The following is a 71,767-nucleotide window of genomic DNA, read 5'->3' on the forward strand; positions in this document are numbered from 1 at the left end:
TCCTCCCCTCCCTCTCTCCCCCCTCCCTCCTCCCCCCCTCCCTCCTCTCTCCCTCCCTCTCCCTCCCCCCCCTCTCTCTCCCCCCTCCCCTCTCTCTCCCTCCCCCCCTCCTCCCCTCTCTCCCTCCCCCTCCTCCTCCCCTCTCTCCCTCCCCCTCCTCCTCCCCTCTCTCCCTCCCCCTCCTCCTCCTCCCCTCTCTCCCTCCCCCTCCCCTCTCTCCCTCCCCTCTCTCCCTCCCCCTCCCCTCTCTCCCTCCCCCTCCCTCCCTCCTCTCTTCCCCCCTCCCTCCCTCCCTCCTCTCTTCCCCCCTCCCTCCCTCCCTCCCTCCCTCCTCTCCCTGGGGAGGACACTCCGTTTCCGGCCAGTGACCTTGAGCCGAAGTTCGGGGCTCTATCCCCGCTTCATCTTTACTCACCGCCAGACGCTAGCGCCCTGCAGGGGACACGGCCTATCGTGGAAAGCGAGCCAAGAACTCCAGTAACCGCCCGGCCCCAGCACTGGTGCAAAGCGCGGATCCCAAACACCATTCCGAGTCTGGCCGCCATCTTGAACAGTCCAACCAAGCCCCGCTCTGTGCGTGGCACCACGTGATCCCCGCGGAGAGCGCCGATTGGTCCTCGGCAGCATCCTCAGTGATGGCGGTTCCCGGCTCGGGCAGTTGGGGAAATGTCGGCCTCGGGCCTGGGGACAGATTCCCGGCTTCGAGCGGGGATTTGTGTCACTTGTTGATGAAGTTCGAGTCGTGCAGGTTAGTGCAGAGTTTTTTAATTCCTTAAGGAATGAGTGCTTCTGTTTTAATGTCACGAAACTTTCTCTCATTGATTTCTCAAACTTTTGATTGTCATCGACAGTTTTCTGATAAAGATTAGATTTGATTAGAGATACAGCACTGAAACAGGCCCTTCGGCCCACCGAGTCTGTGCCGACCATCAACCACCCATTTATACTAATCCTACAGAGAGAGAGAGATGTCGAGAGTTAATTATTAGGGAATCAGACAGGATATAAAAAGACTCTGCTACTCCTGACATTGAGTAGGTTTTTGCTTATTTAGCTGCTCCTGGCTTCCTCTCCTCTCTCTACACAGCCCAGTGACATGACATGACATGACACTCTCCCTCCACACACACATCCACCCCTCCATGTGCCATCCACTCCCTGTCCCACTCCTGAGTGCTACTTTGTCAGTGCTACAGCGCCTTTGAGAGTCACAAGCCGCAGTCTCAGAGATGCTCTTGGAAACACGACATCTAAATAGCTGATCAGTGGTGATCACGCAGGATGTTGATGGGGGATTTGCAATGGGAATGCTATTCAATGTCGAGCGAGTTGGTTAAACTTGTTGGAATTGGTCATTGCTTGGCATAAATGTTAGTCTCACTTTGCAAGAGTGACTTAATTCGTATTCCTCCCACTCCCTTTTCCCATAGCCCTGCAAAATATTTTCCCCCTGACGTTTCATTTTTGAAAGGCACAATTGAATCTGTCTCCCCTGTACTCTCAGGCAGTGCGTTCCAGATCCTAACCATTCGCTGCTTGAAATAGGTTTTTCACATGTCACCTTTGGTTCTTTTGCCAGTCACTTGAAATCTGTGTCCTCTGGTTCTCAACCCTTGCACCAACGTGAACACTTGGTCTCTGTGTACACTGTCTGGAATAATGTTCCTTGAAAGCTGCGTAGATGCACAACCGCACAGCAAACTGGACCTTAGTGCGCAGGCAGCTGGACCTTTACGATGTGTACAGTCACGTGACAATGTTAAAGCATCCACGAATAGCAAAGGGAAATTGAAGGTAACGATGGTGTAGATGCTTAATCCTTTCGATCACCTCTGTCACATCTCTTGACTCCAGCTTCTCCGATCTATCCGTGTAACTGAAGTCCCTCATCCCTGGAACAACGCTCTCAAATCTTTCTTGCACCCCCTCTAAGCCTTCATATACTTTGTATCGTGCAGTGTCTGGAATTGGACACGCTACTCCAGTTGAGGACAAACCTGAGCTTTATAAAGGTTCATGATATCAGGTATCCCTTTAGACCTCTATCTCGACATGCCCTACCACCTTCATAGTGCCCCCTATCTCTCCCTGTTCTTGCACCCCCTTTAGATTTCTATCTTTTATATTGTTTGTCATTGTTTTTCTCAACTGACAGTTGACTGCACTTGCAACTTTTGTGTTATGGTTACATTTTGAAATTGTGCCCTGCACACCTAGGTTTAAGTCAATATATGTCAAGAAATGCAGTGGTTCTGGGACTGCCCCCTGGAAAATGCCGCTATATGCCATCCTCCAGTTCGAAAAACAGCTTTTAACGACGACTGTCTTTTTTCTGTCGCTGAGCCAATTTTGTATCCATGCTGCATGGTCCTTTTTAATCCATGGGCTTCTACTTTGCTGGAAAGCCTATTGTGTGGCACTTCATCAAATGCCTTTTGGAAGTCCGTAAACACCACGTCAACCACGTTCGCCTCATCCAAACCTCGATGATACTGTGATCACTGTTGATAGATTTGGTCACCCTGTGCGGAGAGGTGGGAGACTGCTGAGTATGATGATGGGTGATAAGTAGTAATTACATTGCTTGGTGTAGTCTATGGCCAGTAACTAGTGGGAAAGATGTTGAAGGACAAATTTGCAAGGAAATTACAGAGAGGTGCAGGAATTATAAGAGTGGTTATAATGGGGGACTTGAATTATCCAAAACTAGACTGGGATGATAGGCAGAGAGAGGCAAGAGTTCCTAGTGCGTGTTGAAGAGAATTTTCTGCAGCAGCCTGTTTCCAGACAAATGAGAAAGGAGAAGGGTCACTGACCCGAAACGTTAACTCTGCTTCTCTTTCCACAGATGCTGCCAGACCTGCTGAGTGATTCCAGCATTTCTTGTTTTTGTTTCAGATTTCCAGCATCCGCAGTATTTTGCTTTTATTTTAATGAGAAAGGAGGCCCTGCTCGATCCAGACTTTGAGAATGCAATGGGACAAGTGGATCAAGTGTCAGTAGGGGAACAATTCGGGGACAGCCGTCATTTTATCATAAGGTTTGGGTTGGCCATGGAAAAGGAGAAGTAACAGTCCAGAGTAAGAATAATTAACCGGGGGAAAGCCAGCTTCAATGGGGTAAGAATGGATCTGGCCCAGTTCATTTGGAATCGAAGGTTGGCAGGCAAAACGGTAACGGGACAGTGGGCTGCCTTCAAAGAAGAGATAACAACACAAGAAATAGGAGCAAGAGTAGGCCATTCAGCCCTTCGAGTCTGCTCCGCCGTTCAATGAGATCCTGGCTGATCTTCAAAACCATTTTCCTGCACTATCCCTGTCTCCCTTGATGTTTTTAATATCTACAAATTTATCGATCCCTGTCTTGAAGATACTCAACGACTGAGCTTCCGCAACCTTCTGGGCCAGAGAATTCCAAAGATTGACCGCCCTCTGAGTGAAGAAATTCCTCCTCATCTGAGTGCTACATGGCTTGTCCTTTATTCTGAATCTGTGTGCCATGGTTCTGGACTCCCCAGCCAGAGGAAACATCCTTCCTGCATCAATGTTGTTGAGGTCTGTAAGAATTTTGTTTGTTTGCGTGAGATCACTCTTGTTCTTCTAAACTCCAGAGAATAAAGGACCGGTCTATTTAATCTTTCCTCACAGGACAATCCCTCCATCCCAGGAATTACTTTGGTGAACCTTCATTGCAGTCCCTCTATGGCAAGTCCATCTTTCCTTGGTTAAGGAGACCAAAACTGCACACAATACTCCAGGTTCGGTCTCACCGAGGCTCTGTGTAATTGCGATAAGACATCTTTACTCCTAGACTCTAATGCTCTTGTAATGAAGGCCAACGTACCATTTGCCGCCTTAATTACTTGCTGTACCAGCATGTTAGCTTTCAGTAACTCGTGAACAAGGACACCCGAGTCCCTTTCAAATTCTGTACTTCCCAGCCTCTCGCCATTTAACAAAAACTCTGTATTTCTATTTTGCCTACCTGACATTTCTCCACATTGTATTCCATCTGCCAAATTTGTGCCCACTCGTTTAACCTGTCCGTATCCACTTGAAGTGTCTTTGCATCCTCCTCACAACTCACACTTCCACCTAGTTTTGTGTCATCTGCAAACTTGGAAATGTTTCATTTAATCCCCATGTCCAAGTCATGGATATAGATTATGAATAACTGGAGCCCAAGCACTGATCCTCGCGGTGCCACCTAATCACAGACTGCCAATCTGAAAGTGACCCATTTACTCCCACTCTCTGTTTTCTGTCCGTTAGCCAGCTCTCAGTCCATGCCAGTGTATTCCCCCCAATCTCATGTGCTCTAATTATGTTCACTAGCCTCTTGTGTTGAACCTTAACAAAAGCTCTCTGAAAAATCTAAATATAACACATCCACCGGTTCCCCCTTATCTTTTCTGCTGGGTACATCGTCAAAAAACTGCTACAGGTTTGTTAAACATGATTTCCATTTCATAAATCCATGTTGACTTTGCCCATTCCTATCGTTATTTTCCAACTTCCTGGTATCACATCCTTCGTTATAGATTCGAGCATTTTCCCTACGACTGATGGTCGGTTAACAGGTGTGTAGTTCCCTGTTTTCTCACTTTCCCTCCTTCCTTAAATAGTGGGGTTACAATTGTCACCTTCCAATCTGCAGGAACCATTTCACAGTCTACAGAATTTTGAGAGATGACCACCAATGCATCTACCACCTCCACAGTCACCTCTTTGAGCACTCTGGGATGTAGATCACTAGGTCCAGGAGATTTAGCTACTTTGAGTCCCATTAATTTCTGTCATACTATTTTTTTTAACTTGTATTAATATCTTTCATTTCCTCATTTACACTAGTTCCTTAATACTCCATTATTTCTGGGAGGTTTTTAGTGTTTTCCTCCGTGAAGACAGACAAAGTATTTCTTTAGTTTCTCTGCCATTTCCTTATTCCACACTGTAAATTCCCCTGACTCTGCTTGTGATGGACCCACATTTGTTTTTGCTGTTCTTTTCATTTTTACTTACCTATAGGAGCTTTTACAGTCCTTTGTTTCTCGCTAGTTTACTCTCATATTCTACTTTCCCTTAATCTTTTTCTTGGACCTCCTTTGCAGAATTCTAAAATGCTACCAATCCTCAGGCTTACATTTTGTTGGTAACCTAATATGCCTCTTCCTTTGCTCTAATATAATGCTTGATTTCTTTCGTTAGCCACGTTTGGAACACTTTCCTTGGTGGGTTTTTGTGCATTTTAGGAATGTATTTTTGTTGTAAACTATGTATTAGTTCTTTAAATATTAGCCATTGCCTGTCTACCATCATAAATTGTCTCAGTTTCCCAATCCACCATCGCACATTTACCCCTCATCCCTTCATAGTTGCCTTTGGTTATATTTAAGACCCTAGTTTCTGATTGAACTACATCACTTTCAAACTGAATGGAAATTTCTATCATATTATGGTCAGGCACAGTCAAGGTATATTCCCACAAAGGAGAAAGGTAGGGTAAACAAATCCAGTGTTCCCTGGATGACGAAAGAGATGGAGGTTAAGATGAAGAAGAAAAAGTTCTTGTGGCTGATCTCAGGTGGATAATAGAAGCGAAAACCCGGCTGACTATAAAAGGTTCAGAGGGGAAGTGGAAAAAGCAAATAAGAGAAGCAAAAAGAAAGTATGATAAGAGACTGACAGATAATATAAAAGGGAATCACAAAGTCTTCTATCGACATATTAATAGTAAAAGGGGGAGTGGGGCCCCTTAGGGATCATAAAGGGGATTTACGCACGAAGGCAGAGGGCAAGGTTGAGCTATTAAATGAACATTTTGCATGTCTTTACCAAGGAAGAAGATGCTGCGTGGGTCTGGATGAAAAAAGACGTAATTGGGAGACTTGACGGGTTTAAACTTGATGATGAGGCCTTGGATAGGCCAGCTGTACTTCAAGTAGATAAGGCACCAGGACCAGATGAGCTGCATCCAAGGATACTGAGGAAGTGAGAGTGGATATTGCGGAGGCACTGGCTATAATTTTGCAGCCTTCCTTCGATTCAGGGGTGGTGCCAGAGGACTAGAGTATTGCAAATGGTACATTCTTGTTCAAAAAAGGGCGTAAAGATAAGCCCAGCAACTGCAGGCCAGTTCAGTTTAATCTCAGTGTTGGGAAGCTTCTAGAAACAACAAATTGGGACAAAATCACTTGGACAAATGGAGGTTAATTAGGGAAAGCCAGCATGGACTTGTGAAGGGCAAATTGTGTTGAAATAACTTGCTGGAGCTTTTTGATGAGGTAACAGAGAAGGTTGATCAGGGTAATGCTGTTGATGTGTACGTGGACTTTGGAGAAGCATTCGATGAAGTGCCGTGCAACTGATTTGTGTGCAAAGTTGTAACTCATGGAATAAAGGGCAATAGCAACATGGATAAGAAATTGGCTGAGTGACAGGAAACAGTGCAGTCATTAATGGATGTTCTTCGGACTGGAGGAACGTTTGTAATGGAGTTCCGCACGGGTTGGTGTTGGGACCCTTGCTGCACCTGATCCATATGAACGGTCTGGACCTTGGTGACCAGGGCATGATTTCTAAATTTGCGAATGATACGAAACTTGGAAACCTTGTGATCTGTGAGGAGGATAGTGTAGAATTTCAAAAGGACACAGACAGGTTGGTGGAATGGGCTGACAAGGGGCAGGTGAAATTTAATGTCGAGAAGTGTGAAGTGACCCATTTTGGTCAGAAGGACGCAGAGAGATAACATAAAATAAAGGGTACAATTATCAAGTGGGTGCAGGAGCAGAAGGACCTGAGTGTATGTGCACAGAAATCATTTCAGATGGAAGGACAGGTTTCGAGTGCAGCTAAAAGACCAGACAGCATCCTAGGCTTCACTAATAACGGCATAGAGTACAGAAGTAAGGAAGTTATGTTAAACTTGTATAGAACACTGACTCGGCCTGAACTCGGGTATTTTGTCCAGTTCTGGGTGCCACACTTTAGGAAAGATGTAAAGGCATTTGAGACAGTGCAGAAAAGATTTACAAGAATGGTTCCAGGGATGAGGAACTTAACTTATGTGGATAGATTGGAGACGTTGGAACTGTTTTCCTTGGAGAAGAGAAGGTCGGGAGGAGATATGATAGAGGTGATCAAATTATGAGGGGTCTGGACCGAGTAGATGAGGAAAAACTGTTCCCATTGGTGGAACGATTGCTGAAAAGAGAGCATAGCTTTAAAGTAATTGGCAAAAGAAGTAATGGTGACCTGAGGAAAAACTTTTTCACACAGTGTTACGACCAGGTGAGAAAGAGGTCTAGGGTTCCCTTTCAGCCTTCACCTAGTCTTAATGTAACGGGGTTTAACTTTAAATACACCATGTTTTTAGCTCCTCCTTGGTGAATCCTTGTTCACCACTATCCATTTATAAGACAAATAATCCAGCACAAACAGGCTGTCTTAGATTTGAAGAAGAAAAGTTGAAATTTATTAAACTTGAACTGAAACTCGAATTCGGTTGACGCCTACAGATACACGATACGCCCACGCTCGCATGCATACGCGATACACACATGCATATCGAGACAGAAAAGAGCAAAAGAAAAATAAAGTGGAAAAGTTTGAGGCAGTATCTTAAGAGTTTTTGTTACACTTCTTCAAGCTCACCATAGTGTCCTAGATCTTGCTTTTTGTTGGGGCCCAGTATTCTTCTAAAATCTTGTTCACTGTTGGAGACTTTACATTCTTCGGGTTCATGTGTATTCAGTGGACTCTGAGGTTTGTGAGAAAGATATGGGAGCAGACAGGAGAGATCTTCTCAGTCCAGGAGCACACAGACACACTCAGTTCAAACTGTTTATACAATTCATAAAAACCCAGGTTGCCAATGTAACGAACTGGTCTGACCACGTCCTGGATTGCATCGCCTGAGCAGTCTCTGGAATGCTGCTCTTAAACACAATACCTGGTGATCAAGGTCCATTGTGGGTTGAATGTGTCAGCAATGGTCCTTTGTCCTTCAAAGAACAGCACAGGAACAGGCCATTCGGCCCTCCAATCCTGCGCCGATCTTGATGCCTGCCTAAAGTAAAACCTTCTGCACTTCCGGGGATCGTATCCCTCTATTCCCTTCCTATTCATATATTTGTCAAGATGTCTCTTAAACGTCGCTATCGTATCTGCTTCCACCACCTCCCCCGGCAGCAAGTTCCAGGCACTCGCCACCCTCTGTGTAAAAAAACTTGCCTCGCACATCCCCTCTAAACTTTGCCCCTCGCACCTTAAACCTATGTCCCCTAGTAACTGACTCTTCCACCCCGGGAAAAAGCTTCTGACTATCCACTCTGTCCATGCCGCTCATAACTTTGTAAACCTCTATCATGTCGCCCCTCCACCTCCGTCGTTCCAGTGAAAAACAATCCGAGTTTTTCCAACCTCTCCTCATAGCTAATGCCCTCCAGACCAGGCAACATTCCTGGTAAACCTCCTCTGTACCCTCTCCAAAGCCTCCACGTCCTTCTGGCAGTGTGGCGACCAGAATTGCACGCAATATTCTAAGTGTGGCCTAACTAAGGTTCTGTACAGCTGCAACATGACTTGCAAATTTTTATACTCTCTGCCCCGACCGATGAAGGCAAGCATGCCGTATGCCTTCTTGACTACCTTATCCACCTGCGTTGCCACTTTCAGTGACCTGTGGACCTGTACGCCCAGATCTCGCTGCCTTTCAATACTCCGAAGGGTTCTGCCATTTACTGTATACCTCCCACCTGCATTAGACCTTCCAAAATGCATTACCTCACATTTGTCCGGATTAAACTCCATCTGCCATTTCTCCGCCCAAGTCTCCAACCGATCTATATCCTGCTGTATCCTCTGACAATCCTCATCATTATCCGCAACTCCACCAACCTTTGTGTCGTCCGCAAACTTACTGATCAGACCAGCTACATTTTCCCCCAAATCATTTATATATACTACAAACAGCAAAGGTCCCAGCACTGATCCCTGCGGAACACCACTAGTCACATCCCTCCATTCAGAAAAACACCCATCCACTGTTACCCTCTGTCTTCTGTGACCGAGCCAGTTCTGTATCCATCTTGCCAGCTCACGTCTGATCCCGTGTGACTTCACCTTTTGCACCAGTCTGCCATGCGGGACCTTGTCAAAGGCTTTACTGAAGTCCATATAGACAACATCCACCGCCCTTCCCTCATCAATCATCTTCGTCACTTCCTCAAAAAACTCAATCAAATTAGTAAGACACGACCTCACCTTCACAAAACCATGCTGCCTCTCGCTAATAAGTTTGTTTGTTTCCAAATGGGAGTAAATCCTGTCCCGAAGAATCCTCTCTAATAATTTCCCTCCCACTGACGTAAGGCTCACCAGCCTATCATTTCCTGGATTATCCTTGCCACCCTTCTTAAACAAAGGAACCACATTGGCTATTCTCCAGTCCTCTGGGACCTCACCTGTAGCCAATGAGGATGCAAAGATTTCTGTCAAGGCCCCAGCAATTTCTTCCCTTGCCTCCCTCAGTATTCTCGGGTAGATCCCATCAGGCCCTGGGGACTTATCTACCTTAATGCTTTGCAAGCCACCCAACACCACCTCCTTTTTGATAATGAGATGACTGAGACTATCTGCACTCACTTCCCTAGGCTCATGGTCCACCAAGTCCTTCTCCTTGGTGAATACTGATGCAAAGTACTCATTTAGCACCTCGCCCATTTCCTCTGGCACCACGCATAGATTCCCATCTCTGTCCTCGAGTGGGCCAACCCTTTCCCTGGTTACCCTCTTGCTCTTTATATATGTATAAAAAGCCTTGGGATTTTCCTTAATCCTGTTTGCCAATGAATTTTCATGACCCCTTTTAGCCCTCCTAACTCTTTGCTTACGTTCCTTCCTACTGTCTTTACATTCCTCAAGTGTTTCATCTGTTCCTAGCCTTCCGGCCCTGACAAATGCTTCCTTTTTCTTTTTGACAAGGCTCACAATATCCCGCGTTATCCAAGCTTCCTGAAACTTGCCAAACTTTGTCTTTCTTCCTCACAGGAACATGCTGGTCCTGGATTCTAATCAGCTGACGTTTGAAAGACTCCCACATGTCAGATGTTGATTTACCCTCAAACAGCCGCCCCCAATCTAAATTCTTCAGTTCCTGCCTAATATTGTTATAATTAGCCTTCCCCCAATTTAGCACCTTCACCCGAGGACTACTCTTATCCTTATCCACAAGTACCTTAAAACCTATGGAATTATGGTCACTGCTTCCGAAATGCTCCCCCACTGAAACTTCGACCACCTGGCCGGGCTCATTCCCAATATCAGGTCCAGAATGGCCCCATCCCTAGTTGGACTATCGACATACTGTTTCAAGAAGCCCTCCTGGATGCTCCTCACAAATTCTGCCCCATCCAAGCATCTAGCACTAAGTGAGTCCCAGTCAATATTGGGGAAGTTAAAATCACCCACCACTACAACCCTGTTACCTTTACATCTTTCCAAAATCTGTCTACATATCTGCTCCTCTACCTGCCGCTGGCTGTTGGGAGGCCTGTAGTAAACCCCCAACATCGTGACTGCACCCTTCCTATTCCTGAGCTCCACCCATATTGCCTCGCTGCATGACCCCTCTGAGGTGTCCTCCCGCAGTACAGCTGTGATATTCTCCTTAACCAGTAATGCAACTCCCCCACCCCTTTTACATCCATCTCTATCCCGCCTGAAGCTTCTAAAGCCTAGAACATTTAGCTGCCAATCCTGCCCTTCCCTCAACCAAGTCTCTGTAATAGCAACAACATCATATTTCCAAGTACTAATCCAAGCTCTAAGTTCATCTGCTGCCTTAGGGCGGCACAGTGGCGCAGTGGTTAGCACCGCAGCCTCACAGCTCCAGGGACCCGGGTTCGATTCCGGGTACTGCCTGTGTGGAGTTTGCAAGTTCTCCCTGTGTCTGCGTGGGTTTTCTCCGGGTGCTCCGGTTTCCTCCCACAAGCCAAAAGACTTGCAGGTTGATAGGTAAATTGGCCATTATAAATTGTCACTAGTATAGGTAGGTGGGGATGTTTGGTAGGAATATGGGATTAGTGTAGGATTAGTATAAATGGGTGGTTGATGGTCGGCACAGACTCGGTGGGCCGAAGGGCCTGTTTCAGTGCTGTATCTCTAATCTAATCTAATCTACCTGTTATACTTCTCGCATTGAAACAAATGCACTTCAGACCACCAGTCCCGCTGTGCTCCGCAACATCTCCCTGCCTGCTCTTCCTCTTAGTCTTAGTGGCCTTATTTACTATGTCCTCCTCATTTACTTCACTAGCTGTCCTACTGCTCTGGTTCCCACCCCCCTACTACACTAGTGTAAACCCTCCCGAGTGACACGAGCAAACCTTGCAGCCAGGATATTAGTGCCCTTCCAGTTTAGATGGAACCCGTCCTTCTTGTACAGGTCCCATCTGTCCCTGAAGAGAGCCCAATGGTCCAGATATCTGAAACCCTCCCTTCTACACCAGCTGCTCAGCCACGTGTTTAGCTTCAAATCACAGTTTGTTAATATGCAAAGGTATTTTCCAACCACGGCTGATCTGTCTAACAAGTGCTTTCTTCAGTCCAGTAAGAGTTTAAAATCAATGTTCATGACAAAATTAATGTGTTTCATTCTTGGCAGGCGGGGTCCTAGCATGACACGCAGTGAGTGGTCAGAATCTGGAATGCACTGCCTGAGAGTGTGGTGGAGGCAGGTTCACTCGAAGCATTCAAGAGGTAATTGGATTATGTGAAAAGGAATAATGTGCAGTGCTACGGGGAGAAGGTGGGGAGTAGCACTCTGTAATTTGCTATTTTGGAGAGCCAGCGCAGACACGACAGGCTGAATAGCCTCATTTTGTGCTGTCACAATTCTGTGATTCTGTTCCCTAAACGTTCTGCTGATTCTTGATTCATTTCACCCACCAAATGCATGGGAACACCATCACCTGCAAGTTCCCCTCCAAGTCACACACCATCCTGATTTGGAACGATATCGCCGTTCCTTCACTGTCGCTGGGTCAAATTCCTGAAACTCCTTTCCTAACAGCACTGTGGGTATACCTACCCGACATGGACTGCAGCGGTTCAAGAAGGCAGCTCACCACCACCTTCTCGAGGGCAATTCGGGATGGGCAATAAATGCTGGCCTGGCCAGCGATGTCCACATCCCAGGAATGAATAAAAAAATAACCTCATTCTTCAGAACCAGATGCAGCAATGCCTTGTTCCTCATAGAGTTGGAAAAGTATTGATCAAGAAAATTCTGCTGAACACATTTCAGAAACTCGTCCCCCTCTCTGCTCTTTACACTATTGCTATCTGTTGTGATCCCCACTGAGACCACCATCAAACAAAAACATTGAATCCACCGATTGGCCCCAGTTTCGGACACCAAATCAAACGGCAAGATTTCACTTTTATAAATTATAATTTCATACTCAAACCAAAAGGAATATAAATGAAATGTGAAGCAACAGACAGATCACAGTCAATATTTATATTCCAAATTACACAAAAACTATCAGCGAGAACAGAGATGGGTCTGAGGGTTTCACTGAGCAGTCCACTCAGCATATATGGTAACCCTTACAGTAACACAGTTCTTCGTAATTCTGAAATTTCTCAGATAGATTTTCAGTTTTTTGGAAGAATTTAGCCGCTGTTTTTGTTCCGACAGCAGTTCACTCTCAGTGTGAACCCCACGGGTGCGGTCTTCACCACGAGGCACGCTTCTCCAGAACCTCCAAAGCTCAGCTCAGGACAGTGTTGATGGTGTGGATTTACCAGTCTGCCTCAGTGACAATCTGTGCTTTGTATGGCCGGGTCTGGTTAATCGGATACTTTAAGGAACAGAAACAGCTCCTGGATTCAGTCTTCACTTTCTTCTGCTTGCTGGCCCTCCACTCATTCCTGATCTGTCTTGTCTGCCTGATTTGGGCACAACTCTGTCTCCTTTTATCTGGTTCTAACCAGAGTTCTTTCCCCGGAAACGTGAAGGTTTTCCAATTTGTGTTGCAGTTTTGGTTTCTGTTCCTGTTCCTGTGTTGGTTCTCGCTCCTGTGTCAGTTAGGGTTAAAAAAAACAAGTTTTGCCAGCACTGATTGCATCACGTATCCCAGTTGTTCCCCTTGCTCTCCTGACTCTCAAAAAATGAATAAACAAATTGAAACTATAGGAAGCACAATTGGTCATTGGACTAGACAGTTGTCTGGGAAAGACAAGAGGAGGTTTAACATGGAACGTGAATAAAGGGGTTCTGTTCCACTCCAGATGTTTGCTTCTGAAGTGAAATGCAAGGAAAGGCTGGCAAGAAGGAGCATTGACCATGAGTGATTAATCTAGAATCTTGTAGAAGTATTGTGCACAGTTCAGATGCTTTGAAAAAAGCTACTAGTGTATAATCTTAAGCCAGTTGATATCTCAAAAGAGAGTTCTGGTCTGATAAACAAACAGCGTATAAAGAGGGTGAGGTTGCAAAAGCGTAAGGAATTTCAAAGCATAGTCTCTGTTAGAATGTAGGCGCTTATAGTGAATTATATATTCGAACCCCTTGGTCTCTCGTGCCATCCGTATCCTTCACTCCCATTTGTTGTTTTCTGGTTCCTCACCAAGTGCTCGACTGTTAACTGCATCAGGGTGACTGGAGATGCACAATAAACGTGGCCTTGCCAGGGTTGGCCACATCTCTGAACAACAAAGCAAAGTGTGAGTGCACATTTCTTAGACTTGAAATATGTGGTGAATGGTGCCCTTTTTTAATTGATCACCGAAATGTGGCCATTTCTGGAAAGGCCATCATTAATTGCCCTCAAGAGGTTGGTGGTAAGCTACTTTCTCGAACTGCTGCAGTCCACACCCATTGTGCTGTTAGGGTGGAAATTCCAGGATTTTGACCCATTGACATTGAAGGAATAGCAAATATATTTCCATGTCAGGATGATGTGTGATTTGGAGGGGGGCTTGCAGGTGGTGATGTTGTCATGCATCTGCTGCCCTTGTTCTTCTAGTTGGCAGTGGTTGTAGGTTGACTGCAGACATAAATTAGAAATTGAGGATTGAAAACTATGCAAAATTGTGTTGAAGGAGGATTTTCACTTTGACAGCACTTCTTATGAGGTGTGGAGGTTACCAAGTATTGCACAATTTTTGAAGTGCAGTCACTGTTGTAAATGTAGGAAAGGTGGCAGCCAAGTTGTGCGCAGCAAAATCCCAGTATTAACAATGAAATAATGACCAGATCATTTGTGTTTAGTGATGATAATTGAGGGATAAACATTGGCCACGAGACTGGGGAGAACTCCCATGCTCTTTGACGAATAAAATCAGTTGTTCTGACACAGGAGGAGGCCAAATGGCCCATTGAGTCTGTGCTGGCTCTCTGTGGAGCAATCCAGTCAGTGACAGGGCCTTGCTCTATCCCCATAGCCCTTTTGACATCATTGGTCTCCAATTCCACCACCCTCATGGGCAGCGAGTTGCAGGTCATTAACACTCAGTGTAAAAAAAAAACTTCTTTCTCACAACACCTCCTCTGCATCTCTTGCCCCAAACTTTACATCTGTCCTTTTATGATCAGCTCATGGGAACAGTTTTTCTTTGTCCACCTTAGCTAAACCTGTCATATTCTTATAGACATTGATCAGATCTCTCTTCAACCTCCTTTATTCCAAGTCGAACCACCCAGCTTCTCCAACCTAACATTGCAGTTAAAATCACTCATTCCTGGAACCATTTGGGTCCATGTCCTTTGCAACCTCTCAGGGACCCTCACATGTTTTCGGAGATGTGGTGACCAGAATTGGACCTAATCTCAATACTTCAATTTATGAAATCCAAGATCTCACTGCTCCGTCAATATCCTGCAATTTTCAAAAATCAATCCCCTAGGTCCCAGCACAACTTCATTCAGTCCATTTTGCCTATTTTGTCTGCCAAGATGCGTCACTTCACACATCTCACCTCAAATTCCATCTGCCAGTTATCTGCCCATTCAGCGAGCCTATTTATACCCTGTTGCAGTCGATTGGTATCATCCTCACTGTTTGCGACACTTGGGGAGCAGCACAATGTCCTAGTCTCCAGTGTGAAAAACAACCATTTCACATGACTCGCTGTTTTCTGTCCTGAAGACACATTTTTATTCAAGTTGATATTGACCCTCCTATTCTATGAGCCTCAATTTTGTTTTCATAAAATCAATACAGACAATGTGCACGATATTCTCTTCAACCTTCTCTTTAACTTCATCAAACAAGTCAATTAGATTCGTCAAACGCAATCTGCGTCTTGCAAATACAAGCTGCTCTGTTTAATTAACTTAAACCTTTCCAAGTGTCTGTTATCTTTTTCCTTGATTATTGTTTCTGAAAGTTATGAGCGGCATGGACAGAGTGGATAGTCAGAAGCTTTTTCCCAAGGTGGAAGAATCAGTTACTAGGGGACATAGGTTTAAGGTGCGAGGGGAAAAGTTGAGAGGGAATGTGCGAGGCAAGTTCTTTACACAGAGGGTGGTGAGTGCCTGGAACTTGCTGCCGGGGGAGGTGGTGGAAGCAGGTACGATAGCGACGTTTAAGAGGCATCTTGACAAATACATGAATAGGATGGGAATAGAGGGATACGGTCCCCGGAAGTGCAGAAGGTTTTAGTTTAGACAGGCATCAAGATCGGCGCAGGCTTGGAGGGCCGAATGGCCTGTTCCTGTGCTGTACTGTTCTTTGTTCTTGTTTTTCCACATGTCTCCATTGTTTCTTTGGACAATCACCTTAAATTGGTGCCAAACATTCAGTTTTTTGAATTCATGACGTTGACTCTGGTGAGTGTTACAAACTGAGACATTGGCTGAATGGAGATATTGATGGCCCCCCCACCCCGCCATTTTTCAAATGGGAAGAAGGGTAAGACGCGTTCCAAATCTTCCAGAACCTGGATCTGCGACCTAACGTACATTCTTTGTAACACGACAAGCTGTAGGTCCCTTAGCGCGCCCTTCTCTTTGCACGCCTGCCACAGGGCCGGGTCCACGATGACCTGACCGAGACACAACTCCAGCTCGAGCACTTTCCTTTCCAGGCGCCTGACCTCGGCTTCCCGCCTCTTGGTCGACCCCTTCGCATACACCTGCCAGAAGACACGGATGTGAGTATTGCCCACATCCCACCATAGCTTCAGGGAGGGGAAGCCCCTCTGCTTCTTTCTCCAGTCGGCTCAGAATTGACAGAATGAATCCTGGAATCGTCCGTCCTCCAGCAGCCAGTTGTCAAAGTGCCTGGATGCGAACCCTGCCCGTGTGCGGAGCGGAGTGAGCTCTACCCACACTGGCTGCATGGAGGCTGCCGAGACTTGGGAGACGTAAGCCTGCGAAACGTAGAGGTGGTCAATACAGGACCACCATCCTCCAGACCTCCAGATGAAGGCGCTACGGTCGGTATGGAGCTTCCGACAGACGTCCACCAAGCCGAAGGAGCTGATCCGTTCCCTCAACTTTTCCACCAATGCTTGGCCACGCTGGGGATCGGAACAATCCCTCACCCAGTTGAAATCCACCTCCCCCCTCCCCACCCCCCGCACTCTGAGGATGATACAGTCGCCACTATTGATGGAGCTCGAGAGCGGACACTTATTCAAAGAAGTGCTCTTGCAACATGCTGGACCTGGGAGCGTACACGTTCACAAAGTGGAGCAGAGAGGTGGAGCAAGCGGCCCGGCACAAGCTCCTTTACCACCCAAGAGCCATGACTTGCTTCACCGAGAAAGTATGTAGAGAAGGGTTCAAACAGTCCTTTGTCAGCACTCATACCCTTGCATCCTTCTGGTTGGGGGAGATGGCTTCACCTGGGTCAGCTGAAGCTGTCCAGCCACTAACTGTCTCTTTCTGTCTTCTTAGCCAGGCAGCTCCAGCTGATAGAGGCTGGGCAATTGGGGTGGGGAGGGAGTTTCCAAGTGTGCTTCAAGAAAATGCACAGCTCCCTGCGGAATTGGCAGCTCCACCCTTTGTTGTTCTGGCTTCCTCTTACTGCCCCAACAGTCCAAAACAAAATTCTGATCTTCTCACATTCACCTCCAAACAAAGGCCTTGTTTCCAAAAGTCTCTTCTCTGTAAATGTTTTAATAGAAGCTCAGCTGTAGTTCCTTTCCCCAGCTGTCCAACCTCCAACTGTCACCAGCACCGTCAGCTGAGGCTTGTTGTTGGATTCAGCAGTCCTCAATCAGGCAGCAGTAAACCCTGTGCTGTTCTTGCTCTGGGAGTGTTTTGGATAGTGTTGAATGAACATTGCCTTGAATCTCGCCTTTTGTTCAGCAGAGTCTCAAACAGCGTCACCCATACTTCAAAGAGGATGTTTGTCAAGATATTTGTCTCTGGAGACTATTCATGCAACAAGAAACTTGTCAACAGTAAGATACTGAGCTCACACAAATTAGAACATCCCACGCAGTCTACAATCAGCCTTTGTAAATAAAATTATGAGAGGAGATAACTGCAAGCAATGAAAATAAATGTGTCTGTGTGAACAGTTCATGGCAAGGGAAGGGGACGGAACTGTAGGAAAGGATCAGTGCTTAAGATCAAGATCCTGACAGCTGCCATCAAATCATTAGGATAATCTAAAGATAATAAGATGTTCATCTGCTGAAGGATTGAACGGAGACAGATCTCTCTCAGCTCAGCACCAGAACCCATAGAGCAGCTTGTCAGTCCTAATAGCTGGCAAGTGATGAGTTTTTTTCCCTCGAATTACCTGGTACCCCACAGCATTGTCAGAACCATTGCCATTCCTGTCCCCACAGGCTGTTCTTGTTGCATGTCACAGTGATGCCCCAGAAGCTGTGTTTCAGCTTGGCTCAGCAGATTGTTAGTCTGAGTCAGAAGTTTGAGAGTTAAAATCCTACTCCAGAGATTTGAGTGCATAATCCAGAGTGACACTCTAGTGTCGTACTGAGGGAGTGCTGTACTGTCAGAAATGCCATGTTTTAGAAGGTTATCCAAAAGAGACTGTCCAGGTACGTAGATTATTAAAATATCATGAACTGGCCCAGAATATAATCCAAAAGGCTAATGGAATACTGGTCTTTACATCAAGAGCATGAGAATACAGAGGAGTAGAAGTCATGCTTCCGCTATACAAAGCACTGGTTCGACCACACGTGGAGTACTGTGAACACATCAGAAAGGATATATTGGCCTTGGATGGAGTGCAGCATCGATTTAACAGAATGGTACCTGAAGTCGAAAGGTTAGATCACAAGCAAAGACTCCAAAACTGAGGGTTGTCTTTCCTGGAATTTAGAAGGTTAATGGGTGATTTTGTGAAAAGTTTCCAAGGTAGAGTAGATAGAGGGGGACTTTCTGTTAGTTGGGCAGTCTAGGTGAAAGGAGCATAGTTGAAAGATTAGAGCCAACCATTTAAGGAGTGAAATGAGGAAACACCTCCTATTTTCCTGAAGGATGGCGGCAGTTTGTAACTCTCCACTGCCTGAGGCAGTTGATGCTTTAGAAGTTATGTTTAAATCTGAGATTAGTAGAGTTTTGTTAACCCAAGGTATTCGGGGACATGGGGCAATGGTGGGTCACAGATCAGCCATGATGTATTGAATGTTGGAACAAACTGGAGGGGCTGAATGGCCTCCTCCTGTTCCTACGTTCTGAATTGAGATGTTAAATCGAGGCTCCGTCCGCCCTCTTGGCTGGTTGTGAAAACTCCAATGGTGCTGGGGCCCGACCTGACCCATGTCGTCGGGTTCAGGTCGGGTAGCAAGCCCTTAGTCCCCAGTACCCTCGATCAGTATTCATCTGAGTGCCATCATCATGAAAACAGATTGTAATATAAGCAAAATAGTGCAGACGCTGAAAATCTGAAATAAAAAGAGAAAATGCTGGAAATACTAAGCAGTTCTGGAGATACAGAGTCAACGTTTCCAGTCTGTGACCTTTCATCAGAACTCAGATCCTCAAGATCAGAAAACAGATTATTTGGTCATTGCATTTCTGTTTGTGAGATCTTGCTGTGTGCAATTTGTCTGCCTTGTTTCCTTCATCACGACAGTGACTACTTGAAAAGAGTGTAATTGGCTGGGAAGCTCTTTGGGACGTCCTTATGTGATGAAAGGCGCTATATAAATACAAGTTCTTTCTTTACCTCTCCCTCACAGAGAGCAGAGCATTGGAAAGTTGCTGCTCCCCAGGAGAGGAGAGGAGGGGAGGGGAGGGGATGGGTGCTCAGCCCCAGTGCAGTTATTAAACCCACGATCCAGCGGTCCCCACCATCTGCATATTTAACAAAAATTGTTGCCACACATTGATTTTCCTTTAATTGTCAGCGAACGGAATCCCTGTCGAGCCGAGAGTCTAGGCGGTTTTTCTAACCTATCACAGCACATTGCGGAGTTGCACTCAGTCAGACGGAGGCAAGGGACTGCAGCATATTCCATGAGTAACAATTGCTGTCTCCGAAATACATGCAGGAGAGAAATGTCATCGTCAGCTGAGGGAATCTTGCACTGGCTGCAATGAGTAAGAATTGGAGTAGAGGGAATCAAACCCTTCTGGGTAGAAATAAGCTCGGCTGCTGCATTCCGCTCACACTTGCTGTCGATTCATTTTTTTGGTGTATTATGCTGTAGATTGCTTCGTGAAGATGGGCCTTTCGGACCATTCGTTTCGTCGCTGCATCCAAACAAACGTCAGCCCTTAACCGTTCAAAAGCTGGAGAGCAACAGAAAGAAGCAAGAATAACATTTTCCCTCCCGCTGTCGGCGTGTGTCACAGACTGAGACAGCAGGCGACAGAAATCAACTGCTGTGCCTGAAGCAGACGGCGAGACTGGCAGCTGTTGCTGTGTGTGTTTCAATTCAGGTAAGGTTTGCCATTCAGTACATGGGGTAAGTGCTTTCGGCAGCTTCTGAACAGAGCGCTCATCGGGCAGTGAACTGTTTCTCTTCCTATTCCTTCTCTCTGGCCAGTGACTGCGTGTGGATCTTGTTGAGCACTTTGTATGTTCCACATTTTCTCAGCTCCCAGCAGAGGGAAGAAGTGTGTGTCTGTTAACTGCAGTAGAAATTAAACAGCGGACACTCATTTTTCAACAATTTAAATAGCGTCGGACTTTCCTGGATTTGGGTTTGTGATTCTTTTTTGAATAGCCGTCACATTGTTTTTGCATCTCGTTATGGCTTATGATATCTATCCACAGAAAGAACATATTGTCAAATTCATGTGTAACGGGGGTGGGGGGGGGGGGACCTTAGATCTGTACATCGTATAGTTGGGATCTGAAAGCGTTTCGGGGTACAGGTGTTGGTTTGAGTGGAGCACAAAGATTTCACAGAATCATGGACTCAGCACAGATCGAGGCCATTGGGCCCATCGCTCCTATGCTGGCTCTTTGAAACAGCTGTCCAATTAGTCCCACTTGCCCTGCTCTTTTCCGATAAGCCTTTCAAATTTTGAATTGCTCTCTGAACACCTGCAGGATTGCTTTCATGAGGATTGAAGCTTGAGTCTTGATGCTGCAGAAACGTTGCTGTTCCACTGCGGAAGGCTTTGATAAAGGGATTTCATAAGGGGAAAAACCATTGAGGAGGTGAGATTTTTTTTCACGCACCAAGTTGTTATGCTCTGGAATGCACTGTCTCAAAGAGTGATGTTACTAGATTGGATCGTAACTTTCAAAAGGGAATTGGATAAATACTTGAAGAGAAGAAAAAATTGTATCTACATAGCACTATTGGACCACAGCACGCTGCAAAGCACTGCACACTCAATAAATTGAAGTGCAGTCACTTTTGGAATGTAGGAAATGCAGCAGCCAGTTTGTGCACAGCAAGCTCCCACTAACAGCAATGTGATAATGACCAGATAATCTGTTTTTGCGATGTTAATTGAGGGATAAACATTGGTCAGGTCACTGGGTATAGCTTCCCTCCATTTTCCCTGAAGGGGTAAACATTGCAGGGCTGTGGGGAAAGAGGAGAAGAGTAGGATTAATTGGATAGCTTAACCACAGAGCTGGTACAGGCTCATTGGGCCGAATCGCCTTTTTTTCTGTTGTGTTCAATTCTCTTATTTTAGAAACTCTCTCGTTGGTGAGGAGACCCAGAACAAGAAGGCATCATAAAAATCACACGAGGTCAGTCAGGAATGAAATGGAAAGGAACAATTTCACACAAAGGAAATCTCGAACCCTTGCCCCGAACAACTGTGGATGCTGGAGATTAACTGAAGTTTTCAAGACAGATTGGCAGATTTTTGAAGGCCAACAGTATTGACAGGTATGGAGAAAAGATGGGTTCTTTAAGTTGAACTACAAAACAGCTGTAATCTGAAAGGTGGTCAGATTGAAAGGATTCAACGTACTTTTCTATTTGTATGTAACAGGCGTGAGGGGCTGAATGGCCCGCTCCTGTTCCAATCTAATTGGCTCGAGGGGTTGAATGACCTCCTCCTGTTAGTATGTAACTGTATTAAGGATCCTGCCTCTCTCTCTGCGATGTCCTTTAGTACTACCAGCCTCTTGGGATTTTTGCATTGGTCCAACTCCGTCCCCTTGTTAATCCCCCTTTGCCTTACAATTGGCGACCGAGTCTTCAGCCTGCCTGCACTTAAGTTTGGAATTTCGTCACTCAACCACTCTGCCTCTCCTGTTCTCCTTGAAGATCCACCTTAAAACCTTCCTATTCAATCAAAGTTTGGATCATCTGCTCTAATAATTCTGGCCAAAGATCATAAACTCGAAATGTTAACTGTTTTTCTCTGTCGACAGATGCTGCACGTAGGTGAACCTGCATCTCACTTCTTATACTCTTCACTTCGACTTGAACCCGTCCGAGTGGTGAAAATATTCAAGGATTACAACTGAGTGCATTCGGTATTTTTTTTCACACTTTTTATTGTACCATCAATAACTTAACATCAGTGGCCTGCTCCCTTGAAGATAAATCAATATTCAAAAATGTTCTCCCTTAATTTCTTAACTGTGCTCACTCTGTCAGTCGCTCAGAGGAGTATGTTCCCATCTGTGCAGATGATCAAGTCTGCTCGTGGTTATTCTTGCAAGTCACTGCTCTTGTCCCTAAACAAACGTTGCTTAAAGGACAAAAATCACACCCGTGACGATGATTGATACAAAGCCCTCACACTTTTCATTGTGACCTCTTAAATCTTGTAACAGTTCAAGATCTTGGGCTCGTGAAGAGTTCATTAACATATGAGGGTGTTGCAATGGGGAAGATTCTGGATTTTTTCATCATCAGATTGGTGAGTGAGTTTTGCCCGATTCAAACAGTTTTCGGGATTAGCACTTCCAAGGGATGCGGGTGTGCGCCCAGACATATGGGAACACAGAGCTCGTTAGCCTGTAAGTGCTATTTACAATTTGACAACAGGAATTCAATGGCTGAGGTCAGTTAAATCTTGGGTAGACATATATCGTTGTGTGGTCTGATAGCATCGTCTGTCTCTTGACTTGTATATTCATGAAGTCATTGTTTTATTTCAATTCTCAGCTTTTTTTTCAGCAGTTAATTTAGAAAGTCTCGTGGGATCCTGGGATTGGAAAGTTGACCATTTCCTGATTAGTGTGCATTACAAATGGTCTTTTTGCAATCCCATGGCTTGAACTTTAAATGTTGGTTCCCTTTAAGGTGAATGTGTGCTTGCTAAAGGACCGCCTCCAGTGCTCCCTGATCGTCTGAGTATTTCCAGCACTGGAGTTTTTATTTCCAATCTCCAGCATCTGCAGTATTTTGATTTTGCCCTAATCGCTCCTTGGCTTATGTGAGAGTTTTCCTTACATCTCTGTAAAACGCTTTGGGACATTTTCTAAGTTGAAATGCAAATGCAAGTGTTTCTTTTTGGGGTTAAAATAGTAATTTTGGCAAGATGCAGAGGGATCATTAATCCTACATCACTTGGGGATTGGTTGCTTTGTGCTGAGGGAGAGAGTGTGAATTCAAATGTGAGTCATTTCTCCTCTTGCTTTATTTCAGTGTGGTAGGGAGAAATATGCAAATGGCCGTTACATAGGATATAATTGCACAGAAGTTGGCCATTCACCCCAACTAGTTCATGTAGCCGTTTGTGCTCCACTCAAGCCTTCTGCCATCTTTCCTCATCAAAATCACTGTAACCCTCCATTCCCTTATCCATCGTATGCTCATCTAGCTTCCACTTAAATGTATTTTGTCCAATTTATTTCAAATACTCCCTGTGTTTTTTTCCTGTTTGCCCTGTAGGATTTCTTTGTGACTATCTTATAATTGATGGCCTCCAGTTATGCTCTTTGCCACAAGTGTCCACTCGTCATATTAAAGACCTCTATTAGGTCACTCCCCACCCTTAGTTTTTCAGGAGTAAAGAGACACAGCCTGTTCATCATTGGTTGATATACCTCTGCATTTTTGGTATCATTCTTGGAAATCTTCTCTGCACTTTTTCCACTGACTCTAAATCCTTTTTATAATATAATGAAAGGGGTCTGATGAGGCACCACTATGCTGAATTGTGCTTTTCATATTGTCATGGAATGAGGTGATGATACTTAGTAGCTTTGGTGGACATCCGATCTTTGCTAGTAGTCTGACGAGACCACGTCTGCTGACAAGGTCAAAGGCTTTGGTGAGATCAATGAAAGCGACGTAGAGGGGCATCGGTTGTCCGCGGCATTTCTCCAGTAGCCGGCGAAGGGAGAACAGCATGTCAATGGTGGATCTCTCTGCTCAAAAGCCACACTGTGCCTCAGGGTAGACACATTCAGCCAGCTTCTGGAGTCTGTTTAAAACAATTTGAGCGAAGACTTTCCCCACTATGCTGAGCAGGGAGATTCCACAGTAGTTGTTGCAGTCACCGTGGTCACCCTTGTTCTTATAGAGGGTGATGATATTGGCTTCGCGCATGTCCTGTGGTACTGCTCCCTCATCCCAGAGCAGGCAAAGCATTTCATGGAGTGCTGAGAGTATAGCAGGCTTGGCGCTCTTGATTATTTCAGGGGTAATGCTGTCCTTTCCGGAGGCTTTTCCACTGGCTGGAGAATCACTGAGTTCCGAGTGGCATGAAACAGGGCTGTGTTCTCGCACCTACATTGTTTGGGACCTCTTCTCACTGCTGCTCTCACGTGTTCAAGTCTTCAAAAGAAGGAATTTTCCTCCACACAAGATCAGATGGCAGGTTGTTCAACCTTGCCCGTCTTAGAGCGAAGACCAAAGTACGGAAGGTCCTCATCAGGGAACTCCTCTTTGCTGACGATGCTGCATTAATTTCCCACACAGAAGAGTGTCTGCGGATACTCATCGACAGGATTGCGGCTGCCTGCAACGAATTTGGCCTAACCATCAGCCTCAAGAAAACGAACATCATAGGACAGGACATCAGAAATGCTCCATTCATCAATATCGGCGACCATGCTCTGGCAGTGGTTCAAGAGTTCCCCTACCTAGGCTAAACTATCACTAGTAACCTGTCTCTTGATGCAGAAATCAACAAGCGCATGGGGAAGGCTTCCGCTGCAATGTTCAGACTGGCCAAGAGAGTGTGGGAAAATGGCGCACTGACACGGAACACTAAAGTCCCGAGTGTTTCAAGCCCGCGTCCTCACTACCTTGCTCTGCGGCAGCGAGGCCTCAACAACGTATGTCAGCCAAGAGCGACGTCTCAACTCATTCCATCTTCGCTGCCTCCGGGGAATCCTTGGCATCAGGTGGCAGGACCGTATCTCCGACGCAGAAGTCCTCGAGGCGGCCAACATGCCCAGCATATACACCCTACTGAGTCAGCGGCGCTCGAGATGGCTTGGCCAGGTGAGCCCCATGGAAGATGGCAGGATCTCCAAGGACACATTGTACAGCAAGCTCATCACTGGTATCAGACCCACCGGCCGTCTGTGTCGCCGCTTTAAAGACGGCTGCAAACTCGACATGAAGTCCTGTGACATTGACCACAAGCCATAAAGAGTGGCGAGTCGAAGAGACTTGGCAGGAAAAAAGACAGAAGCGCAAGGGGAGAGCCAACTGTGTAACAGCCCCGACAACCAATTCTATCTGCAGCACCTGTGGAAGAGTCTGTCACTCTAGAATTGGCCTTTATAGCCACTCCAGACGTTGCTTCACAAACCACTGAACACCTGCAGGCGCGTATCCATTGTCTCTTGAGACAAGGAGGCCAAAGAAAAAAAAATATGGTGACCAGTATTGCGTGCATTATTCCTAAGTGTTCCTCTACCCACCTCGACTCCCACCTTCCAAGGAAGAAGTGACCTCCCTATTCTACTTGCCAAACTGTAGTACTGAACATTTATCTGTGTTGAACTATATTTGCCAATTATTTGCCCATTCTGTTAGTTTGTTGATGCCCCCCTTTAATTTGTTACAAGTCCTTCTCCTTGAGGAATTCTTGAGGTGCATTCAGGAGAACTTTTATGGCCAGTATGTAGCAAGTCCAACAAGAGAGGATGCAGTTTTAGACTTAGCTTTAGAAAATGAGGATGGGATGTTGGAAGGAATGGCAGTGGGACAGCAGTTTGGTGGTAGCGATCATAATTCAGTCAGTTTTAACATAATTATGGAAAAGGACCGAGATTAGAGTTTTCAAGTGGGGCAAGGCCAATATAACTAAACTGAGGAGTGATTTAGCGAGAGTGGACTGGAAACAGCTGCTTGAAGGTAAATCAGTGTCAGAGCAGTGGGCCCTGCTTTTTGTGGTAATATATTAACGATTTGGACTTAAATATAGGGGGCACGGTGAAGAAGTCTGCAGACAACACAAAGATTGGCCGTTTGGAGGATAACTGTAGGCTGCAGGAGGATCTTGATGGTCTGGTCAGATGGGCGGAAAAGTGGTAAATGGAATTGAACCCGCAGAAGTGTGAGGTGATGCATTTGGGGAGGTCAAACAAAGCAAAGGAATACACGAGTAATGGGAAAATACTGAGAAGTGTAGTGAAAGTGAGGGACCTTGGACTGAATGTCCACAGATCCCTGAAGGAAGCAGGACAGGTCGATAAGGTGGTTAAGAAGGCACATGGAATCCTTTCGTTTATTAGCCGAGGTATAGAATACAAGAGCAGGGAGGTTATGCTGGAACTGTATCACTCATTGGTTAGGCCACAACTTGAGTACTGTGTGCAGTTCTGGTTGCCTCATTCCAGAAATGATGTAATTGGAGAGGGTACAGAGGAGATTCATGAGGATGTTGCCAGGTCTGGAAAAATTCAGCTATGAGGAAAAATCAGATAGGCTGGGGTTGTTCTCCTTAGAACAGAGAAGGCTGAGGGGAGATCTGATTGAAATGTTCAAAGTTTTGAGGGGCCTGGATAGAGTGGAGGTGAAGGGTCTATTCACCTTAGCAGAGAGGTCAGTGACTAGGAGGCATAGATTTAAAGTGATTGGTAGAAAAATTAGAGGGGAGATGAGGGAAAACGTTTTCACCCAAAGAGTGGTGGAGGTCTGGAACTCACTGCCTGAAAGTGTAGTTCAGGCAGAAATACTCAATTTATTCAAACGGTGTCTGTATATGCACCTCAAGTGTCGTAATTTGCAGGGCAATGGACCAAATGCTGGAAGGTGGGATTAGGCTGGGTGCATAGTTTTTCAGCCGGCACAGACACGATGGGCCAAGTGGTCTCTTTCTGTGCCTTAAACTTTCTGTGATTCACGGCGATAAGCCCAATTTGGTGTCATCCGCAGATTTAGAAATGATGTAAAAACAAGAAATGCTGGAAATGCTCAGCAGGTCTGGCAGCATCAGTGGAGAGAGAAGAGTTAACGTTTCAGGTCAGTGACCCTGTGATGTATTTGATTCCAAAGTCCAAATTGTGAATGTAATTTGAGAACAGCAGTGGTGTCAGCACTGATCCTCGTGGAACATCACTTCTCTCCTTCTGCCACTCTAAATATCTACCATTTACTCCCACTTCTCCTTTCTGTCTTGAAGCGAGCTCACAAATGATTCCACCACTTGTTCCCTGACACTGTATTTTCTAACATTATGAATTAGTCTGTTATGGGACACCTTATAAAATCCAGATGAATTACATTTACTGCATTACCATTGTCTACTCTCTCTGTTACCTCCTCATAAAATTTAATGATGTTGGGCAAGCCAGATTTTGCCTATTGAAATCCATGCTGGCTATTCACTGTAATATGTTATTTTCGCCACGTTGTTTTATTCTCTCTTTTAGTAGAGAATTCCATTATTTTTCCTATCGCCAATGAAAGCTGACTGGTCTATAATTCTGTGGGCTTGTTTTATCCCCCTTCAATATTGGAATTATGTGAACTATCTACGAGTCCTCTGGTACAACACCTTTTTCTAATTAATTATTAGGTATGTGTATTAAAGTCTTTACTATCTCTTACCTTGGTTCTTGTAAAATATATGGATGCAATCCATCAGCACCATCCTGTGAGTTTTTTTCAAATGCCTTTTTTTAAAATGCACTTGTTCGAATTACTCACGTCCTCATTCAACGTCGTGTCCACCTGTTATATCTCCGTGGTGTATACCAAAGCCAAATAGTTTAATATTTGTGCCGTCTCTCGATCATTACCTGTTGCATTATCTTGTCTATCCCTTAATGGTCACATTTCCATTTCAGCCTTCCTTTTTATTGATGTGCCTGTAAAATAGTTTACTATTTTGATTTCTGTTCCTTGATAATTTAATTCAATAGTTTCTGTTTGCCTTCCTAATTTTTTTTGACTTCTCTCCTAATATGTTCGTATTCTCTCTTATCACGCACTCCTCTACTATCTCTATAATTAATGGATGTTGCTTTCCTCACCTTCAATTGCTCCTTTGTGTCTTCCTTCATCCATGGAGTCTCACTGGTGTGTAATTTGTTCTTCACTTTTTTATGGAATATGTTTTTCCTGCACTGTATTGAACACAGTTTTAAATGTTTCCCTTCTAGTTATGCATCGCTGTTTGCTAATATTGTTACCCATTTTATTTTCTGAATTGGTAATTTCAGCTCATCAAAGTCAGCTTTTCTCCAATCCCTTAACCTGTTTTTTTGTCGTAACTGATGTCCTTCTCTATCATCATCTTAAAACATATTATACTATTGTCACTCATGCCTAGAGTTTAGCCAACCCCTTCTGTGCAATATTTATTGGGTAGTTGAAATCTGCCATGATGACTTCATGTTCTTATACTCAATTCCCTAATTTATCTGCAATTTTCTTCCTCCACCTCCCTTCCACTACGAGGTGGTCTGCAGACAACACCCATTAGTGTAATTGATCCTTTATTATCTTTCATCTCTACCCATATGGATTTTATTTTTGAAATTTCTGATGAAAAGTCACAGACCTGAAATGTTAACTCTGCTTCTCTGTCCACAGATGCTGCCAGACCTGCTGAGCTTTCCAGCACTTGGTTTTATTTCAGATTTCCAGCAGCCACAGTATTTTGCTTTAGTTTAGCTTGGATGTCATTTTTGTGTGGCTGATAGTGGCGTCCCTTTTTTTTGTCACTGCTGTTAGGTTATCCCAAATAAGTACAGCTACTCCACCTCTCTTTTTACCCTTCTCTATCTTTTTTAAATATGTTATACCCTGCAATGTTTAATTCCCAGTCCTGATTTCTCTGTGCCCATGTCTTTGTATTGCTTTCAAAATGTCTGGTTTCTCCAAATGCATGATTGCTGCCAGCTCCCTCGTTTTATTGCAGACACTGTGTGTAGATTGCTGTACATTGTAACATAGGATTTCCTCTCCTTTATGTTTAACCATCTTTTTAGGTTTCTGTTTTGTGACTTCATTTATTCCTCTCATCATTTGTCGTACTTTACTTGATTATTTCCTGTGCTCTCTTTCCCTGCTTTGTTTATAATTGGTGCTAGATCGATGTACTAATTTTAAATCTGAGATTTAGATTGTGGGTAAACAACACGTAGGGATATGGTGTTAGGTCAGAGATCAGCCATGATCTCTGGGATTGCCAGGACAGGCTGAAGGGGCTAAATCGATTCCCCCTGTACCTGTGGTTCCTATGTAGGAAATTTCAATCAAGATCCTGAAAGATATACAGCTCTAATTTTTCTCTTTGCTGATTTGAATGTGCATTTTGGCGTCAGACTTGGGTATGTCCAGAGGCCTAAGGCACAGGTTGTCCAAGCGCATGCTTGGCAAACCTGGAGTGCATGTAGTGTTGGGGGTGAAATGGTCCACCTGTTGCTGTCTCCATTGATAGAATTTGCACAGAACATCACTGTCAAGGTCTATTTTAAGCCAATTACTTGTTACTGTTGCCGTAAAGACAGATGAAAAATCTGAGCCTTGTTAATTCATGAGTTAATGCTTTTAACCAGCTCAGACGACAGCTCATCAGGCTAGGACCTCCAACTTCCGATGGTTATCTGTAATCGTTGAGAGAAGCCCCAGTCCCCTCCAAGTTGCAGTAGTGAGCCAGTTGTCCTTGAATCCTGGGGCACAGCATGACTGGGGGATTGGAATGTTGCAAACTACCGAAAAGTGAATGAAGAATAGAAAAAAAACTGGAACAAATAAGTTTCTTTTCAAGCTCTCAGGTTGTCTAAAGAAGCATTTTACAGCCAATTAATTACTTTGCAAGGCTTATCACTTTTTTGTTCAAGGAAATTAATCTTTGCGTTTCAGGATCCAATAGATTTCGAACAGATCTAGCAATGCAAAACTGGGCATTCATGAGGCGCTGTGGGCCATCAGCAGCAGAATTGTACTCAACCACAATCTGTAACCTCATGGCCCAGCAGAGCCCTCACTTTACCATTACCATCAAGCCAGGAGACTTGATAGAGTGGAAAACAGGAGGATGTTTCCACTTGTGGGGGAGACTAGAACTAGGGGACCCAGTTTAAGCATAAGATGGAGATGAGGAGAACTTTTTGTTCTCAAATGTTTGTTAGTGTGTGAAGTTCTCTTCCCCTGAAAATAGTGGAGGCTGGGTCACTGAATGTATTTCAACTGCGTTAGATAGATTTGGGACACACAAGGGAGTTAAGGGTTATGGGGGGGGCAGACACAAAAGTGGAATTGAGACCTTAAACGGATCAGCCGTGATCTTCTCGAATGGTGGAGCAGGATCGAAGGGCCAAATTGCCTACTGCTGCTCCTAAGTCCTAGCTTCCTATTAGTGCTATGCACTAAGCCAGGGGTGACACCCTGAACTACAAACATGTCCCCATCCAGGGAGCTTGGATCTCAGAAGGCTCCCGTAGTTTATTTTACAGGCTTTGTTTGATGCAGCACTCAATCTGTGTGATATGTATGGAACAGGTGAATCAGATTGATCTCATTGCCGTTTTTAGGATTGTAAAGGGACTGAATAATGTTGATAAGCTGTTTCACTTTGTGCAAAACAGTAGGACTTGGCTTGCACTTGAAGGGATGTAAATTCAAAATTATTCTGCAGAAATACTGTTTCGGTGGGCAAATGCTCTGGAACAAACACCCTCAGCGACACGTTGGAAGCAGTTAGTAATGATTACTTCAAATGCAAACTGGTTTATTTTGGAAAATCATGTTTTGGAATCCAATATTTGAGTAATTTGAGACATGATGTACAGTGGTTGTACTGTGTTTTGGAGCAGTTTGTGACTTTGGATTGAAGGATCCCAAAGCTGTCCGCACTGAGGTTTTCCTCACCTTGTGCCTGGGTTTGACATGTCTAATCGGTAGATCACTATCATTGGTCAACACACGCATTATCATTGCATGGTGAGTGACATGGTGTCAGGTGAAGTAAATCGTAGAATCACTGCATTCGGGATCATACATTTCCTTCGCTCTGCTCTTGTTCTTTTGCCATTTAGTTTAAATGTTTGTCCTCCTGGTTTCTTGCCCTTCTACAGGTGGAAATAGTTGTATTTATTAACTCTGTTCAAACCTCTCACGAATTTGCACATCTTTATCAAACCTCCCTTTAACCTCTATGCTCTAAGGAGACCAATTCCAACTTTTCTCAGTCTCTCCGAATTTCTTAAGTCTCTCATTCCTGGTATCATTCCAGCAAACCTTCTCTGCACCCTATCCAAGGCCTTCACATGCTTCCTAAAACACGGTGCCCAGAAGTGGACACACTTTTCCAGCTGAGGCTAAACCATAGATTTAGATTAAACTTGGTCTTTTTTTGTCATGCAATTCACTTTCTAAATCAGAGGTCTTTGATCTTGGGTTCCACCCTCAGTTCCTTTTGAAAGCTGACCTCCCATTCCATGGGGATGGGGTTGATGTTGAGTTTTGCTGTTTGAATAGGGGAACGTGCTGGTGTCTGTCTCGGTCTGTGACTCGCGGCTGGATGCAGTGAGTCGCTGAATAGGCGGCCCTACTGTCAATCTCTACTTTCATGCCAGGAGAATGACGGCTGGCGGGGACAGCGAGTGGCTGTTTGACGCGTCAGCATGTCCGGTTTTAGACCTGAAAATGCAGTTTTCAACCGGTCTGTCCCCTGGTTGATATACTTGGGTTAGAACAGAAGAATCATTTAAAGAGACATGCACCTGCAGTAATCTCTACATACAGGAGTCTGAAAGACAGTGACCAGCCAGGAATACAGTGTGATTCAGGTTGCTGTTCTCAACAACATTTGAATTTGAAATTTCTACATTATACTCATGCACTGGTAGCTCTGATGCATTTTTTAATTGTGGCTTGTAGATGGGAATCACATGACGATCTCATCAATGTCCAGAAAGACATTTCAAACTCTCTGTTCAGTATCCTTTACTGCCACATTTCGACACTATTTTTATTTCTATCATCATTTCCTATGGCCCTTTTTGTCTTGTAAATTGTCATTACACCATTTCACCAGTCACAATGGGTAAAATGTAGGTTTACATGAGAAATTTGCATTTTAAAACACATGGAGGAATTTGAAGGGGAAAAAGTTGATAGGAATTGTGTGCAGAGGCCAGATGTTTAATATAAAAGGAAGACTTCCATTTAATTATGACTTTCATGATCTCCGGAAATCCCTAAGTGTGTTATCGGCAATTAATTTTTTTGACCTTGTCATTTGTAATGTAACACCTGTGGCAGGCAATATGTACCATGGAATAGCAGTTCCAGATGTGTAAATTGTGAATTGAATTCCATATTTTCACATACAGGGGATCCAGATGGTGGTGAGAAACTTGAGATGTTTGTACCTCCGTTCAAATCATGATGCAGAAGGATCAGCACACAGGTTGAGGAAGATGCCATCTATGTCTGACTAAGGCTTCGTTGGAACTCGCATCTTGGCCTGTCACGAAGGTTAGGTCTGGGGAGTCCATTGAAGAATGGATCCGAAGTTCAACCGTTCCATGAAAATTCCGCTAGCCTCCTGGCCAAACATTTCGCTGCTGGCAGAGCAGTTCCAGTTCTGCTCTGATTCAGTGAGTAGCACCACGTTCCTCATTGTGGCATACAGCACAGTCATGGCGGTAGGTGTGATTGGCAACATGTGCCTGGTCCTGGTCATCATGAGGCAGAAGGAGATGCGCAATGTCACCAACATCCTGATTGCCAACTTGTCATGCTCTGACATCCTCATCTCCACCATATGCCTACCGGTGACTGTGATCTACACCATGATGGACCGTTGGATCCTTGGTGCTGTGCTTTGCAAGTTGACCCCATTCGTTCAGTGCATGTCAGTCACTGTGTCCATCCTGTCCTTGGTCCTGATTGCTTTAGAGAGACACCAGCTGATCATCAACCCGACTGGCTGGAAGCCTGCGGTGGGACATGCCTATTTAGCAGTAGCCGTCAGCTGGTTGGTGGGATGCTTCATCTCCTTGCCCTTTGTGTCTTTCAACATTTTAACCAACGAGCCCTACGCAAATGTCTCCTTTTTCCTGGACACATTCGAGGATCATGCAGCTTGTATCGAGCATTGGTCTTCAGAGCGCCAGAAGCTGGCCTACACCACCTGCCTGCTGGTCTTCCAGTACGGTTTGCCACTGCTGCTGATGCTGACCTGCTACTTCCGTATCTTTCTGCGTCTGCGTAGGCGCCGGGAGATGGTGGACCGGGCGAGGGATGTCAGCCGCAAGGTCAGCCACAGTCGGAAGATCAATGTCATGTTGGCATCTATTGTCGCCGCCTTTGGTATTTGCTGGCTGCCGCTTACCGTCTTTAACACTGTCTTCGACTGGGACCATGAGGCCATCTCCATCTGTCACCACAACTTGATCTTCTCCCTGTGCCACCTGACAGCCATGCTGTCCACCTGTGTCAACCCGGTCATCTACGGCTTCCTCAACACTAACTTCCAGAAGGAAGTGAAAGCCATGCTGTACAGATGTCGCTGTGGCGGAACCTCAGACAGCTATGAGAGTTTTCCTCTTTCCACAGTCAACACCGAGCTTTCAAAAGCTTCCATGCGCCAATAATCACGTGTAATCTCAGCTGCGTTGTGCCTTTGTGGATCATTTGACACTCGTCCTTGTGGTGGGTTTGGACCGCCAATGATGTCATCCATCCCCAGACACTTGGTTTTGCTGTTGTGAAGACACCTGGTGATAATAATGTCGGTCTGTGGTGAGCTGATATGTCTCCAACGGCTGCCTCATGTGGTCATGGATTGCCTGGATCGATAAGATTTGAAATATGATCTGAAAAAGTGTCTCCATCTAAATGTACTTTCAGAATGAGTGAGAAGTGAGGGGGGAACCAAGAGGGGCAGTGCGATGCCCCTACGGTAACGTGATTTTGACACTCATTCCGTTCCCATCCATCTCACCAAGGTTGTGGATCATAGCTCTGTGGGTTGGTTTTTGTTTGTGTTGCTCATTGGGGCCCACACTGTTCAGGCTGATGGTTTCTCTCGAGTTCCTGATCTCACATGGTCTTCTACAAGGGCCACACTATAGAAGCAGTGCAATAGCTTTGCATGGACCATTTGAGGGCTGGGCAGGGTGCCGGAGGAGCATTGTAGGCTGGACTAATCGCATCTCGCGTTGATGCCAAAATGAGGCCTAAGGAAGCCTAAAGGGGCGTAGTATATTTTTCAAGTTGGGTGGTGCTCAGTTCCAGGGTGAGAATGAAGGAGTCGGATAGTGGATATAGTCTTGTTTTACGACTGTTACTAGTTGTTTTGGATCGTTACACAACACAGCCACAAAAAATGAATTAGACGTACTGTGCATCATTGGAAGGGCTGTCTGCAGCAGCACTTCCTCACCAACTGGAACTTGTCTTTCAGCTTGGTTGCTCTGAGCTCTCCCATTTCTCACAAGTGAGCACCCTGGTGCTGAGTTCATTTCCAACTCAATCTGTTCCTCAATCAGCATCCAAGGGAATCTTCGACTGAGCTTGTCAGTTGGGTTCAAACATGACGTGCGGGAAGTGAGAGGAGAACGGTTTAAACCCGTGCTTCATTCCAGTGTGTGCATCCACTGCACCATCCAGGTCTAGTAGCGAGGTGCAGTTACTGCCTTTTTAACTGAGACATGGAGGAACTCAAAGTGTAAGATAAAACAGAAAGTGGTTCCCTCCCAAATAAATGCTGTGCTAAGACTGATTCTTAAGTAGTTTGAGAACAACACAAAAGTGAAGGGGAGGAGAAGAAATAAACTTCTGGGGAAATGGTCAAACTGAGAAAGGAGTGTGTCTTTTTAATATGTATTCAGAAAATGCATGAGATTTAATATATTGTGATATTATACAGCCATGTTCTTGTGCCCAATTTAAAGGGGCGAAACTTGTTCAGACAAAAATCTTAAGTGAGAGGTGCGGAGGGTCTGGTGCCAGGGATCTGGAGTATTTTACACCATCTGCAGGTTGGTGAATAAGGCAGGTAGAATTTTTTTGTGCTCATTTTCCCCTCGGGGGTGGGGTGGGGGGGGGGGTGGTTGGCTGCTGGTGGTGTTGTAAAGCCGCTGATGCAGATTGACCAGCTGATCTAGAAATTGCCTGGATTTTATTTCTGACAAATTCAATGTCAATGAGGGGAGGTTGATTTGTAAGGGTAGGTTTGTACCCGTGGGCTGTCCTAATCTGAGTTTCTGGAATATTCTGTGCTTTGTAAATATTTCAAATTGCTTTCTGTTGCACCTTCAAAAAAATGCTTCGTTGATGTAACTCATTGAATGTATTGCTGGGGTGAGATATTGCCATCGAATGCCCCAATAAAATATCTCAGACTAAGTCTCTCATATTGTTTCATGAATCAGCATTTCAAGACTACTCTCATTTGTTCAAGGAGTATTCTTCCACACCAGAGAAAACAGTGCAAGCCTTTATGCATCAGATATCTCATGCGTCTGCGTTCCTTTCAGTGATAAATTTCACTGAAAGAGAAATTAAGTTTTATTTTGAACTTTTTGCTGCTTTTTTTTTTTAACAGTATGAGAAGATCTGAGGAGAGCTACTGCCTGATTTACATACAGCACTGTCCCCCATCAAACACTCCCAAGACAGGTGCAGCATGGGTTAGATACAAACTCAAGTTTCCTCTAAACTGTCTCCTCAATTACTCCCAGGACACGTACAGGCTGGGTTAAAGACAGGACACAATCTCAGGAAGAACTGGATAGCTCCTTTGCGAGAGTGAGCAGGGGCATGTGAAAGAGCATTAAAAACCTGCACAGAATAAATGGGCTGGGTACAGAGTAAAGCTTGCTCTCCACTGTTCCATCCCGAGGACAAGGGATGCAGCTGTGAGTTGTTGCTCCACGTGGGAACCAAAAGTATAGGAAGGAAAAGAGTTGAGGTGGTGCAGTCAGTTTCAAAACAAGTGAAGAAAGAAAGCAGGACCTTTGATTTAGTAATTCGTGCTGAGTGCTTGAGAGTTTCGGAACAGTAAGGTAAGACAAGTCAAAACCTTATAGGAGCAATAATGCAAGTCAGAGGGCTTCAGTTTCTTAGGGAGTTGGAACTAGTTCTGAGGGAGGGTTTAAAAAATTGTTCGGGGGATGGGTACCAGCAGAGGTCAAACGACGTGATAAGGGCACTGGCGAAGTGTAAAAGGTAGTTCAGAAATTTGTATTTCAATACTCAGTTCCCCTACATTTGTCCCTTTGTTCACGTGGGTCAGGACTATTGATGTGGGTGGGATTTGGGGCGGTTTGGATTTGGGTTGTGGCTGCAGTCTCAACTTTTAGATATTTGTAATGTTGGTGTGTTCCCAGCTCATTGTTAGAGTTTGGGGGGGGGTGGGGGGGGGGGGGGAAGGGTAGTGGTTAGTCAGAGGTACAGAATTTAGCAGAGGGTAGTCAGAATTACAAATGTGGTTGAGATCTGGGGTCATTCATTAGGACTATGATTGTATGTTTGGTGTGGGGGTTAAGGCCTCTGTTTTTAGGATCGGAGTTGGGTTCAGGGCAGGTGGGATTGTTAGGTTTCAGTTGGGATTGATGTTTGCATTAGATTTGTTTGTGGGATCAAGAGTTATGAGAAGCAAGGTTGTAGTATGGGTTGGGCTTGAGGCTTAACATTAGAACTTATAGCTTAGGGTTAGGGCTGTGGTTAGGAGCTGGGCTATTAGGTTCAGCATCAGGTTTGGGGTCAGGGTTATGGTTTGGGGTTAGCATGAGGAATGAAAAATTAGGCTCAGAGTGGAAGGTTGGTAGGGCTCTGTTGTGGGGGCAGAGGGGAGAGATGTACTTTAAGTTCAGGGTCTCAGTCAGAGTTCTGAGTCTGATTCAGGACATTTGGTGCTTTGCTTTCTAATTGTGCAAATCACTGGATCTCTGCTATTTGTCATCATTTGTACTTTTTGTTTGTTTCAAGCATTATCAGTTATAGGGGGTCAAACCCTTGTCCAGTCAACTTTCTGGTGGTTAATGGTCGGCACAGAGTCGGTGGGCCGAAGGGACTGTTTCAGTGCTGTATCTCTGAATCTAAATCTAAAAAAAAAACTCCACTCTGGTTCGACATGTCATAAACTTTCAACACCTGCACTTAGAACAAAGAACCAAGAAAATTACAGCACAGGAACAGGCCCTTCGGCCCTCCAAGCCTGCGCCGATCCAGATCCTCTATCTAAACCTGTCGCCTATTTTCTAAGGTTCTGTATCTCTTTTCTTCCTGCCCATTCATGTATCTGTCTAGATACATTTTAAAAGACGCTATCGTGCCCGCGTCTACCACCTCCGCTGGCAACGCGTTCCAGGCACCCACCACCCTCTGCGTAAAGAACTTTCCACTCGTATCCCCCCTAAACTTTTCCCCTCTCACTTTGAACTCGTGACCCCTAGTAATTGAATCCCCTACTCTGGGAAAACGCTTCTTGCTATCCACCCTGTCTATACCTCTCATGATTTTGTACACCTCAACCTCCGTCTTTCTAATGAAAATAATCCTAATCTACTCAAACTCTCTTCATAGCTAGCGCCCTCCATACCAGGCAACATCCTGGTGAACCTCCTCTGCACCCTCTCCAAAGCATCCACATCCTTTTGGTAATGTGGCGACCAGAACTGCACGCGGTATTCCAAATGTGGCCGAACCAAAGTCCTATACAACTGTAACATGACCTGCCAACTCTTGTACTCAATACCCCGTCCGATGAAGGAAAGCACGCCGTATGCCTTCTTGACCACTTTATTGACCTACGTTGCCACCTTCAGGGAACAATGGACCTGAACACCCAAATCTCTCTGTACATCAATTTTCCCCAGGACTTTTCCATTTACTGTATAGTTCACTCTCTAATTGGATCTTCCAAAATGCATCACCTCGCATTTGCCCTGATTGAACTCCATCTGCCATTTCTCTGCCCAACTCTCCAATCTATCTATATTCTGCTGTATTCTCTGACAGTCCCCTTCACTATCTGCTACTCCACCAACCTTAGTGTCGTCTGCAAACTTGCTAATCAGACCACCTATACTTTCCTCCAAATCATTTATGTATATCACAAACAACAGTGGTCCCAGCACTGGTCCCTGTGGAACACCACTGGTCACACATCTCCATTTTGAGAAACTCCCTTCCACTGCTACTCTCTGTGTCCTGTTGCCCAGCCAGTTCTTTATCCATCTAGCCAGTACACCCTGGACCCCATGCGACTTCACTTTCTCCATCAACCTACCATGGGGAACCTTATCAAACGCCTTACTGAAGTCCATGTGTATGACATCTACAGCCCTTCCCTCATCAATCAACTTTGTCACTTCCTCAAAGAATTCTATTAAGTTGGTAAGACATGACCTTCCCTGCACAAAACCATGTTGCATATCACTGATAAGCCCATTTTCTTCCAAATGGGAATAGATCCTATCCCTCAGTATCTTCTCCAGCAGATTCCCTACCACTGACGTCAGGCTCACCGGTCTGTAATTACCTGGATTATCCCTGCTACCCTTCTTAAACAAGGGGACAACATTAGCAATTCTCCAGTCCTCCGGGACCTCACCCGTGTTTAAGGATGCTGCAAAGATATCTGTTAAGGCCCCAGCTATTGCCTCTCTCGCTTCCCTCAGTAACCTGGGATAGATCCCATCCGGACCTGGGGACTTGTCCACCTTAATGCCTTTTAGAATACCCAACACTTCCTCCCTCCTTATGCCGACTTGACCAAGAGTAATCAAACGTCTGTCCCTAACCTCAACATCCGTCATGTCCCTCTCCTCGGTGAATACCGATGCAAAGTACTCGTTTAGAATCTCACCTATTTTCTCTGACTCCACGCATAGCTTTCCTCCTTTGTCCTTGAATGGGCCAATCCTTTCTCTAGTTACCCTCTTGCTCCTTATATATGAATAAAAGGCTTTGGGATTTTCCTTAACCCTGTTTGCTAAAGATATTTCATGACCCCTTTTAGCCCTCTTAATTCCTCGTTTCAGATTGGTCCTACATTCCCGATATTCTTTCAAAGCTTCGTCTTTTTTCAGTCTCCTGGACCTCATATGCTTCCTTTTTCCTCTTGGCTAGTCTCACAATTTCACCTGTCATCCATGGTTCCCTAATCTTGCCATTTCTATCCCTCATTTTCACAGGAACATGTCTCTCCTGCACGCTAATCAACCTCTCTTTAAAAGCCTCCCACATATCAAATGTGGATTTACCTTCAAACAGCTGCTCCCAATCTACATTCCCCAGCTCCTGCTGAATTTTGGTATAGTTGGCCTTCCCCCAATCTTCCTTAAGGACCACTCTCGTCTTTGTCCATGAGTATTCTAAAACTTACGGAATTGTGATCACTATTCCCAAAGTAGTCCCCTACTGAAACTTCAACCACCTGGCCGGGCTCATTCCCCAACACCAGGTCCAGTATTGCCCCTTCCTGAGTTGGACTATTTACATACTGCTGTAGAAAACCCTCCTGGATGCTCCTTACAAATTCTGCTCCATCTAGACCTCTAACACTAAGTGAATCCCAGTCAATGTTGGGAAAATTAAAATCTCCTATCACCACCACCCTGTTGCTTCCACATCTTTCCATAATCTGTTTACATATTTGTACCTCTATCTCACGCTCGCTGTTGGGAGGCCTGGAGTACAGCCCCAACATTGTTACCGCACCCTTCCTATTTCTGAGTTCTGCCCATATTGCCTCACTGCTGGAGTCCTCCATAGTGCCCTCCTTCAGCACAGCTGTGATATCCTCTTTGACCAGTAATGCAACTCCTCCACCCCTTTTACCTCCCTCTCTATCCCGCCTGAAGCATCGATATCTTGGGATATTTAGTTGCCAATCGTGCCCTTCCCTTAACCAAGTCTCAGTAATAGCAATAACATCATACTCCCAGGTACTAATCCAAGCCCTAAGTTCATCTGCCTTACCTACTACACTTCTTGCATTAAAACAAATGCACCTCAGACCACCAGTCCCTTTGCGTTCATCATCTGCTCCCCGTCTACTCTTTCCCTTAGTCACGCTGACTTCATTATCTAGTTCCTTACAGGCTTCAGTTACTACCTCCTTACTGTCCACTGACGACCTCATTTGGTTCCCATCCCCCTGCCACATTAGTTTAAACCCTCCCCAACAGCGTTAGCAAAAGCACCCCCAAGGACATTGGTTCCAGTCCGGCCCACGTGTAGACCGTCCAATTTGTAATAGTCCCACCTCCCCCAGAACCAGTCCCAATGTACTAAAAATCTGAACCCCTCCCTCCTGCACCATCTCTCAAGCCACGCATTCATCCTGACTATTCTTTCATTTCTACTCTAACCAGCACGTGGCACTGGTAGCAATCCTGAGATTACTGCCTCTGAGGTCCTACTTTTTAACTTGGCTCCTAACTCGCTAAATTCTGCTTGTAGGACCTCATCCCGTTTTTTACCTATATCATTGGTGCCTATGTGCACAACGACAACTGGCTGTTCACCCTCCCCTTTCAGAATGTTCTGCAGCCGATCTGAGACATCCCTGACCCGTGCACCTGGGAGGCAACATACCATTCGGGAGTCTCGTTTTCGACCACAGAACCGCCTATCTGCTCCCCTTACAATCGAATCCCCGATGACTATAGCCCTTCCACTCTTTTTCCCGCCCTTCTGAACAGCAGAGCCAGCCACAGTGCCATGAACCTGGCTACTGCTGCCTTCCCCTGGTGAGCCATCTCCCTCAACAGTATCCAAAACGGTATACCTGTTTTGGAGGGAGATGACCGCAGGGGACACCTGCGCTGCCTTCCTCCTCTTTCTCTGCCTTTTGGTCACCCATTCCCTTTCTCCCTCAGCAATCCTAATCTGCGGTGTGACCAATTCGCTAAACGTGCTATCCATGACCTCCTCAGCATCGCGGATGCTCCAAAGTGAGTCCATCCGCAGCTCCAGAGCCGTCATGCGGTTTAACAAGAGCTGCAGCTGGACACACTTCCAGCACGTGAAGGAGTCAGGGACATCAGCCGTGTCCCTGAGCTCCCACATTGAGCAAGAGGAGCATAACACGGGTCTGAGATCTCTTGCCATTTTTAATCTTAAGCTTAACTTAGTCTTAACTTAGATAAATGGTGAAAACTTTGCATTCCTTTTTCAATCACACGAAAAAAATAAATAAATAGAAAAAGCCTTACCTTATCTGCACACCACCGAGTCTTTTTTTTTGGTTAGTGGAGGAGGGCGGGTGGGAGACACTACAGGTGTCGTGTCTCGGGTTCAGCCGCTGCCCAAATATATAGGACTTACTTACCCAGCTGCCACCTCGCTCTCCCTGTCACCGCTGCAAAAAGAAACTGCCGAAACAAAAAGGTAAGTTTATGTAAGTTGAAACTCACTTAAAAGTGCAATACACGTTTTGTGGTTGAAAGAGGCAAAAAAAGTTTGTTAATCTGTTCATGTGATGAATGGGAATCCCTCCTCCATGTAACTCTTGAATATTTGTGCACCAGAATTGGACACAATACTGTAATAACGGCTGAAGCAATAATTTATTCAAAGGTTCATGGTAACTTACTATACTTTGGACTCAATGCGCACATTGATAATGGTAAGGATGAGAAATGCCTTTTCCACCAGTTCCTGAAACAGCCATGGCACTTTCCACAATTTGTCCATAAAAACCTCCATCCAGATTTCTGTTTCTGCATGCCCGTTGCAATGGACTGGTTTCAATGACTTATTCCAACCATACTTAACGCTGGTCAGAGTTACATTTCAATTCGTCACCTCTTCCATTCCATCAGCCTATTTATGGACTTTTGAAATCTGCCACTATTCTCATGATTTACTATTCTTCAAGGTTTTGTGTCAGATTCAGACTCATTTTCACCACAAACGCAGGCCATTCGGCCCGTCGAGTCCATGCCAGGTCTCCAACGGAGCTCTTCAGTCATTCCCATTCCGCCGCTCGATCCCGTCGCACTGCAACTTTTGAAATTGTGCCCTGTTGACGCAAGTCTAATTCATTAATATATAGCAAGGAAAGCAAAAGGTCCTCGGACCCACCCTTGGGGGCTGACATCCAGTGTGAAAAACAAGCTTTCACCACGATTCTGTTTCCCGTCTCGAAGCAAACTTAGTACCTGGTTTCCACTAAAATAAAAGCAAAATACTGCGGATGCTGGAAATCTGAAACAAAAACAAGAAATGCTGGAATCACTCAGCAGGTCTGGCAGCATCCGGTTCAGAAGAAGGGTCACTGACCCGAAACGTTAACTCTGCTTCTCTTTCCACAGATGCTGCCAGACCTGCTGAGTGATTCCAGCATTTCTTGTTTTTGTACCTGGTTTCCACTGTCCATTTTATTGACGTTAATGGACTTGGATGAAAAGCTTTTCGGAAGTCTGTAATTAACCCTTTCTGTTAGCTCATCTTGTGTCACATATAATGAAAACGGAACAGGCTCATGCCCCCATAACGAAGACCAAGCTATCACTGGAAATTGAATGGAATGTGGGGTTTAATTCGTGGAAATTATGGGGCTTGAAACAAGTATGAAGTGGACAAGAGGAGACAGAGATTCGTTTGCAAAGTTCGAAATGTCCTTCCCCCAGATCGTCTCAATCAGAAAGAAGGCAGCAAAACTTTTAGCTGGACTGTAAATTTAAATGACCTGCAGAAAATGCTGCTATGAAATCTCACCCCAACCCAAAACCTGACCCAACTTCCGTGTCCAGAACCCTGACTGCAAAGTCCCAAAGAGTTATTTCACGTTAATTGAGGAAACAAAATTATTCCCTTTTCAATGAATAAATAGCAACACATTGAAAAAATGAAACATTAAACAAATGACTATTTGCAAGCAATAAAATTATTTCATTAAATTAACTCAGGTTACATTAATCACACCACAATAAATTGAGTAATCCTAAAATCGCATTGAAATAGTAAAGTTAGTTGAAAGTTATTGCAATAACATCTGAAATGAAATGACATGAAATTAATCATGTGAGATCACATTAAAGTAAAATTACTTATACAATTCATAAATAATATTCCATCAAGTCAATATAATGTAATCGTCAATTAACAAATAACTTTAACTCAGCATTAATCAAATTACTTCATTAAACTAAATAAATGACCTTTTTTCTTTTTAATTATTATCGGGAAATGTGGGCGTCGCCGGCTATTCCAGTATTTATTGTCCTATCCCGAACATTCGTCATACCATGAATATAATTAGATCAGCTGGAATTAAAGTTTAGAAAAGAAATTAGTGAAGGTACATCACATTAAAAGAAGAAATAAGATTAAGCACATTAAATTGAGCAAATGATTTCATTTCACTCAAAATGTAATAACTCAATTATTCAAATTATACACAATTCAAGTAACTATCTTTAATTGATAAGTTGAATTGCTCAATTTAAATAAAATGACCACTTTACTCAATCTTCGCATTACACTAAGATTAAACTCGTGAGCTAAGAATTTGACATAACATTCAATTAGTAACAGTTCACAGTTCTTACATCTCACTCCAAATAATAAGCCATATAACATCACTTTACATCAAGAAATTCACTGGAGATCAAATTCAAAGTAAAAAAATGCCAAAAGTACATGAAATTCGGAAACGATTGACATTTACAGATTATAAAATGACGTCAACTTAAATTAATTTAAAGATTTTAAGAAGAATTAAATGCGAATATCGTCGTCTAAAATGTAGAAAGGAATGTCACAAGGTTCGGAGTGATCATTGCAGGAGGGGGAAGGGGATGGGGGGGCAGTAAACCGGGGTTGAAAGAGGGCGGGGCCTGCACTACCCCATTGGCGAGAAGGGCGGGACAGGGGCAGATGCGAGCAACCCGTAGGGGGCGGGGCTGGTGCTGATGTGTCTTTCTGCCAATCAGACCTTCGATCTGTGAAATATTATTCAGATATTCTGTCAATATTCTCTAGCTATTATAAAGAGATTTTGTTGATGTTATTTTGATCTTAGATAAATAGCAGTTCAACCTTGCCCGTCTAAGAGCGAAGACCAAAGTACGGAAAGTCCTCATCAGGGAACTCCTCTTTGCTGACGATGCTGCTTTAACATCTCACACTGAAGAGTGCCTGCAGAGTCTCATCGACAGGTTTGCGGCTGCCTGCAATGAATCTGGCCTAACCATCAGCTTCAAGAAAACGAACATCATGGGGCAGGACGTCAGAAATGCTCCATCCATTAATATTGGCGACCACACTCTGGAAGTGGTTCAAGAGTTCACCTACCTAGGCTCAACTATCACCAGTAATCTGTCTCTAGATGCAGAAATCAACAAGCGCATGGGAAAGGCTTCCACTGCTATGTCCAGACTGGCCAAGAGAGTGTGGGAAAATGGCGCACTGACACGGAACACAAAAGTCCGAGTGTATCAAACCTGTGTCCTCAGTACCTTGTTCTACGGCAGCGAGGCCTGGACAACGTATGTCAGCCAAGAGCGACGTCTCAATTCATTCCATCTTCGCTGCTTCCGGAGAATACTTGGCATCAGGTGGCAGGACCGTATCTCCAACACAGAAGTCCTCGAGGCGGCCAACATCCCCAGCTTATACACACTACTAAGTCAGCGGCGCTCGAGATGGCTTGACCATGTGAGCCGCATGGAAGATGGCAGGATCCCCAAAGACACATTGTACAGCGAGCTCGCCACTGGTATCAGACCCACCGGCCGTCCATGTCTCCGCTTTAAAGTCGTCTGCAAACGCGACATGAAATCGTGTGACATTGATCACAAGTCTTGGGAGTCAGTTGCCAGCATTCGCCAGAGCTGGCGGGCAGCCATAAAGACAGGGCTAAAGTGTGGCGAGTCGAAGAGACTTAGTAGTTGGCAGGAAAAAAGACAGAGGCGCAAGGGGAGAGCCAACTGTGTAACAGCCCCGACAAACAAATTTTTCTGCAGCACCTGTGGAAGAGCTTGTCACTCTAGAATTGGCCTTTATAGCCACTCCAGGCGCTGCTTCACAAACCACTGACCACCTCCAGGCACTTATCCATTGTCTCTCGAGATAAGGAGGCCCAAAGAAGGAGAAGATAAATAAGATATAAAAAGACAAATGTTTTGTTGCGTTCGTGCCGGCGGGGCGGGGCGGGACCGGGGATGATTGACAGGGCGCGGGAGATTTAAATGGACTCTGGGAAACTCGAGAGAGGAGTCAGAACTGGTGAAAGAAGATTTTGGACAGACCTTCATTGAAAGTTAAGTTTTTTGCTTTATTTTGTTGTGGTGGGGGGGAGAGAAATATTGAGTGACTGAGAAAGTGAGGACTGAGTGTTGTAATAGCAACGTTTTGATTGTTTCTGAAATATTTGTTATTGACGTCTTTTTTTTCCTGAAAGGTACAAAAGTGGTTTTGAAATTGAGTAAAGCAGGTGTCCGGGTTATAGTTTTTCTAACTTTTGGGGACTGAAAAGTTTTTAACCGAGAAATATCTGGGATTGGTTTTTTTACTGCGTTTTGTTGAAATGTTCGTTTAAGATTGATAATGTTCCATGTTTGAGTTCGAATGATTTAATGGTTTGCAGCTTTTTCAGGCGTTTTTAATCAAGTCATTTAGTTTATTGAATACTTGCGCAGCTTCTTGGAATTAACAATAACGTTGCTCTGTTTTTCCGTGGCTTCGGCTTGTTTTATTTCAGCAAATAATTAATGCTGGTCTGTTTTTTTTTCTCTCTGCGCTGTGTACTGCTATTAATAATAGTGATGCTACTTTTGGTGGAGATTTAATAATGGTACGTTTGACTATTCAAGTTTTTAAGTAGTTGGGATGGTGTCTTTCACTTAGCATTTGTTTTCACAAATTAATGAGAATTATCTCGACCGCACTGCATATGTTTTCAGTCTAATGTCTCAGACTTGGTTTAAGAAATCCTGATCCTAATTGCAGTTTCAAACAGAAACGGTTGTTCTGTCTGCTTATAGATACATTTTTAATGGTAAAGTACGTCACTTTGAAGTTAGAAACCGAACTTGATTCTTTGAATAAATGTAGTTACTAAACCTTTTTTTGCCTAGGAGCAGGTGAGAAAAATCTGAACTTGCTGTTTATGAAGCGACGTTGTGTAAATACAATGCAAGTCAATAATTACAGAAACTCATTCGTGTGTAAAATGGGTTTGTGATCAAATTTGTGCTTCTGTGTATTCGTGGCGAGTCATTTAAAGGTTGAAGCGATCTCACCAGCCAGCGTCCCAATTGTATGCGTCTCTGTCACGGCATTTTTCGGTGTTAACTCTCTCCTGTTTTATGCTAATTACGTAACTCGTCAAGTTTTATTCAACTCTAATTACAAATGTTAAAAGTTGAAATAGAATTCTCAAGCCTTCATAATCGCTCCTTGTTAATAATAATCGGTTTGGTATTTGGTGCCTTTGTGCTTCATGTCGATGAGAGTCAAGGTAAAGAACCTTGAGTGGAGAGCGCGGCATCCGACACTTAGTAATATCTTGTAGTTTGAAGAATACACGGAAACGTCCAAAAATACAATACTAAATGTTTATTTTCACCACGCTGTGAAGTATTGTGTAGTCATTAGGAAAGCATCTGGAAAGAAAAGGTTTCATTTCCTTATCTATACTGTTTGTGTGAAGTGGGGAGAAAGAGGCGAGAACTGAAGCCTGTAATTGTTAAAAACAAACAGTTCACTATTATTGATCCGACTAGCTTCATGACCGTGGAATTGCGATTCAAGCTCGGTCTTCATTTCTACAGCTGGAACTCGCACTCATGGTCGGTCGTTCCAGCTAACTCATTCATTCATTCAAAAATGTTTGGGGTGGGACAAGCACATGAAATTTGTAACGCTGAATTAAAATGCTATTGGGGTTTTCAAAAGGTATTATACTAAAGGTGACGATTAGTTATGCAGTAACACCCTCAAAAAAAAAATAGTTTAAGTCGCCGCCTCTTCGTCTGAGGGTTCGTACTCGAGATTTGGAGATTGTTTCCGGATAACTACAAATACGAGGTAGGGCTGAAATTGAGCCTGAGCGTCAATGTTTCAGTTCGGTTCAGTTAAATTGAATCGCCTAACGCAGGATTAAACTTTTATCTAATTTGACCGCCTGAAACGGTTGGAAAGCGAAGTGGTTACTTAAATACTGCAGAAAAAAACTTTGTTGTGATGCTCTTCGTTCCTCAAACGGTTCAGTCATAAATTATGCATTTATTGTGTTCTTGTGAGTGAAATGGTACGCTCAATTTCCAGTATGTTTTAAGGAAACCTAAGGGTTGGTACATTGCAAATACTTGGTAAAGACGGTATTAACAGCAACTCCTATTAGGCGCAGTGGTGCGAATTCAGAATTGGTTGAACAAAAATAAGACAAAGCAGAATTCAAATCGAGCAGTCAGCAGATTAGAACAGGAGAACTGCAGTGTGCACGTTTTTAATTCTAACTTAGATATTTATTCTTTCTTACTTTGTTAACTCAGTCACGAGAGTTCAATCAACTCAATGCCACAAACGAGGGAAAAGGAGCAAAATTCATGACTCGTTCAAAGGTCTTAATGACAAAGACCAAGATATTGCAATCTTGGTAATGTGGAAAGATGCACACCGGGAGGTAGTGGATATGTGAGGGGCTTTGGTGGCTATCCTAAACTCGACAATGTCGAATTGAGATTGAAGTCATGTGAATGTTCTTATAAACTAAAATAATGCAGTTCGCATGTGCAAATCATCTGTATAAATCCTGCCGGCATAGAATTTCTTTTAGTTGTCGGATTATTAACTTCCAGACTGAACGTACGAAGAGTGCAGCAAAGGCCTTTCCAATTAACTGAGTTCCTGTTGTAGCAGCAAAATGTCGCATTTTGTAATGGTAAGAAAAGTGTGTTTTTAGTGTCATCTCATTTAAATTGGAGACCAAGGTCATTAAAGGTGTGAGCAGAGAAGGGACTTACGATGTTGAAACACATTAAACTGCACTGACTGAGTACTGTTCTATTGGCGCTATCAAGCTTGATCCAAATAGGGATGATGGTTTTAAATGTAACTGCATGATCATGGTAAACTGCAGAGCATGAAGCGCAGATTGGGAGATGTCAGTCAGTAATAGAGCTCACAGTAGCATTCTGCCCAACGGGACACCGTTTCAATGTTTCGGAGCATTTAATTGACTTTATTTGGGTGTGTCAAGAATTTTATTTTTTTTATCACTATTCGATCATAAACTAGCTTCGACACATGCAGTTTAAATGTGCTTCCAGTGTATTAAGTATTTGCACAGCATCTCGTCATTCATACAAATGTTCTGGATTATAGAGGTTATGCAGTGTGAAATGTTGCGTTTATCTTGCCTGTAAATGTGCTTTTCAATGTAAAACACAACGTGTTTAATGAGTTGGCACCAAGCAAGAGTGTTCGTTTGTCAACAAATTCGAAGAGAACATGAGCTTAACAATAAAATTCTTAGCATGGTCAGCATCTTAATGTTAAATGTGGAGTTGGGTTAAACTACACGTGTTATATGGAGAAGATTTAATCAAGATCAAGGAGCAAAAATGCACATTAATGATGGGAGCTTAAATAAAAGGCACTCTACAGTCACAAGTGCAACTGTTCCAAAGCATAATAAAATTTGGTAGCAAACCTCCAGAGCATGCCTCAGTTGAAGGTATGGAGCTCCTCCCTTTAACATGAGATAATTGTGTCTCCAGTATATTGAGGTAAATAAGTATGTACATCTGTTGTCATTTATATAGTGGATGGAGAATCACTTGGTCTGCATCATGACTCCAAAAGCAGCAATGGTCAAAATTTATCAAACTCTGGTCATTAAAGTCAACATTGGCATGTAAATGTTTCTACCAAAAATGGCCAGAGCATTTTGTTCGGAATTTGTCAGCTGGAATATGAGGGTTTCAACTTCAATTTTTAAAGTTGCCAGAATCAGTTTTGGTCTGAAAACTTGCAGTGATCAAGTCTTGTCTGTATTACTGTGGGATGAACTGGAATCTGAAGCTTTGCATGTTAACTTGTAAAAAAAAAAGGCTGGGGTGTAACTTCACTGAAGCTGATGTGAACCCTTAGTATGTTAAAGCTGTACCTGTCAAACGTGGTGTGCAATGTCTTTACAAAGCTTGCTTAAACTTGGTGTGAAATATTGGTGGTAATTTTGAAAGTAAGCCAGGTTTCCCTTCAGCCTGCAACCTTGTTCTAATCTGCCAGCTTCTACCTCTGCATTCAACCTTGTGTCTGACCAAAGCTACCAGGCTCAAATGTGGTCTGTTGATTGTGGACAAAATGTTAGGCTCTGGTGAAACTTTTAAATATTAAAAAAAAAACCATGCTGGACTTCCACTTTGATTCTCAAGTCAGAACTGCCCTCATATTTTTATCAACCTTGGTCAGATTGATACCCAAGAGGCGTGGATTTAAAAAAAAAACTGCAGTTAAAATAGCTGGGCCTGGAACTTTGCTGTAAAAAGCAGTTGGGGTTTCAACCTTCATGTGTAACATGAGTTCTGGCAACAAGCTGGGCATGCAACCTTGCTATGTTTTATTAAAAAGCCGGGGCATCTCACCTGATTATTTGGAGCAGTAAAAATTTGCTGTGGTCAAATTGAGTCTTCAGCTGTCCTTTCACAAATCCAAGGTAAAAATCTGGGGGGCCTTAACATGGGTCACCAGTTTGACGTGGCTGTGAAAAAGCTCCAGCTATTGATGTTTGGATTGAACGTTGGTCTTCAGAGGTGCGAACAAAAGCAAAATGCAACTTTAGTCAGTAAAAAGCTGGGTGACTTGAGCTTCATATGTGACCTTCTGGCTTGGAAGCTTGTGCCTGTGTGTTTTAGCTAATTGTATCTGCACGGTTGGTTACAAAGTTGCATAGTTCCATCTGGGACAAGCTGCTGGTTAAAAAAACACTAGTCTATCCTTGGTATGTAGAAAGCCGGTGTGTTGCAAATGTCTAAACATGAATTTAGTAATAAACCACAAAGTTGCGAGCTGAACCATTTTGTAACTGAATTTTAAGTCCGGTTTAAACTTCGGTCTTGTGGTCTGCAACACTTGCGTAGAGGAAGCAGTTTGTCTTGCGGCTTGAAGAAAAACACTGCTTAGCTTTGTAACAATTTGGACTGAAATTGAAGTGTTCATGTATTCAAGTGTGGGCCTCCGATCTAGTATCAAACATTGGTCTGCAACATTAGTTTGTGTAAACCTGCAGACTACAAACTTGGTCTCAAGCACTGTAAATAGCACTCAACAAAAGGCTGTGAAATTGGTCACTTCCAACTCCTCGTTAAAAGGAACAATCGTAGGTTTGACAATTCTCTACTGCACAGTAAAAGGCTGGGTGGTAACCATTTTTGTATGCAACTGGTAATTAACAGAGCAGCAGTTTCTCTAACTTCGTAAGTTGGTTCATATAACAATTGTTTTACTTTTATGTTAGTCATGAAAAAGCTGCTGGCCTCAAACTGCAATTGCAATAAAAGCTGGGTGTCATGAAGTCATAATTTCGGGTCACTAAAAATGACAGCCTGCAGGCTCAAGTTTGGCTTGTAACTTTAGTCTAGAAAAGCTGCTTGGCTCCAGCCTGGTGTCAGAAGTCTAATTTTTAAACCTGTTGGCAAAGCTGCTGTGTTTAACTTGAGCTTTGCAACACTTTGGCAAATAAAAGCATATAGCAATGTCTAGTCTGGTTCAAATGTCAAATGATCCAGATATGTGGAAAGCTGGCAATACTGCATGAAAGCAGAGATCTCATGGAAGCACCATCAGTCTGAATCAGGGCTTTAAATTGAGCGGGGGGTGCAAATGTAAAGGTATCTGAAAAGCTGCTGTATAAAGCTTTGTTGGAGAAAATCCAGCTTGGTCTGTTAATTTTTTGAAAAGCTGTAGTGTGAAACTTTGGTAAATCTGTTTAAAGCTGTCTATTAGAGGGGAGCTCAAACTTGGTCATGTACCTTGCTTTGTAAAAAGCTGCTGCATTAATTCTGCACTATTTAATTATGGGGAAAAAATTAGCTTAATCTGCAATACTCAGTAAAAAGCAGCTTGGGTCCAGAATTTTATATGGGTCAGAAAACAGCTTTGTAAAATCTGGCAGCTCAGCATGAGATGCAATAAGTGCAGAAGAGGCAGCATTTTTAAAGTCTCTTGAAAAAGATGTGCTCAAGCATCCTTATTTAACAAGCTAACATTTTTTTTTTAAACCCACTGAGTTCAAATTTGCTCTGTTAAGATTGAGGAAAAACTAGCAGTTCACAAATTGAAAAACTGGGGGTACCACTAGTTTAATAAAAAAAAAAGTTGGTGGTGCTATGATTTTAAGACTAGATAGGGTGCAACCTTGTTCAGTTAGCTGGTATAAAATGTGGTCTGTAATGTAGTCAGACTAAATCTGAACCTCCCTTTTCAGCTGTTAATCAATCTAAGTCAAATGCTGCGGAGCTCAAAATTGGTACAAAATGAAGATCAAGAAAAATTTGGCAAAAACCTTACTTTTACCAAAGCACATAACAGGTTTGTATAAGAAAGTGGACCTGAAAAAACATTGCCAACGTTATTAAAGAAACTGTTAAGCTCTAAGGTTAGTCAAAGCACAAGGTTTAAAAAAAAAATAAATAAAATTGCAAGTTGGAGCGAGAAAGAAGCCATTTTAAGAGGCTGAAATTTGAACATTTCTGTTAAGTTCAAGCTGCCAGATTAAAAGTGGGTCTTGGTTTTGCAAAGACATGTTGTTTTAAAGGGAAATATTGCAGTCCTCCAGATTGGTATGCAGCCTTTTGAAGCTGGATTAACTTTGATTTGTGAACTTGCAAATGGCCTGTTACTGTTTTGTACTTTTTGTTTTTTTTTTTTTAGAGATACAGCACTGAAACAGGCCTTTCAGCCCAGAGTCTGTGCCGACCAACCACCCATTTATACAAAGCCTACATTCCTACCACCTACCTATACTAGGGGAAATTTATAATGGCCAATTTACCTATCAACCTGCAAGTCTTTTGGTGGGAGGAAACCAGAGTACCCAGCGAAAACCCACGCAGACAGAGAACTTACAAACTCCACGTGTGGAACCTGAGGTGAGCCATCCTTGGACTAGGGGTGTGAGTTTGCTTGGTCAGTAAGTTTCACACGCAAACTGCTCCTTAGGAATGTACCTTGTCTGGCTGATGGTGTTGTTGAAGCCTAATGTCTTTCTGTTGCGCTGTACCAGCTGCAAGGCCAATGGTGAGATAGATATGTAAATAAAGGATTGAAAATAACTATTTTATTCATTTAGCACCAGAATTAAATTGTAATATTGGTGCTTTAGAATGCCAGTTAATTAAAATATGGTTGTAAGATTATTGGTTGCAGAATAGTATAATTGCCACTGTGACTGTAATTCTTTAGAACATCGCACTGAGTTTCAATGTGAGCTCTACTGTGTTTCTCTTTGTGCACAACTTAATAAAGTAGTTTGTGAGTACTCATCCGAGGAATTTTGATTTATTCTGCTCTCTTTTCTTCCACAGGCAGTACCCAGAATTGAACCTGGGTCACTGGAGCTGTGAGGCTGCGGTGCTAGCCACTGTGCTGCCTGTTCTCTTTTTTTTTTCCTGGCCTCTTTGGGGACCAAGGTATGCTCAAACATATAACCTTCAGTCAGTGAAAAGCTACTGGGCTGAAGCTTGGTAAAAACCAAGTGAAGGTGAGAGATTAAATCCTGCTGATACTTGTCATAGTTTGATTAATTACAATTAGATTAGAGATACAGCATTGAAACAGGCCCTTAGGCCCACCGAGTCTGTGCCGACCAAGCACCCATTTATACTAAACCTACACTAAGCCCATATTCCTACCAAACATCCCCACCTGTCCCTATTTCCCTACCACCTACCTATACTAGTGCCAATTTACCTATCAACCTGCAAGTCTTTTGGCTTGTGGGAAGAAACCAGAGAGAACCCACGCAGACACAGGGAGAACTTGCAAACTCCACACAGGCAGTACCCGGAATCGAACCCGGGTCCCTGGAGCTGTGAGGCTGCGGTGCCAACCACTGCGCCACTGTACCGCCCTAAAATGTTGCAAATGCTATCAGAAGCTTGCTATTTCTTTGTGCAGTTAATCTCAGTAGCTTGTATTGTCAAAGATTGGTGCTTGGGTGTGTAGTGCAATTGGGTTCAACACATTCCACGTAGGTAAAACCATTTAATTTTTTTTCTAATCCTCAGGTCCATTAAGTACACTTTGGTAAAATATACTTTAATCAAATTGAACTTTATGTATCTAATGACTAAAGTAGATGCTGCTATAGAATGTGACCAATCAGTAAATTACTAGTTAATGACCGATTCCACACAGACTGCAAATGTGAAGTAATGATGCATGTAGCTTATCTTGACCATATTACTAGAGATATAAATCTTCAAGTCTAATGTATGGTCAAATAACAGATTAGATCCAAAAACAATGTTTTTGCACTTAACACCTATTGCAGTAAACAGTATAGAATGTAGGTTATTACAGGTTGCATTTATGCTTTTGTTCAGGGGTTGGGCATAGTTATCTATTGCATACCATGCAGGATTGAATATGAAGAAAACAGTGGTACCAGACACTGCTCATCACAAAGCCTTAAAACACAAAGGCAATGATGCTGTAAAGAGTCCTGTAATAATCATTATGTACAAGCACAAAAGTATGGTTGGACATAAAATATTACAACTGAGCTATAAAAAAGCAACCAAGTTGTGTGAAAGTGTATTTAGTTTAATGTTATCTATTGTGGAATAATTTGTATCTTGTCATAGCTGTAGTATAAAATTTAAAATAGTCTGAGCATTGAAGTGTCAGTGGGCAAAGCCACCTGGCATGTTTCAATAACGAGCTAAGGTAGAGTCTGCTTGAACTTAGTAATGTTTGTCACAATTAGCCTCTAGGCTCACTTTTTTGACTAGGTGTCATCTCCCTGACCAACAGACTCATTCAGCCACATCCAGCAATCTCAAGCTGTGCCTCCTTAGCTGCTCTCTATCTTGTCATTGAAGAGTGTCTCTGTCTGAGATCAGCTGTCTAAATTCCTCTACACCCTTGCTCACTCAACCTGTTTTCACTTTGTCACTAGTCTAACCCTGACCTTGTCAACGAACTTGCAGACAAGAGGAGTACTGTTCTCCTCTGTCCTGACTTACAACTTGCAGAAGCTCAGTACCAGCTCACAAACTGTCACCCACCGCACCCCCCCCCCTTTTTTCTGGACATCTGCCCTCTGTAGCTTCCAAACTCAGAATCCTGCAACCCCAGACAGCCCATTTACACCTCTTGCATAAAAACCACTAACATGACCATGATAGATGCATTGTTTTCTGCATGTTCCTGTCCCACTGAATTATTATTTTTTTTCTATCTTGACACTAGATTGTTCTGTGGTCCAGTCTCTAACATGTACATCGGTGACTCTTCAGATGCCATATTTCATCAGGATAATATCTAATTTGCTGCTCTTCCCCAACACCCCCCCCCAAACTGCTGCCTCTTAAACTATGGATGTCCAATGCCTTTGCACCTCTGTGCCCCACCAAGACAGTGTGAGGGCTCTCAGCTTCCTTTGTTAGAGGCATGATCAGTCCCCATCTACCATGACCACCGCCACCACCCCACTCCCCCTGGCTGAACCTGCTTTCAAATTGAAAAACTTTGACAACTCCACTCTTTCAAATAAATGATAAGGGTACCTGCATGGGTACTAGTAATGCTTGTCTTTTTTGTGGGATTTGTCAAACATGTTCTAGGCTTACTCTGTTCCCTTACCAACTTTTTTCCGGTACATTGACTAACAGTGCAGTTTCCTGCTCTTGCCTGGAACTGGAAAACTTGATAAACTTTACTTCCAATTTCCACCCTGAAATCACTTTTTTTTTTTTTTTAAACACAGTTCATCTGACCTATCCCTTTCTTGACTTCTCCCTCCATCTAATAGGGATTGGCTGTCTACCAATATTAAAGTCCACGTGCTCCAACAGCTGTCAACTAGATGTCCCACCTTGGCTCCTGGAAGAATTCTGTTAGTTTGTCACCAATGTCATCTGCTCTGAACGTCATGGGGGGGGGGGGGTGGGGAGGGGAAAGAACTGTGCAAACTATTGTGATTGAAGGCCAAAAAGTCCTCAAGGCCTGATGGCTTACATCTTAGGGTCCCGAAGTATGTGGCAGGGGCAGTAGTGGATCCTTTAGTTAACAAATTGTAAATTCCCTGGATGTGGGAAAGGTTCCAGTGCATTGGAAAAATGCTCATATTAAGCTCTTATTCAAAAGGGAGGGAGGCACAAATTCAGAAACTACAGATTAGTTTAACACGTCAGTGAAGTTGTTGGGATCCATTATTAAGGAAGCAATAGGACACTTATAAAGTCAAAACACAATCAATCAGTCAGCATGGTTTTATGAAGGGTAAATTGTGTTTAACTAATTTGCTACAGTTCTTCGCAGATGTAACAAGTGAAGAGAATAATGGGGATCCTGTACATGTAGTATATCTGGACTTGCAGAAGGCATTTGATAAGGTGCTGCATAACTTAAGAACAAATGTGGGTAGGGACAATTTATCCCCTTGGATAGGGTAGATGGGACCTTTTTATGGTTGGCAAGATGTAACTAGTAGGGTGCCACAAGGTTAGTTCGTTGAGGCCCCAACTGTTTACAATCTATAACTAATTGGATGCAGGGATAGAAGGTACTTTTGCCAAATTTGCAGATTAACAAGAGCAAAGAAAAGTACAGCACAAGAACAGGCCATTTGACCCTCCAAGCCTGCACTGATCTTGATGCCTGTCTAAACTAAAACCTTCTGCACTTCTGGGGACTGTATCCCTATATTGCCATCGTATTTGTGTATTTGTCAAGATGCCTCTTAAATGTTGCTATTGTAAGTAACATTAAAATGGTGAAACTAAATTGCAATAAATAAATGTACAAATGGCTATGGATAGGCGCATGGGGTCCAAGATGTACTAGCTAGATGGATAAAGAACTGACTGGGCAACAGGAGACAGAGTAGCAGTGGAAGGGAGTTTCTCAAAATGGAGATGTGATCAGTGGTGTTCCACAGGGATCAGTGCTGGGACCACTGTTTGTGATACTTAAATGATTTGGAGGGAAGTATAGGTGGTCTGATTAGCAAGTTTGCAGACGACACTAAGATTGGTGGAGTCGCAGATAGTGAAGGGGACTGTCAGAATATACAGCAGAATATAGATAGATTGGAGAGTTGGGCAGAGAAATGGCAGATGGAGTTCAATCAGGGCAAATGCGAGGTGATGCAGTTTGGAAGATCCAATTCGAGAGTGAACTATACAGTAAATGGAAAAGTCCTGGGGAAAATTGATGTACAGAGAGATTTGGGTGTTCAGGTCCACTGTTCCCTGAAGGTGGCAACGCAGGTCAATAGAGTGGTCAAGAAGGCATACGGCATGCTTTCCTTCATCAGATGGGGTATTGAGTACAAGAGTTGGCAGGTCATGTTAGTTGTATAGGACTTTGGTTCGGCCACATTTGGAATACCGCGTGCAGTTCTGGTCGCCACATTACCAAAAGGATGTGGATGCTTTGGAGAGGGTGCAGAGGAGGTTCACTAGGATGTTGCCTGGTATGGAGGGCGCTAGCTATGAAGAGGTTGAGTAGATTAGGATTATTTTCATTAGAAAGACGGAGGTTGAGGGGGGACCTGATTGAGGTGTACAAAATCATGAGAGGTATAGACAGGGTGGATAGCAAGAAGCTTTTTCCCAGAGTGGGCGATTCAATTACAAGGACACGAATTCAAAGTGAAAGGGGAAAGGTTTAGGGGGATATGCGTGGAAAGTACATGATGCGGAGGGTGGTGGGTGCATGGAATGCATTACCAGCGGAGGTGGTTGACGTGGGCACGATAGCATCTTTTAAGATGTATCTGGACAGATACATGATTGGGCAGGAAGTAGAGATACAGACCCTTAAAAAATGGGCGACCGGTTTAGATAGAGGATCTGGATCGGCGTAGGCTTGGAGGGCTGAAGGGCCTGTTCCTGTGCTGTAATTTTCTTTGTTCTTGGGTGAATATGCCTAAATTTTGCAGATGGATTTTGATGTGGATAAGTGATATCCATTTTTGTTGGAGGGTTAGAAAGGTAAATTAGCTACAAGAGAAAACTCAGCTTTGATGCTGAGGGATTGGAGTGTGCTGATACATGAGTTGTCAAAGTAGTATGCAGGTGCAGCAAGTAAAAAGGAAGGTCAATGAAATGTTGGCATTTATTGCTAAAGGAATAGAGTATAAAAGGAAAGTGTTGCTGCAACTATACAAAGCAATAGTGAGACTGCATCTGGAGTATTGTGTACAGTTTTGGTCCCCTGAGTTGAAAAGGGAAGTAGTTGGATTTGGAGGCAGTTCAGATGAGGTTCACTAGATTGGTTTCAGAGAGCAAAGAAAATTACAGCACAGGAACAGGACCTTCGGCCCTCCAAGCCTGCGCCAATCCAGATCTTCTATCTAAACATGTTGCCCATTTTCTAAGGGTCTGTATCTCTTTGCTTCCTGCCCATTCATGTATCTGTCCAGATACATCTTAAAAGACGCTATCGTGCCTGCGTCTACCACCTCTGCTGGAAACACGTTCCAGGCACCCACCACCCTCTGCGTAAAGAACTTTCCACTTGTATCCCCCCTAAACTTTTCCCCTCTCTTTGAACTCGTGACCCCTAGTAATTGAATCCCCCACTCTGGGGGGAAGCTTCTTGCTATCCACCCTGTCTATACCCCTCATGATTTTGTACCTCAATCAGGTCCCCCCTCAACCTCCATCTTTCTAATGAAAATAATCCTAATCTACTCAACCTCTCTTCATAGCTAGTGCCCTCCATACCAGGCAACATCCTGGTGAACCTCCTCTGCACCCTCTCCAAAGCATCTACATCCTTTTGGTAATGTGGTCAAAGGGCCTGTTTCAGTACTGTATCTCTAAACTGCACGCGGTATTCCAAATGTGGCCGAGCCAAAGTCTTATACAACTGTAATGTGACCTGCCAACCCTTGTACTCAATACCCTGTCCGATGAAGGAAAGCATGCCTTCTTGACCACTCTATTGACCTGCGTTGCCACCTTCAGGGAACAATGGACCTGAACACCCAAATCTCTCTGAACATCAATTTTCCCCAGGACTTTTCCATTTACTGTATAGTTCACTCTTGAATTGGATCTTCCAAACTGCATCACCTTGCATTTGCCCTGATTGAACTCCATCTGCCATTTCTCTGCCCAACTCTCCAATCTATATTCTGCTGTATTCTCTGACAGTCCCCTTCACTATCTGCTACTCCACCAACCTTAGTGTCGTCTGCAAACTTGCGAATCAGACCACCTATACTTCCCTCCAAATCATTTAAGTATATCACAAACAACAGTGGTCCCAGCACGGATCCCTGTGGAACACCACTGGTCACACGTCTCCATTTTGAGAAACTCCCTTCTACTGCTACTCTCTGTCTCCTGTTGCCCAGCCAGTTCTTTATCCATCTAGCCAGTACACCTTGGACCCCATGCGCCTTCACTTTCTCCATCAGCCTACCATGGGGAACCTTATCAAACGCCTTACTGAAGTCCATGTATACGACATCTACAGCCCTTCCCTCATCAATCAACTTTGTCACTTCCTCAAAGAATTCTATTAAGTTGGTTAGACATGACCTTCCCTGCACAAAACCATGTTGCCTATCACTGATAAGCCCATTTTCTTCCAAATGGGAATAGATCCTATCCCTCAGTATCTTCTCCAGCAGCTTCCCTACCACTGACATCAGGCTCACCGGTCTATAATTACCTGGATTATCCCTGCTACCCTTATTAAACAAGGGGACAACATTAGCAATTCTCCAGTCCTCCGGGACCTCACCCGTGTTTAAGGATGCTGCAAAGATATCTGTTAAGGCCCCAGCTATTTCCCCTCTCGCTTCCCTCCGTAACCTGGGATAAATCCCATCGGGACCTGGGGACTTGTCCACCTTAATGCCCTTCAGAATACCCAGTACTTCCTCCCTCCTTATGCTGACTTGACCGAGAGCAATCAAACGTCTGTCCCTAACCTCAACATCCTTCATGTCCCTCTCTTCGGTAAATACCGATGCAAAGTACTCGTTTAGAATTTCACCCATTTTCACTGACTCCACGCATAACTTTCCTCCTTTTGTCCTTGAGTGGGCCAATCCTTTCTCTAGTTATCCTCTTGCTCCTTTTATATATGAATAAAAGGCTTTGGGATTTTCCTTAACCCTGCAGAGATGAGTGGTTTGTTGAAGAGATTGAGCAGTTTAGGCCTTTACTCCAGAGTTTAGAAGAATGAGAGGGGATCTAATTGAGGTACATAAATGATTAAGGGGTTTGACAAAGTAGATGTAGAGAGGATGTTTGCTCTGGTGGGGCAAACTAGAATGAGAAGTCCTAGTTTTAGGATAAGGGGTTTCAGATTTAAACCAGAGATGAGGAGAAATTACTTTAAGGGTCTGTGGAATTCACTACTCCAGAGTGTGGTGGATGCCAGGGCATTGTGTAAATGTGACAGATTTTTACTGAAGGCTTGAAGGGTTATGAAGAATGGGCAGGAAAGTAGAGTTGATGCTGAGGTGAGATCAGTCATGATGGTTTTGAATGGCAGAGCACGTTCAAGGGGCTGAATTGCTTACTGCTGCCATTAGAACATTGCACAGTACAGGCCCTTTGGCCCACAGTGTGCCAAACCTTTAACCTACTCTAAGATCTAACTAACTACCTACCCTTCATACTATCATCCATGTACCTATCCAAGAGTTGCTTAAATGCCCCTAATGTATCTGCTTCTACCACCGCTGGCAGTGCATTCCACGCACCCACCACTCTCTGTGTAAAGAACCTACCTCCTGACATCTCCCCAAAACCTTCCTCCAATCACCTTAAAATTATGTCCCCTGGTGATAGCCCTTTCCACCCTGGGGAAAAAGTCTCCGGCTATCCACTCTATCTATGCCTCTCATCTTGTACCCCTCCATCAAGTTGCGCCTCATCCTTCTTCGCTCCAAAGAGAAAAACCCTAGCTCCCTCAATCTTTCTTCATAAGACATGCCCTCCAGTCCAGGCAGCATCCTGGTAAAGCTTTTCTGCACTCTCTCTGAAGCTTCCACATCCTTCCTCTAATGAGGCGAACAGAACTGAACACAATATTCCAAGTGTGGTCAAACCAGGGCCTTATAGAGCTGCAGCATAACCTTGTGGCTCTTAAATTCAATCCCCCTGTTAATGAAAGCCAACACACCATACACCTTCTTAACAACCCTATCAACTTGGGTGGCAACTTTGAGCGATCTATGGACATGGACCCCAAGATCCCTCTGTTCCCTCCACACTGCCAAGAATCCTGTCTTTAAGCCTGTATTCTGCATTCAAGTTCGACCTTCCAAAATGAATCACTTCACACTTTTCCAGGTTGAACTCCATCTGCCACTACTCAGCCCAGCTCTGCATCCTGTCAATGTCCCGTTGCAACCTACAACAGCCTTACACACTATCCACAACTCCAGCAACCTTCGTGTCATCGGCAAACTTGCTAACCCAGCCTTCCACTTCCTCATCCAAGTCATTTATAAAAATCACAAAGAGCAGAGATCCCAGAACAGATTCTTGTGGAACGCCACTGGTCACCGAGCTCCATGCTGAATACTTTCCATCTACTACCACCCTCTGACTTCTATGGGCCAGCCAATTCTGTATCCAGACAGCCAAATTCCCTGAATCCCATGCCTAATTTTCTGAATGAGCCTACCATGGGGAGCCTTCATCAAATGCCTTGCTAAAATCCATATACTCCACATCCACTGCTCTTCTTTCATCAATGTGTTTTGTCACATCTTCAAAGAATTTAACAAGGCTTGTGAGGCATGACCTGCCCCTCACAAAGCCATGCTGATAGTCTCTAATCAAACCATGCTTTTGCAAATAATCATAAATCCTGTCTTAGAATCCTCTCCAATAATTTGCCCATTACTGACTTAAGACTGACTGGTCTATAATTCCCAAGGTTATCTGTATTCTGTTTCTTGAACAAGGGAACAACATTTGCTACCCTCCAATCATCTGGTAGTACTCCAGTGGACAGTGAGGACGCAAAGATCAGCGCCAAAGGCGCAGCAATCTCTTCCCTCGCTTCCCGTAATAGCCTTGGGTAAATCCTGTTTGGCCCCGGGGACTTATCTGTCATCATATCATTCAAAATTTCCGGCACATCCTCCCTCTTAACCTCAGCCTGTTCCATGCTGTCCTCACAAATGACCAGGTCCCTCTCACTAGTGAATACTGAAGCAAAGTGTTCATTTTAGGACCTCCCCTACCTCTTCCAACTCCAGGCAGAAGTTCCCTCCACTATTGCTGATTGGCCCTACCCTCACTCTGGCCACCCTCTTGTTCCTCAAGTGTAGAACGCCTTGGGATTTTCCTTAATCCTACCCACCAAGACTTTTTCATGTCCCCTTCTAGCTTTCCCAAGTCCATTCTTCAGTTCCTTCCTGGCTACCTTGTAACCCTCTGGGGTCCTGTCTGATCCTTGCTTCCTCAACCTTAAGTAAACTTCCTTCTTCCTCTTGACTAGCTGTTACACATCTCTTGTCATCCAAGGTTCCTTCACCCTACCATCCCTTCCCTGCCTCATCTGGATAGGTTTGTTCCGCAGTCGCAGCAAGTGCTCCCTAAACAACCTCCACATTTCTGTCGTGCATTTCCCTGAACATCTGTTCTCAATTTATGCTACCCAGTTCCTGCCTAATAGCACTGTAATTCCCCCTCCCCCAATTAAATATTATCCCACCCTGTCTGCTCCTGTCCCTCTCCATGACTAAAATAAAGGTCAGGGAGTTATGATCACTATCACTGAAATGCTCTCCCACTGAGATCTGCCACCTGGCCTGATTCGTTGCCAAGCACCAAGTCCAACCTAGTCTCCCTTCTTGTCAGCCTATCTACATCGAGTCAGGAAACCTATTTAATTGTTATGTTCTGAGGATGATGCAACCCTCCACAACTAGGCTTCTGGTACATCTCAGTCCATCCATCCTCCCTCCCTCAGCACCACTGTGGTCAACAGGGTCCTCGACCAGTGTCAAGCATGCTAGTGGCACTTCTACCCTGCCCCCTTTGCCTCCTTCCTACTAACATACAAGGGTTACTTTTTGTCCTCCTTTCCACCTCAAGTCTCCATCCAAAGCATTCGGCCTTGCCATTCCTGCCACATCCAGTGTGATGCCACTACCAAAAGCATATTCCCCCTCCCCTGTCAGCTTTCCTAAGGATCATTCCCTCTGACACCCTGGTCCACTCTTCCATTATCCCAACACTTCTTCCTGTTTTGCACAGCAGCTTCTCATGCAATTGCAGAATGTGACACCTGCCTTTTTTTTTAAACTTCCCTGCTCTTCACTATCCAATGGCCCAAACACTCGTTTTCAAGTTTAGCAGCAATTTAGACAGACTTGGACATGAAAAGATACAGCCCTGAAACAGGCCCAACGAGTCTGTGCTGACCAACAACCACCTATTTATACTAATCTTACATTAATCCCATATTCCTTAACACATCCCCACCATACTCCTACCACCTACCTGCACTAGGGGAAAATTAGAATTGACCTATCAACCTGTAAGTCTTTGGCTGTGGGAGGAAACCAGAGCACCTGGCAGAAATCCACATGGTCACCAGGAGAACTTACAAACTCCACACAGGCGGTACCCAGAACTGGACCTGGGTTGCTGGCGCTGTGAGGCAAAGGTGTTAACAATTGTGCCGGCCCAATTTACCTGCACTGTCAGAGTATACCATATCGGCTGGTGGTCATGTGCTCACTGGAGACCAAGTGCTGATGTGGTGACTGCTTTGAACAACAGCTTGGCTTTGTGTAAAAGCCTAACCGTTTCCAGTTGCTTTCGATTGCAACAGCACCCCCTCATAATCTCATAGCCATACCTGTCCTGGACTTGCTGTAGTTAGTGACTATCAACACAAGCTTGAACAGCATCATTGATTTTAGTCACTCTACAGCCTGCCAGACTGAACATTAATTTAAATGTCAGAGCATCACTGTCCCCCTTTGTTGGTTTGTTACTTGGAAAAAAAAAATAAGGTGCCTGCTCCCTGTTAATGTTTTGTGCTTTAGGTCAGGGCTCTTCATTTGCATCAATTTATATTAAAAAAAACCTTCTGCAGTAAGGCTTTGTCTTTTCAGCACACCATTAAGATACTGTTTTGCTTTGCATGACCTAGTCATGTATTCTGTGGCCCTGTATCCAATCACCTTGCCTTGATCTTTTTTTTCTCTCTCTTTCCCCACCCCACTTGACTTGTTTCACCTGTTACATTATAAACAATTGCGATTTCAAATGAAGGGTCACTAATGTGGCGTTATTTCTGCTTCTCTCCACAGATGCTTCCGGAGTGCAGCATTTCTTTGTTTTTACTTACAGATGGAATTCTGCAGAAAAGTAACTGTCCATAACAAATGCTTACTTGGAAGAATTGGATTGCTTCAAGAACAGATAGATGTATCCTCACTCTTAATTCTGGTACCTGAGATTGCATCTTTGGGCAAGTGTGACTTAAAGGATGTCTTGCACATGAGATGTGCCCAGTCTGCACTGTGCACATCAGACCACTGGTTTTGTCATTCTAAGCTGTTTGTCTTCAAGCCTAAACTGCAACATCCTGACTTCATTGATTCTGTTGTAGAAGAATTCTGGGAACACAGGAAAGCTGCAGTACTAGATACATCAAACTTAAAAGAAAAAAAACCGGTGACTGTTTTAATTTAAAAAAAGACAAGGAAATTTAATTTGTGCTAATAAAACTGTTGGCTCATGCTCATTGGGTTCACAAGCCAAGGGGCAAAGACTCTGTCTAAAGCCTGCAGCACCTTTCAATCTAAGTTGAATATCTGAAAGGACTGGTGGTTTGCAGGTGGGAAAAAAAACTGCAATTTACACCAAGACTGGCAACAACTTTCCCTGAAGCATGAAAATCTGGTGTTTGACCAGCACAGCAAAGGCAAACGATCTGCACGCTAACAAGCAATCAGCAGTGGAAAGCTGGTCTGAGTAGTTAGAAATTCTTTGTGGTCCGAAGTGTGCAGTGCATGATACTGCCATCAATCACAAAACAGCCTTTCAATTAAGTGGATGAGAGCCCAACTCTGCAGTAAACTGCCATCAAGCAGATTGAAAAACAACACAGCTCCTGGAGCCAAAACAAAAAAAAATCTGGACTGTTCCATCGACAATGGGTTCAGCCTTGTGTTTTTATTGCTGGGAAGTTTGTGGCGAGAGAAATACTGAATGAATGGCTTCTAACTACCATTCTGTCAAAGACTATTTTAGAGCCAGTATAGCTTCAGAGCAAACAGGCACCAAAAACATTCAATTGACACTAGTAATTGGAGAGCAAAACAAAGGCCTGTACGTTTTTAATTTGCTGTGCCTGAGAGGCATTTGACAGTTAGCAGATGGACTTCAAATATTTCATATACTTATGCCTACCCAGATTCCTAGCTTCTGTGAAGCAGTTGCATGAAAGTAAACTTCAAGTCCAGCAAAAATGACCTTCCATCCCTTGTGTATGTCTAAATGGTATGGGCTGGCTCCAACCATGTTGACTATAATTCTGCAGCAGGCAATGCCAGAGTTTACGGAGGGTGTTGATGTAAGCAGCTGGACTGAAGCCCTTTTCAAACTTGTCTTCAGGCTCCAATACAAAGACTGTTCTGTGCAATTTTCAGTCATTTCACAGCACTTTGTTTGCCCACAGTCAAATACAACACTTTTTTTTTGGAGCCAGCACAACTTTCGGGGTGAAGGAGCAATCTAAGCAGAATAGATAACTTTGACAATGTTTGGCTAACAAAGCTGAAGGCTTTAAAGGAATTTACTGATTTTTGGGGAGCACCCTCTAGTTTGATGCCAGCATTGTCTATTTCCTAGTCTAGCATATTTAATCATAAAGAATAAAAATTTGGCAGGCTTAATTTGTGGACAGAAGGGGACAAATCCATTGTCCTTGCTGCTCATGTGGCTGGTAGTAATGTGTCCTGTAATGCTGTCTGTGAACACCTTGAAAAGCACTCCCATCACTGCCTTGGCAGTTTCAAAATCTGCTGGCAGGACTGCATCACAAAAGTTTCATGGAAACAACTAACATGAGCATCAAGCCCATCCTCCTGCTAAGCTTAGTATTGGACATGTAATGTTGCCCACATCGGCTCCAGTCATCTGCCCAAGCTGGTCTTGTATGGAGATGACCAGAAGTAAAGAGGGGCCTCATGCAAATGTTGCAGGGACTCCTTGGAAGTTAGTCTAGCACATCAACCATTGCCAGTGGAAAATGTAGTCCATAAATTATGTTGCCAGGAGCTAGTACAGTTTGAGCAGTACTGGCAACTTGGAGTGGAAAACAAGGATGAATAGATATATCCAATTGCCCCCAGCAGCAACACTAATTAGTATGTTCTGTGGGAGAATTGGCTGGTGACTGGCCTGACTAGCCATCAGGAGGCCTGGAACTAATAACTTCAAAGTTCCCAAAATAGTTCTCTGACCAAGATTAGTAATTGCATTGGAGTTGTACAGTACATTGTAGCTCCTGGAACTGTTGTCCTTTTTTAGTGTACTGAAGTTCGATGCATGCCAGGAATAGCACCTTGCCCACAATGAGTTGTCAAATTACTGAAGTAACAACTCAAGACTATTTGTATGCCATAGAGCAGAAGCAGCATCTGATGGAGCGAAGCATCTTGCAAGTAACAAATCCGATCTAAGCTTTGCAATTCTGCCACATTATTTGAATTGTCCAATGCTATTAACATCAAAAAAGCTGGCTGTACAAATATTCCCACCGAGTGGTGGGAGATCCTAGACCAGAAATATGAAGCATTGCATGTGGCAGTTTTAAACCAACTGAATTGACTACATGATATCAAATAGTGCAAAGGTTACAGATGCTACCAACACTCTGGCAGTTAAGAGGTCTGCCAGGCATATGTAACTGTCATAAATAAAGTGCAACAACTGGCTAGGGTTGTGAGTGTGGCTAGGGTTGTGAGTGTGGCTAGGGTTGTGAGTGTGGCTAGGGTTGTGAGTGTGGCTAGGGTTGTGAGTGTGGCTAGGGTTGTGAGTGTGGCTAGGGTTGTGAGTGTGGCTAGGGTTGTGAGTGTGGCTAGGGTTGTGAGTGTGGCTAGGGTTGTGAGTGTGGCTAGGGTTGTGAGTGTGGCTAGGGTTGTGAGTGTGGCTAGGGTTGTGAGTGTGGCTAGGGTTGTGAGTGTGGCTAGGGTTGTGAGTGTGGCTAGGGTTGTGAGTGTGGCTAGGGTTGTGAGTGTGGCTAGGGTTGTGAGTGTGGCTAGGGTTGTGAGTGTGGCTAGGGTTGTGAGTGTGGCTAGGGTTGTGAGTGTGGCTAGGGTTGTGAGTGTGGCTAGGGTTGTGAGTGTGGCTAGGGTTGTGAGTGTGGCTAGGGTTGTGAGTGTGGCTAGGGTTGTGAGTGTGGCTAGGGTTGTGAGTGTGGCTAGGGTTGTGAGTGTGGCTAGGGTTGTGAGTGTGGCTAGGGTTGTGAGTGTGGCTAGGGTTGTGAGTGTGGCTAGGGTTGTGAGTGTGGCTAGGGTTGTGAGTGTGGCTAGGGTTGTGAGTGTGGCTAGGGTTGTGAGTGTGGCTAGGGTTGTGAGTGTGGCTAGGGTTGTGAGTGTGGCTAGGGTTGTGAGTGTGGCTAGGGTTGTGAGTGTGGCTAGGGTTGTGAGTGTGGCTAGGGTTGTGAGTGTGGCTAGGGTTGTGAGTGTGGCTAGGGTTGTGAGTGTGGCTAGGGTTGTGAGTGTGGCTAGGGTTGTGAGTGTGGCTAGGGTTGTGAGTGTGGCTAGGGTTGTGAGTGTGGCTAGGGTTGTGAGTGTGGCTAGGGTTGTGAGTGTGGCTAGGGTTGTGAGTGTGGCTAGGGTTGTGAGTGTGGCTAGGGTTGTGAGTGTGGCTAGGGTTGTGAGTGTGGCTAGGGTTGTGAGTGTGGCTAGGGTTGTGAGTGTGGCTAGGGTTGTGAGTGTGGCTAGGGTTGTGAGTGTGGCTAGGGTTGTGAGTGTGGCTAGGGTTGTGAGTGTGGCTAGGGTTGTGAGTGTGGCTAGGGTTGTGAGTGTGGCTAGGGTTGTGAGTGTGGCTAGGGTTGTGAGTGTGGCTAGGGTTGTGAGTGTGGCTAGGGTTGTGAGTGTGGCTAGGGTTGTGAGTGTGGCTAGGGTTGTGAGTGTGGCTAGGGTTGTGAGTGTGGCTAGGGTTGTGAGTGTGGCTAGGGTTGTGAGTGTGGCTAGGGTTGTGAGTGTGGCTAGGGTTGTGAGTGTGGCTAGGGTTGTGAGTGTGGCTAGGGTTGTGAGTGTGGCTAGGGTTGTGAGTGTGGCTAGGGTTGTGAGTGTGGCTAGGGTTGTGAGTGTGGCTAGGGTTGTGAGTGTGGCTAGGGTTGTGAGTGTGGCTAGGGTTGTGAGTGTGGCTAGGGTTGTGAGTGTGGCTAGGGTTGTGAGTGTGGCTAGGGTTGTGAGTGTGGCTAGGGTTGTGAGTGTGGCTAGGGTTGTGAGTGTGGCTAGGGTTGTGAGTGTGGCTAGGGTTGTGAGTGTGGCTAGGGTTGTGAGTGTGGCTAGGGTTGTGAGTGTGGCTAGGGTTGTGAGTGTGGCTAGGGTTGTGAGTGTGGCTAGGGTTGTGAGTGTGGCTAGGGTTGTGAGTGTGGCTAGGGTTGTGAGTGTGGCTAGGGTTGTGAGTGTGGCTAGGGTTGTGAGTGTGGCTAGGGTTGTGAGTGTGGCTAGGGTTGTGAGTGTGGCTAGGGTTGTGAGTGTGGCTAGGGTTGTGAGTGTGGCTAGGGTTGTGAGTGTGGCTAGGGTTGTGAGTGTGGCTAGGGTTGTGAGTGTGGCTAGGGTTGTGAGTGTGGCTAGGGTTGTGAGTGTGGCTAGGGTTGTGAGTGTGGCTAGGGTTGTGAGTGTGGCTAGGGTTGTGAGTGTGGCTAGGGTTGTGAGTGTGGCTAGGGTTGTGAGTGTGGCTAGGGTTGTGAGTGTGGCTAGGGTTGTGAGTGTGGCTAGGGTTGTGAGTGTGGCTAGGGTTGTGAGTGTGGCTAGGGTTGTGAGTGTGGCTAGGGTTGTGAGTGTGGCTAGGGTTGTGAGTGTGGCTAGGGTTGTGAGTGTGGCTAGGGTTGTGAGTGTGGCTAGGGTTGTGAGTGTGGCTAGGGTTGTGAGTGTGGCTAGGGTTGTGAGTGTGGCTAGGGTTGTGAGTGTGGCTAGGGTTGTGAGTGTGGCTAGGGTTGTGAGTGTGGCTAGGGTTGTGAGTGTGGCTAGGGTTGTGAGTGTGGCTAGGGTTGTGAGTGTGGCTAGGGTTGTGAGTGTGGCTAGGGTTGTGAGTGTGGCTAGGGTTGTGAGTGTGGCTAGGGTTGTGAGTGTGGCTAGGGTTGTGAGTGTGGCTAGGGTTGTGAGTGTGGCTAGGGTTGTGAGTGTGGCTAGGGTTGTGAGTGTGGCTAGGGTTGTGAGTGTGGCTAGGGTTGTGAGTGTGGCTAGGGTTGTGAGTGTGGCTAGGGTTGTGAGTGTGGCTAGGGTTGTGAGTGTGGCTAGGGTTGTGAGTGTGGCTAGGGTTGTGAGTGTGGCTAGGGTTGTGAGTGTGGCTAGGGTTGTGAGTGTGGCTAGGGTTGTGAGTGTGGCTAGGGTTGTGAGTGTGGCTAGGGTTGTGAGTGTGGCTAGGGTTGTGAGTGTGGCTAGGGTTGTGAGTGTGGCTAGGGTTGTGAGTGTGGCTAGGGTTGTGAGTGTGGCTAGGGTTGTGAGTGTGGCTAGGGTTGTGAGTGTGGCTAGGGTTGTGAGTGTGGCTAGGGTTGTGAGTGTGGCTAGGGTTGTGAGTGTGGCTAGGGTTGTGAGTGTGGCTAGGGTTGTGAGTGTGGCTAGGGTTGTGAGTGTGGCTAGGGTTGTGAGTGTGGCTAGGGTTGTGAGTGTGGCTAGGGTTGTGAGTGTGGCTAGGGTTGTGAGTGTGGCTAGGGTTGTGAGTGTGGCTAGGGTTGTGAGTGTGGCTAGGGTTGTGAGTGTGGCTAGGGTTGTGAGTGTGGCTAGGGTTGTGAGTGTGGCTAGGGTTGTGAGTGTGGCTAGGGTTGTGAGTGTGGCTAGGGTTGTGAGTGTGGCTAGGGTTGTGAGTGTGGCTAGGGTTGTGAGTGTGGCTAGGGTTGTGAGTGTGGCTAGGGTTGTGAGTGTGGCTAGGGTTGTGAGTGTGGCTAGGGTTGTGAGTGTGGCTAGGGTTGTGAGTGTGGCTAGGGTTGTGAGTGTGGCTAGGGTTGTGAGTGTGGCTAGGGTTGTGAGTGTGGCTAGGGTTGTGAGTGTGGCTAGGGTTGTGAGTGTGGCTAGGGTTGTGAGTGTGGCTAGGGTTGTGAGTGTGGCTAGGGTTGTGAGTGTGGCTAGGGTTGTGAGTGTGGCTAGGGTTGTGAGTGTGGCTAGGGTTGTGAGTGTGGCTAGGGTTGTGAGTGTGGCTAGGGTTGTGAGTGTGGCTAGGGTTGTGAGTGTGGCTAGGGTTGTGAGTGTGGCTAGGGTTGTGAGTGTGGCTAGGGTTGTGAGTGTGGCTAGGGTTGTGAGTGTGGCTAGGGTTGTGAGTGTGGCTAGGGTTGTGAGTGTGGCTAGGGTTGTGAGTGTGGCTAGGGTTGTGAGTGTGGCTAGGGTTGTGAGTGTGGCTAGGGTTGTGAGTGTGGCTAGGGTTGTGAGTGTGGCTAGGGTTGTGAGTGTGGCTAGGGTTGTGAGTGTGGCTAGGGTTGTGAGTGTGGCTAGGGTTGTGAGTGTGGCTAGGGTTGTGAGTGTGGCTAGGGTTGTGAGTGTGGCTAGGGTTGTGAGTGTGGCTAGGGTTGTGAGTGTGGCTAGGGTTGTGAGTGTGGCTAGGGTTGTGAGTGTGGCTAGGGTTGTGAGTGTGGCTAGGGTTGTGAGTGTGGCTAGGGTTGTGAGTGTGGCTAGGGTTGTGAGTGTGGCTAGGGTTGTGAGTGTGGCTAGGGTTGTGAGTGTGGCTAGGGTTGTGAGTGTGGCTAGGGTTGTGAGTGTGGCTAGGGTTGTGAGTGTGGCTAGGGTTGTGAGTGTGGCTAGGGTTGTGAGTGTGGCTAGGGTTGTGAGTGTGGCTAGGGTTGTGAGTGTGGCTAGGGTTGTGAGTGTGGCTAGGGTTGTGAGTGTGGCTAGGGTTGTGAGTGTGGCTAGGGTTGTGAGTGTGGCTAGGGTTGTGAGTGTGGCTAGGGTTGTGAGTGTGGCTAGGGTTGTGAGTGTGGCTAGGGTTGTGAGTGTGGCTAGGGTTGTGAGTGTGGCTAGGGTTGTGAGTGTGGCTAGGGTTGTGAGTGTGGCTAGGGTTGTGAGTGTGGCTAGGGTTGTGAGTGTGGCTAGGGTTGTGAGTGTGGCTAGGGTTGTGAGTGTGGCTAGGGTTGTGAGTGTGGCTAGGGTTGTGAGTGTGGCTAGGGTTGTGAGTGTGGCTAGGGTTGTGAGTGTGGCTAGGGTTGTGAGTGTGGCTAGGGTTGTGAGTGTGGCTAGGGTTGTGAGTGTGGCTAGGGTTGTGAGTGTGGCTAGGGTTGTGAGTGTGGCTAGGGTTGTGAGTGTGGCTAGGGTTGTGAGTGTGGCTAGGGTTGTGAGTGTGGCTAGGGTTGTGAGTGTGGCTAGGGTTGTGAGTGTGGCTAGGGTTGTGAGTGTGGCTAGGGTTGTGAGTGTGGCTAGGGTTGTGAGTGTGGCTAGGGTTGTGAGTGTGGCTAGGGTTGTGAGTGTGGCTAGGGTTGTGAGTGTGGCTAGGGTTGTGAGTGTGGCTAGGGTTGTGAGTGTGGCTAGGGTTGTGAGTGTGGCTAGGGTTGTGAGTGTGGCTAGGGTTGTGAGTGTGGCTAGGGTTGTGAGTGTGGCTAGGGTTGTGAGTGTGGCTAGGGTTGTGAGTGTGGCTAGGGTTGTGAGTGTGGCTAGGGTTGTGAGTGTGGCTAGGGTTGTGAGTGTGGCTAGGGTTGTGAGTGTGGCTAGGGTTGTGAGTGTGGCTAGGGTTGTGAGTGTGGCTAGGGTTGTGAGTGTGGCTAGGGTTGTGAGTGTGGCTAGGGTTGTGAGTGTGGCTAGGGTTGTGAGTGTGGCTAGGGTTGTGAGTGTGGCTAGGGTTGTGAGTGTGGCTAGGGTTGTGAGTGTGGCTAGGGTTGTGAGTGTGGCTAGGGTTGTGAGTGTGGCTAGGGTTGTGAGTGTGGCTAGGGTTGTGAGTGTGGCTAGGGTTGTGAGTGTGGCTAGGGTTGTGAGTGTGGCTAGGGTTGTGAGTGTGGCTAGGGTTGTGAGTGTGGCTAGGGTTGTGAGTGTGGCTAGGGTTGTGAGTGTGGCTAGGGTTGTGAGTGTGGCTAGGGTTGTGAGTGTGGCTAGGGTTGTGAGTGTGGCTAGGGTTGTGAGTGTGGCTAGGGTTGTGAGTGTGGCTAGGGTTGTGAGTGTGGCTAGGGTTGTGAGTGTGGCTAGGGTTGTGAGTGTGGCTAGGGTTGTGAGTGTGGCTAGGGTTGTGAGTGTGGCTAGGGTTGTGAGTGTGGCTAGGGTTGTGAGTGTGGCTAGGGTTGTGAGTGTGGCTAGGGTTGTGAGTGTGGCTAGGGTTGTGAGTGTGGCTAGGGTTGTGAGTGTGGCTAGGGTTGTGAGTGTGGCTAGGGTTGTGAGTGTGGCTAGGGTTGTGAGTGTGGCTAGGGTTGTGAGTGTGGCTAGGGTTGTGAGTGTGGCTAGGGTTGTGAGTGTGGCTAGGGTTGTGAGTGTGGCTAGGGTTGTGAGTGTGGCTAGGGTTGTGAGTGTGGCTAGGGTTGTGAGTGTGGCTAGGGTTGTGAGTGTGGCTAGGGTTGTGAGTGTGGCTAGGGTTGTGAGTGTGGCTAGGGTTGTGAGTGTGGCTAGGGTTGTGAGTGTGGCTAGGGTTGTGAGTGTGGCTAGGGTTGTGAGTGTGGCTAGGGTTGTGAGTGTGGCTAGGGTTGTGAGTGTGGCTAGGGTTGTGAGT

The 71,767-nt window shown here is 44.9% G+C and overlaps 1 protein-coding gene across 1 annotated transcript; it reads left to right on the plus strand.

Annotated features, from left to right (window-relative positions):
• The first annotated feature begins 325 nt into the window (after positions 1-325).
• LOC137362312 (neuropeptide Y receptor type 1-like) lies at positions 326-35,132 on the plus strand. Its single transcript, XM_068026718.1, has 9 exons — positions 326-748; positions 2,899-3,554; positions 3,648-3,757; positions 11,668-11,762; positions 19,647-19,878; positions 20,495-20,605; positions 21,094-21,293; positions 21,785-21,889; positions 32,111-35,132. The coding sequence occupies exon 9, from the start codon at positions 32,282-32,284 to the stop codon at positions 33,374-33,376; it is 1,095 nt and encodes a 364-aa protein (XP_067882819.1). The 5' UTR covers positions 326-748; positions 2,899-3,554; positions 3,648-3,757; positions 11,668-11,762; positions 19,647-19,878; positions 20,495-20,605; positions 21,094-21,293; positions 21,785-21,889; positions 32,111-32,281; the 3' UTR covers positions 33,377-35,132.
• The last annotated feature ends 36,635 nt before the right edge of the window (positions 35,133-71,767 follow it).

The sequence above is a fragment of the Heterodontus francisci genome, unplaced genomic scaffold, assembly GCF_036365525.1.
Source record: "Heterodontus francisci isolate sHetFra1 unplaced genomic scaffold, sHetFra1.hap1 HAP1_SCAFFOLD_1374, whole genome shotgun sequence".
Lineage (NCBI taxonomy): Eukaryota > Metazoa > Chordata > Chondrichthyes > Heterodontiformes > Heterodontidae > Heterodontus > Heterodontus francisci.

Bases quoted from the DNA above. Each gene is read 5' to 3' on its own strand.
- LOC137362312 (XM_068026718.1), top strand. From the start codon at position 32,282: ATGGATCCGAAGTTCAACCGTTCCATGAAAATTCCGCTAGCCTCCTGG.